The sequence below is a fragment of the Pongo pygmaeus genome, chromosome X, assembly GCF_028885625.2.
Source record: "Pongo pygmaeus isolate AG05252 chromosome X, NHGRI_mPonPyg2-v2.0_pri, whole genome shotgun sequence".
Lineage (NCBI taxonomy): Eukaryota > Metazoa > Chordata > Mammalia > Primates > Hominidae > Pongo > Pongo pygmaeus.
Window position 1 is genome coordinate 28622495 of NC_072396.2, and position 72089 is coordinate 28694583.

The following is a 72089-nucleotide window of genomic DNA, read 5'->3' on the forward strand; positions in this document are numbered from 1 at the left end:
AAAGTGTTCTCGCTGGGCGCTGTGGCTCATGCCTGTAATCCCAGCACTTTGGCAGGCCAAAGCCAGCAGATCATGAGGTCAGGAGCTCGAGACCAACCTGGCCAATATGGTGAAACCCCATCTCTACTAATAATACAAAAATTAGCCCAGCATGGTGGCGCGCACCTGTAGTCCCAGCTACTCGGGGGGCTGAGGCAGAAGAATCTCTTGAACCCAGGAGGCGGAGGTTGTAGTGAGCTGAGATTGCACCACTGCACTCCAGCCTGGGTGACAGAGTGAGACTCCATCTCAAAAAAAAAAAAAAAAGAAAGAAAAAAGAAAAAGGGTTCTCTCCTATTTTTTGGAAGCTTTTTTTTTAAGAGTGATGCAGCAACTTTATTTTAACATAGCAATATTTACAATATGCCAAAATTTTGTCCTATTTGACTCTATTTAAACTTATGATGAAAAATGTAAAATGTCCATTTAAAATTGTCCAAAACAGTATACACATACTCAAAATTACTTTAGGCAGAACAAATACATTTGAAGACTAGATTAGCTTTAATCTAATTCAAACTTTCAGAAACTGTAAGAACAGAAATCCAAAGTTCATACATTCACTCAAATGTTTACTGAGCACCTGATATGTGCCAGGCACTATTCAATATGCTAATGTTACAGCAGGAGACAAAATAAAGATTCTACCATATGAATTTATATTCTGATGAGGAAAGACAAATAATAAGCAAGTATTCATGTAAATGTATAATATGTCATGTAATGAGTGCTACAGAGAAAAATAAAGCAAAAAAATGTGATGAAGGGTAATGGGGAGGATTGCAATTATATGTAGAGTGAAGAAGGAAATTTCAACTGCTAGGGTGACTTTTGAGCAGAGACATGAATGATGTCTGCAAGGGAGCCATGTGATTATCCTCTATCCAGGTTGGGGGAGGAGAAGGGCATTTTACTCTGACTAAAAACAAAAGCCACTAAAGGAAGGAGGCAGAAGAGTGTTCTTTTAACAAGATCCCTAGAGACTAAGGGATAAGGGTACAAAAATGAGTTTAGTTAAATAATTTTTGTTTGAACTAGCAACTTTAAAGGGCAAAAGCTTTTCAATTTAGGTTTATATAAAATGAAAATGTACTTATTGTCCATTAAATATAAGGCAGTGAGTTACTTCTAATCCAATTTATTATACAGCTAAATATTTACAAGTTTTAGATTTTTATTTTCAAGGATGAAAACTTTGGTTAGCTCCTATTATTAATATTTCTGCCTTCAATTGCTTAGCCCTGAGTGTAGCCAATCAAATGTAAGCAATGCACACATCAGGAGTACCAGGCTATAGCAGTTACTATTATATAATTCCAGGAACAATGCCTAGGATGCTTCAAAAATCAAATTTAAATCTTAAAAGAAAGCAGAATAAACCAGTAAAGTGGTTTTAAACTTGTTTTTTAATAGCAGAATCCTTCAAGTAAATCTAAAATGGAACTCCACAGCTACAAGAGGTATTTTACTAATATACATTTATTGCATAGAATCAGATTCATAATTTTTACTAATATAAAGTAGATAAATGAGAATAATCTGTTCTGATGAAACATAAAAACTTTCAATTAGTTGTCAGCATTATGTCAACCTCAGCATCAAATGTATTCCTGTATTTTGTCTTACATATCCAGTATTGAGAAAATTCAAATTCAAGGAGATCAGAAACTATCTTATTATATCTTATTAAGCTACCTTATTATATACATTTTAAGTAAAGGCTACTCATTGCTTAAATTATTCCAGTTGCTTGAAAGAAAAGTTAAAAAAATGGCTTTTTAAAAGTTTATTGTTACAGTATTTAACTGCATACATTATTTAAGGGGTGATTATTCAATCTAAGAAAATAGATTTTGGAAGCTTTTGAGAAAGATTGGTGTTACTTCTTCTTTAAATCTTTGGCTGAATTCACCAGTGAAGCCATCTGGTACTGGATTTTCCTTTGTTGGTAGATTTTCAATTACTGATTAAATCTCTTTACTTGGTATAGATCGGTCAAGATGTCTGTTTCTTCTTCAGTCAATTTAGGTAACCTGTGGATTTCTAAGAGTTTGTCCATTTCATCTAGGTTATCTAATTTATTGGGATGCAATTGTTCATAATAGTACTCTCTTATAATCCCTTGTTTCTCAATGGTCATTAGTAATGCTCCCACTTTCCTTTCTGATTTTAGTTATTTCCATCTTCTCTCTTTTTTGTTTGTCAGTCTGGTTAAAGGATTGTTAATTTTGCAGATCTTTTCAAAGAATCGACTATTATTTTCATTTATTCTTTACATTGTTTTTCTATCATGTTTCATTTGTTTCCGCTCTAATCTTTATTATTTCCTTCATTGTCCTAGCTTTGGTTTTAGTTTTCTTTTTCTAGTTTCTCAAGGTGTAAAGTCAGGTTATTGATTTGATATTTTTCTTCTTTTTTATTAGTAGACAATTTCTAGACCACACGTAGGTTTATAGATAAATGGAGAAGAAATTACAGAGTTCCTACTGCTTCCCCATCCCATACACACAGTTTTCTCTATTATCAATATCTTGTATTATTGTTGCACATTTGTTTCCATTTATGAGTCAATATTGATACATTATTATTAACTATAGTCCACTGTCTGCATTAGGGCTCCCTCTTGGTGTTATGCATTCTATGGGATTTTACATATGTATAATGACATGTATCCACCATTACAGTTTTTTAAATGTCATATATATATATATATATATAAAGGGTGTCACTATGTTTTTCAGACTGGTCTTGAACTTTTGGCCTCAAGTGATCCTCCCACCTCAGCCTCCCAAAGCACTGGTATTACAGGTATGAACCACCACACACAGCCACCAATACAGAATAGTTTCACTGTCCTAAAGATCCCTTATTCTCCACCTCTTCATCCTTACTTCCCTTTCTCTGAGCCCTTGGCAACCACTAGTTTTTTCATTGTCTGCATAGTTTTGCCTTTTCCCAAATGTAAAATCTCTGTTATTATACAGTATGTATCCTTATTTCACTTACCAATATGCATTTAAGGCTTCTCTGTGCCTTTTCAGGACTTGATAGCTCATATTATTTGTATTGCTGAATAATATTCCATTGTATGGATGTACCATGGTTTGTTTATTTATACACCTATTGAAGGGCATTTTGGTTGCTTCCAAGTTTTGTCAATTGTGAATTAAGCGGCTAGAAACATTTGTGTGCAGGTTATTGTGTGGATATAAGTTTTCAGTTCATTTGGGTAGATACCAATAAGGAAAATTCCTGGATTGTATTGTAAAAGTATGTTTAGTTTTCTAAGAAACTGTCAAACTGTCATCCAAAGTGGCTGTACCATTTTGCATACCCACCAGCAATGAATTAAAGTTATTGCTTCATATCCTTTCCAGCATCTGATGTCAGCACTTTGGATTTTAGCCATTCTAATAAGTGTGCAGTGGTAACTTGTTTAAATTTGCAGTTCCGTAATGACATATGATGATGAGCATCTTTTAATATATTAATTATTTAACACTTCCTTGGCGAGGTGTCTGTTCATATCATTTGCCTATTTTTTAAACAGGGATGTTTGCTCTCTTAATGTTGCGTTTTAAGAGTTCTTTGTGTAATTTGGATACTGGTCCTTTATCAAAAATTTTTTTTGCAAAAATTTTCTCCTAGTCTGTGGCTTGTCTTTTCATTCTCTTAACAGTGTCTTTTACAGAGCACTTTTAAATTTTAAGGAAGTCTAACTTATCCATTTTTTCTTCCATGACTCATGCTTTTGCTGTTGTATCATAAAAGTCATTGCCAAAACCAAGGTTACCTAGATTCTGTACTATGCTATCTTCTAGGAGTTTTTATATGTTTTGTGTTTTGCATTTATCTCTTTGATCTATGATCAAATGTGCTCTAGTCGACACAGCAGGCAATAGGCTGATAGCAAAACAACAACAACAACAACAACAACAAAACAAAAACACCTTGGATTAGCAGCATGCCAGCAGGCTATAGCAGGAAGAAGGCCAGAATCCTCCTAATGGGAAGTCTGGTGCCTGAAATGTTCCCTGGAGCACTAATTTGTTGAACAGTGGCCAAATGTCTCTTGCTTTATTCACTTGTAAGGCAGACTGAGGTCCAAAAGACCCTATGGTACCCCTAGGAGAGGCCAGTACTGTGACCTAAAATGCTGTCATTTCTACTACCCATGGACAGTCTGGTGGCCAAAGAACCCTAGGTTCTCCAGGCAGAGGATGGGCTGGGGACAGGCAGAAATATCCCAACCCTACATTTTGAGGAAAAACTGGTGGCCTGAAGTTTTCTCGACACACAAGCACTCTGGAGGTAGAGTGGCTGAAAGGGTTTCCAAGGCACCACTGTGCTGGGATTTCCAATAGGTCCCTAATTCCATAGTAATGGATCTAGTGTCCATAAGGTCTCACTGGAATCTAATGTGTGGGCAGTCTGGTCTCTGAAAAGGTCCATGAGGGCATAAGTACAAGGGGAGAATGTGTCTGGAAGTTCTGCAGGGTACCAGCGCACTGTCCAACACATGTCTAGAAGAACCCCGGAGTCCTAGAGTTAGGGATGTACTCAATGCCCAACAGATTCTAGGCTTCACAACCTACAGAGAAGGCTGCGGTCCAAAAGCTATCGCAGTTGCCCAGCATGCAGACAGGCTGGGGACCGTGAAGACCCAGAGGCCCTTAAAGATCAAGCCATCTGGTGTTCAGAAAGTTCCCAGGGACAGAATTTATGGGAAAGTCAGTGACCAAAGAGTTCCAGTTTCCATTACAGATGGGCTAGCTGAGGGCTAAGAGGGTCATTGGTTCCCTGGAGCCATGCCTGTGGGGAAGAGAAGGATTTTCTTTTCCACATCATATGTGCAGGCTAATTGCTGAAGAACCTTTGGTTTCCAGGCACACAGGATGATTCTGGGCCAGAAGGAACTCCAGAACCCTAGCAAGCGGGCGTGCTGATGGTCAGGTATTTTCACAGGTCCTCTCAATAGGAGAAGGGTGGACACTTGGTGGAAAAAAGGGCCCAGAGTACTCCTGCAGTGACCTGTACTGTGACCCAACATGACCCAGTTTCAACAACAGGCTTGCAAAATGATGACTGGTGAAACCTCAGGCCCTTGGCATGCTTGTGTATTGTGTGCCAGAAGGAAATCCAGAAATGTCTAGAGCTGAAAGGGCATTCATGACACTACTGTGTTAGGAGTACAGGGCCAAAATGGGCACCAGTATGCTGGAAGTATGGTTCTCAAAAAGGCTGTACATTCCACCACACAGGGTCTGACTACTGTTAACCACCCACAGCACTCCAGTGCATGGGCAGTCTTGTCGCCAAAAGGGCTTACTGGGCAGCAGTGCCAGGGCAGATGGTGTCCAAAAGTGTGATCTTAGGCATCAGTGAGGTGACAGGCTCATGTCGAGAAGAGTCCTGGACCTTGAAAGGGTACATTAGACCCAGGCGGAAAGACCTGGTCCTGCTGCCAGTCTAGTAGGAGGAACACAGGTTCCATCACATAAAAGAGCTAGAGATGAATGGAGAAAGAAAATGTAATGTGGTACTTATAGACAATGGAGTACTATTCAGCCATAAAAAAGAATGAGTTTCTTTTGCAAGTCATTTGCAACAACATAAATGGAACTGGAGATCATTATGTTAAGTGAAATAAGCCAGGCACAGAAAGACAAACATCAGATGTTCTCAGTTATTTGCAGAATCTAAAAATCAAAGTAATTGAACTCACGGACATAGAGAGCAGATTGATGGTTACCAGAGGCTGGGGATGGTAGTTGTGGGCTGGGGTGAGGTGGGGTTGGCTAACGGTTACAGAAAAAAAGAGAAAGAATAAATAAGACCTTCTATTTGATAGCACAGTAGAGTGACTATAGTCAATAATAATTTAATTGTACATCTTAAAATAACTTAAAGAGTGTAATTGGATTGTTTGTAACTCAAAGGATAAATGTGTGAGGGGATGAATATCCCATTCCCCATGTTGTGCATGTTTGTATCAAAACATCTCATGTACTACACAAATATATACCCCTACTGTGTACTGACAAAAATTAAAAAATAAATAAATGATTTTGTTTGAACAAAAGAAGGATCCCTGGACACCCCTGTGAGGGACAGATGGTGGCCAAGAGGCCTCAAAACTCCCAGGCTTGTGGACTTCCTGAATGCATGAAGGGCTAAGGGTTCCTGTGGCAGATGTCAGTGCCCTGACCATAATCACTCTCCTTCCATTGCAGGCAGGCCGGCAGGTAGCTAAAGAACCCTAGGTTCCCCAACACACAGTCAGATGTGCTAGAAGGAATTCCAGAACTCAGGGAGTTGGGGAGCCTTGTGACCAGAAACTTCCCCAAGTCACCACCGTGATGAAGTTATATCAGTCAAAGATGCCCTAAATCACCAGCTTTCTGGATGGATTGTTGACAATAAGGCTCTAAATTCCACAGTGCAGAAGACAGCTGGTGTATAAGGGTCCCTTGTAACCTAGTGTGAGGCTTTCTGGTAACTAAAAGGTCATCCAAGGCACAATGCAAGGGGACACTGTGTGTCGAAGGGCCTTAGGGGCACCAATTTGTTTCCAGGCACATGTCTGTAAAAGCCATGGGGCCACAGAAGCTAAGATGGGCCAAGGCTGAAAGTGCTTTCAGTTCTACATCTCGCAGGATGTTTGATACTCCACAAACTCTTGTTTCCCTAGCACAAAGTCAGGCTGGAAGCAAAAGGACCCTGGGGACCCTCATGAGAAGGACTTCTGCTGGCCAATACTTTCCACAGGACACCAGTTTGGTGTCCAGACAGTGAAGAAAATGGCTCTTGATTCCTCTGCTTGCGTGCTGTCTAAGGGCTGATAGGATTCATGGTTTCCCTATGGTTGGTCTATGCTATGACCAAAAGTGCTCTCATTTCCACAGCAGGCAGCAGCTGATTACAGAAACTCCTTGATTCCCCAGTACATGAACAAGGTTTGGCTGATAGAAAACCTGAAACCCTAGGTGGCTGAAAATTCGGTGGTTGTTAAGGTTCCCCAGAACACCAGTGAAAGAGAGTGGAGATATGGTGACAGAAATGGCTCCCTCATACCAGCACTCTGGACTGATTGTTGCCAATAGGGCCTTATATTCCAATTTTTGTGCCTCCATGGCACGGGAGGAGGCTGATGTTCATAAGTGCTCCTAGAAACCTATTGTGAGGGCTATCTGGTCACCAAAAGGGCCCCAAAAGGACCTTGCAGCAGTGCATGGGCAGAAGGTTCCGGAAGAGCCCTGGGGAGGCAGAGGGTGGGATGATACAAAACTGGAAGAGTTCCATATCAGACAGGATGGCTAATAGCCAATGATCCCTGTTTCCAAACACACAGGATTTAGTAGAGGGCAGAAGGCCCCTTTGGACACTAACACATGAGAAGTACCTTGGCCAAAAGGGTACTAAGGTCCACCGCACACAGGCTGGTTTATGGCCAACAAGGTCTTGTTATGGCACGCTAGCGTGCCCATAAGTGCCCCCAGGAACCCAGTGTGTGGGATGCCTCGTTGCTAAACAGGTGAGTAGGACATCGGTGTAAGGGCAGGAGTCTCTAAAAGTGCCCCTGAGGCACAAGTGTGCTGGTAGGCTTGTGTCCAGGGGAATCCCAGGGACAAAGAAGGTGGAATTACCAATGTCCAAAGGGCCCTGGGTTCCACAGCCTATAGAAACAGTGATGGTCAAAACAGTACGTAGTTCCCTAGCACACAGGCAGGCTATAAGGACCTGTGGAACCCCAGTGGGAGGGCTGGCTGGTGGTTGGTATGTTGCTAGAGATACCAGTGCATGGGAAGGACAGTGGAAAAGGGTTCTAGATTCCACAACACAGAGATTGATTGAAGGCCAGAAGGGCCCTTGGTTCCCCAGTGAGAGACCTGTGCTGTGACTGAAAAGGTTCTAGTTTCTGCCTCACATGGGCAGGCTAGTTGCTGAAGAACCCTCAGTTCCCTGAAAAGAGTACAGATTGGGGGCCAGAAGGAAACCACAAACCCTAAATAGTGGAAGGTCACCAGAGCAATGGAGGTACAGTGTCCAAAAAGGCCTCAGAGCACCAGCATTCTGGATGGGCTTACTAATAGAGCCAACGTTTTATGGCAGGGGAGTTGGCTAGTGACTATACAAACCTCCAGGATACCAGGGAGGAGCAGTCAGGTCACTGACAGAGTATCTAGGGCACCAGCTCGTGGGGCAAACCATGATTGGAAGTACCCTCAGGGTACCAGCACCAAGTCAGGCATGTGTCCCTAAGTGTCCCTGTGCATAATAGGGATCAAAGTTAAAAGGGATCTAGGTTCCATGACAGTTCAGACTGCTGGTAGCCCTGAATCTTTATACCCTCAATACAAAGGCAGGCTGTGGAGGTTGGTGAGGTGAAAGGACTCTGGAAACCCTAAGGGGCAGGCTGACTGGTGGTCAGAAGGTTCCCCAGTTCTGTGGACAGACAGCAGGTGAAAAGTTTTGCTTCCTCAGCTTGTGGGCTAGCAGAGGATCTGCAGGGCCCACAGTTCTGTAAGAGGCCAATACTATGACTGAAAGTGTTCTCTTTTCCACAGCAGGCACCAGGCTGATTCCCAAAGAAACCTCAATCCCCCGGCAAACAGACAAGCTGGGTGACAGAAGGAAGCTAGGCACCCTTGGTGACAGGATGGCTGGTGGCTGGAAGGTTCCCCAGGGCACAAGTATGCTGGAGGTTTAGTAACAGAACAGGGCCCCATGGGCTGGGCATGGTGACTCAAGCCTGTAATTCCAGCACTTTGGGAGCCTGAGGCCAGTGGATCTCCTGAGGTCAGGAGTTTGAGACCAGCCTGGCCAACATGGCGAAACCCTGTCTCTACTTAAAGTACAAAAATTAGCCGGGCATGTTGGTGCATGCCTTGTAATCCCAGCTACTCCAGAGGCTGAGGCAGGAGAATCACTTGAACCTGGGAGGCGGAGGTTGCAGTGAGCTGAGATCGCAGAACTGCACTCCAGCCTGGGTGACAGAGCAAGACTGTTTCAAAAAAAGAAGAAGAAGAAGAGGGTCTTGTGTTAGTTTGCTAGGGTTGCCATAATAAAATACCACAGACATTGTGGCTTAAACAACAAAAATTTATTTTCTCACAGCTCTGGAGGCTGGAAGCCTAAGATCGGAGTGTTGGCAGGTTTGGTTTCTTCTGTGGGCTCTCTCCCTGGCTTGCAGATTTCTGGGCTTGCAGATTCCTTGACTTGCAGCCTTCTCAATGCATGCCCTCACTTGATCTTTCCTCTGTGTGTACAGGTTTGTGTTCAAATTTTCTCTTCTTATAAGAATATTATCATCTTATATGACATTAAATCATATGGGATTAGGGCCCAGCCATATGATCTCATTTTATTTTAGTTACTTTAAAGACCCTGTCTCCAAATACAATCATATTCTGAGATACTGGGGGTTTGAACCTAAACATGAATTTTGGAGGGCACAACTCAGCTCATAACATACCCCCTTGTACAAACAATCTGGATAAATGGTTGTCAATGGGGTCCTACATTTTACAGCACAGGAACAGGCTAGTGCCCATAAGGGTCCCTACGACCTCTGTGAATGAGCAGTCTTGTCACCAAAAAGGCATCCAGGGCACCAATACGGGGACAAACTTAGACTGGAAGTGCCCTGCCAACACCCTGCAAGCCACGTGTCAAATCTGAAGAAGGTAGAATAGACTGAGGAAGAAAGGACTCTCAGTTCAACAGCAGGCAGGGTGCTAGTCACAAGAGTACTTGGTTTGTTACAATCCAAACTCCCAGCAGAAACTAAGTACAAACAGGCTTGTACCTAAAAGGACCCATAGATGCTATGGAGCAGGCTGGCTGGTATTTGATAGTTCCACAAGGATGTTAATGAAGGGTTGTCAGTGGCTAAAAGGGTACTAATTTTCATTGCACACTGGCTAGTTAAGGATGGAAAAGGCCATCGAAAGGAAAGGCACAAGGCCTATTCACTGACCAAAAGGATTCTGGTTTCATCCCACTGGAAGACTAATGGCTGAATAACCTTTGGTTCTGCAGCATACAGACTCAACCGGAGCTGAAATGACCCCTGGATATCATGCCAATGTGAAGTGGCTGCCTGAAAGTTTCCCCTGAGGTATGGTGGCCAAAAGGGGCATCGGTGTGCTCAACAGCTGGCTGCCAATTGGAAAAATATTTCACAGCACAGAAGCAGGCTAGTGCCTACAAAGGCCCCCATACTACCAGAATGTGGGTAGTCCTCTTGCTGAAGGGGCATCAGGACACCAGTAGATGGGCAAACTGTATTTAGATGTTCTGCCCCTTACTAAATCCTGTGTGTTTGGAAACAGGGATCACTGGCTATTAGCCATCCTGTCTGATATGGAACTCTTCCAGTTTTGCCTCATCCCACCCTCTACCTCCCCAGGGCTCTTCCGGAAACTTCTGCCCATGCACTGCTGCAAGGTCCTTTTGGGGCCCTTTTGGTGACCAGATAGCCCTCACAATAGGTTTCTAGGTGCACTTATGAACACCAGCCTCCTCCTGTGCTACGGAGGCACAAAAAATTTGGTCACCAGCATTGTGCCAAGTAAGTGTCCAGAATGGCACCAAGATAGCACAGGATGAGATGGAGCGATGCCCAAAAGGCTGTGGATTCCACAGCAGATTGAACAGCCTATGAACCCTCGTATCACCAACACAAAGGCAGCCAGGGAAAAATAATTGGAATCCTAGGGGGCAAGCTGACTGTTGGTCAGAAGTTTCTCTAGGGCACCAGCTCCATGGATGGATGGTGAACAAAATGGCTTTTGCATTCTCAGCTTGATAGCTAACTGAGAGCATGTAGAAGTCATAGTTTCCTATCTGGAGGCCAGTAATATAACTAAATGTGCTCTTGTTTCCACAGCATGCAGAGGAAAAATTGGCAAAGAGATTTCAGTACCCTAGCATGCAGGCAACCTGTGAGCTACAAGGAAAGCCAGAACTCTAAGGAGCAGGAAATATGGTGACTAGGAAGTTTCTGCAGGGCACATCCCAGATGGAGATGCACTGGTAAAAAGAGCCCTGTGCATCTGTGTTCTGAATGGATGTTTGTCAATAGGGTCCCGTATTCCACCACATGGGAGCAGGTTATTCGGGCTATCCTGGCACCCAATGTGGAGGCAGTCTGATCACAGGGCCCAGAGGGCAGCAGCGCCAGGGCAGAATGTTTCTGGAAGTGTTTCTAGGGTGCCAGCACCCTAGCTGGTACAGATACAAAGAAATACCCAGGGTCCTAGAGTTCAGGATGACTGGATGCCAAATGGCACAGATGCACAGCATCTGAGGGAAAGTGATGGTCAGAAGGGTACACAAGAGAGGTGGGGATGGTCCAATGGGGTCTGTGTTCCTAGACCTATAGAAAGGGTGATTGATGATCAGAGGGTATGTGGTTCCCCAATTCTTCAGGCAGGCTAGAAACCATAAGGACATGTGGAATTCCAGGGGCCAGGACAGCTGGTGTTCTAAAGTTCCCCAGGCACACTAACGTGGGGAGGGAAGCGACTGAAAGAGTTCTAGGATTCATTGCACATGGAGTAGTTGAAAGCAGGAAGAATCAATGGCTTGCCAGTGCGAGGCCTGCCAGAGGCCAGAAAGATTTTGGATTCTGACTTGTGCAGGCAGGCTGGTGGCTAAAGAACCTTCCCAAGCACTCTCAATGACTTGTGACGGGAAGGAGTCCTGAAATCCTAATGAGGGAAGATTCACCAGGTTATTCACACCAAAAGATTAACTGTGTGGGGGCCTGAACAATCACCAGAACTTTAGCAGGAGGTCAGACTGTTGATAGGAGGATTCCCCAGGGCACACTCGTGAGGGACAGATGGTGGTCAAGAGGGATCATGATTCCTGAACTATTGGTCTGCCTGAAGGCGCAAAGAGTTCATGGTTCCCTTGCGAGATGGTAGGGCTGTGACCAAATAGTCTCTTTTCCACCTAGGATGGGCAGGCTGGTCCCTAAAGAACCCTTGGTTACCTAGGGCATACACAGCTAAGGGCTGACAGGAAACCTGGGACCATAGTTGGCAAGAAATATGATGGAGGTTCCCCAGGGCACTCCAAAGATGGAGATGTGATAGCAAAAAGAGGCCCCTGTGTCCCAGGGTTCAGGATGGATGGTTGCAAACAAGGCCCTGTGTTCCACTGTACAAGTGAAGGCTAGTGCCCATAAGGGCTCTCCTGAACCTAGTGTGCAGGCAATCTGGTCCCAGAAAGGACCTGGAGTGTCAGTTCCCTAAACAGCACATGTACAGAAGAAGAGCCCATGGGTTCATATAGGTCGGAATGGGGATGGATATGATGCGTAAGGGGACTGAGTTTCCCAGTTCGCAGTGTTGGGGTGAGCATAGGGGACATAAGGACACACAGAACCATAGTGGCAGGCCCAGATGGCTATAAAAAGGTCCCCAGGGACACTAATGAGTGGGAAAGAACTATACCAAAAGAAACCCTGGTTCCATTGCAAGCAGTGTAAGGTAGGACAGGAAAGACCATTAGGATCTTGATGCTAGGCCTGCCCAGTAGGTGGAAAGAATTCTGGATTCTACATTATGCAGACAGGCTGGTGGCTGAAGAAACTTTGACTCTAAGGAAACTCTGATGACTCTGGGTTAGAAAGTGCTACAGAACCCCAGCAAGCGGCCACATAGGGGATCAGACATTTCACCAGGGCACCCACACGGTTAGCTTAGTAGGGGAAAAGGACAGTGGCCGAAATGACTTATCCGTGAAAGCAGAGTACCAAGGCTTCCCCACTATGAGGTGTATAGGGTGACTAAACTTGCTCCAGTTCCAACAGCAGGCAGGCAAACTCATGACCAAAAACCTCTCAGAACTCAAGCATGGCCAGGCAGGGAAGAGCCCAGAATCGTTATAGCCAGAAAGGCCCTGAAGTCACTAACACCACGAAGTAAAGGTGCCAAAAGGGGTCCCCGAGCTCTAGAGTCTTGTTACCATGATTTTCAATTAGGGCCACATATTCCATAGTATGTGATCTTGCTGTGGCCCATAGGACCCCAGTTCACAGTCAGTCTGGACGCAAAAAGATTTCCCAAAGTAGCAGTGCTGGGGGAGATGGTGTTCAGAAGTCCTCTGTCCCTACCCCTGGCACCACGAGAGGAGCTGGCATGTGTCCAAAAGGATCCTGCGGTGTAAGAGGTAGAGATGGACCCAGGCTGAAAGGCCTAGTCCTGCTGACGGCCCTAGGAGAAGAAGTCCCCGTTTCCACCCTAAAAGGATTGTATGAGGACATGAAGGATCCCTGGAACGCTGGCGAGAGCAGAGATTGGTGGCTGGAAGCTTCCCTGGGGACACCCATAAGAAGGACAGACAGTAGCTGAAAAAATCATGATTCCTGAGATTGTGAATTCACTCAGTGCCTAAAGGACTCATGGTTCTCCCGCAGAATGCCAGTGGCCCGATGGTAAATGCTCTTCTTCCACCAAAGGAAGGCAGACTTGTCACAAAAAAAACTTAGTTTTCCCAAGGACATTAACATGTGGGTAGTCCAGTGACTGAAATGATTTCAGGCTCAATTCCATACATGGACTAGCTGAGGAGCAGAAGAAACATAAGTTCCCCTGGCCTGTCCAGTAATCAAAAGGATTCTGGAGTCTGAATCATTCAGGTGGGTTGATGACCAAAGAACCTCTGTTTCTGAGGTACATGAGATAATGGGGCCAAAAAGAGCACTGGAACCCTAAATGAAGGGGCACATCCGTGGTCAGATTCACCAGGATACACGCACCGGGGGAAGGATGGTGGTAGGAACTAAAGGATCACCAGAACCCTAGTGAGCAGTCAGACTATGGATAGGAAGATTCTTAGGGGTATTTGCAAGGGACAGACAGTGGCCGAGAGTGGTCATAATTTCTGAACTTGAAGCTTGGCTAAAGGCAAGAAGGGCTTATGGTTCACTTGCCCGATGAAAGTGCTGTGACCAAAAATGCGCTTCTTTCCAGCTCATGCAGGTAGGTTGTTCACCCCTAGGGGCTGGAGGCCCACAAGAAACCTGGAACCCTAGCTGGCAGAAGTATGATAACCAGAAGGTTCCCCAGGGTACCACAAAGAGGGAGGTATGGTAGGGAAGTGGTTCTGAAAGGATGGTCACTAACAAGACCCTGTGTTCCACACAAGGGTGCAGGTAAGTGCCCATAAGTGCTCTCCTGGAACCCAGTGTGAAGGCAGCCTGGCTTCATAAAGATTCTACAGGGCAGCAGTGTCCTGGATGGCACGTGTTCAAAAGAATCCTAAATATCCTGAATGTCAGAATGGAGATGGACACAATGCCCAGGTGTCTAGATTCCACAGCCTAAAAAAAGTATGATGGTCGCAAGTATACATTGTTCCCCAGCTGATGGGCAACCAGTCTACAGACTGTAAAGACACAGGGAACCATAGGCACTAGCCCAGAGGGTGATGGGAAGGTCCACAGGGATTCTTGGTAACACTGCAAATGGGGTCACAGGACTGGAAGGGCCATAGGTTTCCTTCCCCAAACCTCTCCCCAAAGGCCTGTCCTTTCCCTGAGGCAGCCACAAGAGGGGCAGATGGCTGCTAGTGCTCATAATTCCTGAAATTGCAGCTAGCTCAAGGCCTGAAGAACTCACTTTTTCCCTGTCCTAAGTCAGTACCCCAAATATAAATAATACAAATGCTCTCCTTTCACCACAGGAAGGCAGGTGGATCATATGATAACTCTCATTTCCCCAGAGACACAGGATACGCGACAGCAGGAATCTAAAAACCCTAGCTGGTGAGAAGTCTAGTGGCCAGAGGGTTTTGAGGCAATGCCCTGGTAGAGGGGCAGTGGAGAAAAGGGGTCCCAGTACTAGAGTGCTGGATGGATGTCTTCTTGTATTAGGCCATCCTGGCACTGCTATAAAGAAATACCTGAGACTGGGTAGTTTATAAGAAAAGAGGCCTAATTAAGTCACAGTTCTGCAGGCTGTACAGGAAGCATAGTGGCAGCTGCTTCTGAGGCGGTCTCAAGAAGCTTCCAATTATGGCAGAAGGCAAAGGGGGAGCAGGCACATCACATGGTGAAAGCAAGAGTAAAAGAGAGAGTGGGGGGGGAGGTGCCACACACTTTTAAAGGACCAGATCTGTGAAATCAGGGCCACAGCTCACTTAACATCAAGGGGATGGCCCATTTATGAAGGATATGCCTGTTTGATCCAAATACCTCCCACCAGGCCCACCTCCAAATTGGGGAATACATTTCAACATGAGATTTGGGTGGGGACAAATATCCAAACTATACCACTGCCTTTAGGGAATTGTGATCCACGGCATGCATGTAGGCTAGTGCCCATAAGGGCTATCTTGGAACCCACTGGGCAGACAGCCTGGTCTCAGCAAGGGCCTACATGGCATCAGCACCAGTGCAGAATGTATCTGGAAGTGCTCCTGGGGTGCCATTGTCCAGGCAGGGTAAGTCCAGAATAATGGATAGAGACCTAGAGGTGGGGATGGACACAACATCCAGTGGGCTCTGGGTTCTGAAGCCTGTAGGGAGGTGAGGGGTGCAAGGGTACAATATGCCCCAGCTCCCAGTCACACTGGCACCATAAGGATGCACGGAACCTAGGGACTGGGCCAGTTGCTGTTCAGAAGGTCTCCAGGAACACCAGCACGTGGGCAGGTATGTGATCAAAAGAGTTAGATTCAATTGCATACAGGCAATGAAGACTGGACATGGCATAGATTTTTTTTCTAGCATCAAGCCTGCCTGGTAACTGGTAGGGTTCTGGATTCTGCGTCATAGAGGCAGGCCAGTGGCCTACGAACTTCTGTTTTCCAGGCAACCCAGATGCTTCCGGGCCAAAAGGGGCCCTGGAAACCTAGCAAGGCACCATGTCAGTGGTCAGAAGTTTCCTCTGAGCGCCCACACTGGGGGCAGGGGTTGGGGGTGGGGGTGTACGGGAAGAGGAAGGAATGTACGGGTACAGAGTGTGGCCAAAATTGCTCCAATTTCTGAACGCAAAGTCCCCGCAATACCCCAGTGTGAGGTCTCTACTTTCACAGAACTTGCACAGGTTTCTACATTAGAAGAACTTATGAGCAGAAAAACACCAGGTACCAAGCATGTCTGCGGACTGTAGGCAGGAACGATCTCAAAAACTTTTAGGGCCGGAAGGGGCCTCTTGACATCAGTGTCATGGAGTACGGCTGCCAAAAGGCGCCCCGTGGCAGCAACATGCTAGGAGTTTGGTTGCCAATGGTGCCATATATTCCGCTGCACAAAAGCTGGTTAGGGTCCCTTGTTATCTCATGCCGTGGGCATTCTGGTCACAGAAAAAAGGTTCCCAGGGCAGCAGTTCCTGGGTAGATATTGTCCAACAGTGCCCTCCTCGCTGCCCCAATACGGTAGGAGGTATATTATCTGGAAGAGTCCCAGGGTCTAAGAAAGCGAAACAGACTCAAACTGAAAGGACTCGTGCTATTTAAAGCCTAAAAGAAGGAGCCCAGGGTTCCACCACATGAGGACTGCCGGGGCCCGGAGGTGGGGGAGTGCGTAGGGATTCCCGGAACCCTGGGGAGATGGCTAACTGGTCACCGGAAGATTCCAGGGCACCTGTGTGAAAGAGAGACGGTGGCCTAGTGGGCTCAGTATTCCCTAGATTGCTGGATGACCCCGAAGGTTCTGAAAGGATCATATTTCCCCTGCAAGAAGCCGCTATCGGTACTGGAAATGTTCTTTCTTTACATCGCTGGCGGGCCGGCGGGTTGCAGAACTTCTCAGTTCCCCAGTGCTCGCGCCGTCTTGTGGTAGGAGGCAACCCGGAACCCTAGCTGGTGGGAAGTTTGGAGGACAGAAGATTCCCCAGGGTACTAGCCGGATGGAATTAAGACCAAATGCGTTCCCTAAGCCCCCGCCTCCCCCCCGCGCCCCTAACTCTGGAAGGATGATAGTAGATCCCTGTTACCCACAGAAAGGAGCAGGTAATAACCTGTAAGGCACCCCTGGAAACCAGTGCGCGTGCAGTCTGGTTTCAGAAAGGGCTCTTAGGCCCCCAGCGCCAGGACAGAAAGTGTCGGGAAGTGCTCTCGGATGCGACTGAGGTGGCAGGTACAAATCTGAAAGAGTCCTGGATTCTGAGTGAGATGGACCCAGGCCAAACGGGCTAGTTCTGCCGATAGCTCTGGGTTCACAGAAAGGGTCCCCCAAGGCCCTTCGTACGGGTGAGATGATTGCTGCCAGGGCCCTGGGTTCTTTTAGGCTGTCTTAGGTAAACAGTCTGATGCTTCCAAGGCCTTCGCTACACCAGTTCTTGGTCATGCTGGTGCCCCTAAGGATCTGGGTCGGCATCTGGAGGGCTGTAAATTAGCCTGAAGGACCACTGGCCACCTGTGCCTCATCAGGCTTGTGCTGCAAGGACCATGTTTCCCCATAGGGAATTTTTGATTGGCTTCTACTCTTCTGGGATCATTGCATGAGAGCTAGATAATGACTGGATAGTGCCCCTGAGCCCCAGCACGAACAGTGGCTGCTCCTCATGTACTCTTTGCTCCTGGAACTCCTATCTAGTACTTTTCCAGGGAGAAATATATCCCACTGCAATCCTAAATTTAACTAAACTGCCTTTTACAAACAAGATGACAAATTCTCAAAAACAAGAGACTTGGAAATTTACCATCCTTGCACTAGTCCAGAAAACTCTTCTTGTATAAACAAGAAAAGCAGGGAAGTATATGCAAAAGAAGTTGCAATGCAAATCTTATCCATGTAAATAAAGGGATGTTTAAGTAATTTTGATTAATGCTATTACAGAAGATAATATGCAGATTATAATTCCTGAAACAAAAGCTACATTATGTATGCATAATTATAATTTGATTCTAGTGGACTAGAACCAAAATCCCAGTAAATAAATTCACATAGTAAAAGAAAAAGGAAACACAGATTGGCCTTATCCCTTCTCCTCTGGGCATGGGGTTCAGGTATAAATTGTTGTTAGTGCAAACGATTTTGTTATGTTTAAAATTTGTTAATTTTAAAATTATATAATTGCCCTTATGATGGAGAAATATAAGACCAAATTGAGTTGAATCGTTATATGTAATAAAGTACAAGCAGATGGAAAATTTATTTTGCCAGATTATGATATATGTATATATATGATTCATATACATAAATTATATATGTAGATGTAATATATATGTACACACACACACACACACACACACATATATATGCCAGAAGTTTCACCTGGCAGGGACTAGGGCCAAAGGAAAAATTTTTATGATTAGATGAATTAATGGCCTTTGTGAACAGTAATGTTAAGATATTTTCAGCTCTATGCTGGCTTATATTCCCCTATATTATTTCAAACTATTATGGAATCTTAGTTATACACATTAAACTTGTTTTTATAAGACAAGGAAAGTCTAACCTTGCAGGCACCAGATCTCTGGTGAGTTTGGCTTTCCAAACCCAAAGCAGACCTGAGGACGGTAGAAATAGGAGATAAGAGAACATCTATTTGCAGAAAGGTATGACCCAGAAATTAGATGACAAATTTCTTTTTTAAAAAAATTGTGGGTACATAGTAGGAGTATATATTTATGGGGTACGTGAGATGTTTTGATACAGGCATGCAATGCATAGTAATCACATCATGGAAAATGGGGTATCCATCCCCTGAAGCATTTATTCTTTGTGTTACAATCCAATTACACCCTTTTAGTTATTTTTTAATGCACAGTTAAATTACTATTGAATATAGCCCCTTTGTTGTGTTATAAAATACTAGGCCTTATTCTTTCTAACTACTTTTTGTACTGATTAACCATCCTCACCTCCCCCCATACCCCCAGTACCCTTCCCAGTCTCTGGTAACTATCTCTCTATTCTCTATCTTCATGAGTTCAGTTGTTTTGATTTTTAGATCCCATAAATAAGTGAGAACATGCTTATCCTTTTGTGCCTGGCTTATTTCACTTAGCATAATAACCTCCAGTCCCATCCATGTTGTTGCAAATGAGAGGATATCATTCTTTTTTGTGGTGGAATAGTACTCCATTGTATATATGTACCACATTTTCCTTATCCATTCATCTGTTGATGGGCACTTCGGTTGCTTCCAGATTTTGGTTATTGTGAACAGTGCTGCAGCAAATATGGGAGTGCAGATACCTCTTCAATATACTCATTTCCTTTCTTTTAGTTATATACCCGGAAGTGCAATTGCTGCATCATATGGTAACTACATTCTTATTTTTTTGAGCAACCTCCAAATTGTTCTCCATAGTGATTGTACTGATCACATCCCCACCAACAGCATGCAAGGGTTCCCTTCCCTCCACATCCTCGCCAGCATTTGTTATTGCCTGTCTTTTGGATATAAGCCATTTTAATGGGGGTGAGATGATATCTCATTGTAGTTTTGATATGCATTTCTCTGATGATCAATGATATTGAGTATCTTTTCCTATACCTGTTGGCCATCTTTTCATATACTTGTTTGTATTCTTTTGAGAAATGTCTATTCAGATCCTTTGTCCATTTTAGAAATTAGATTATTAGGTTTTTTTTTTCCTATAGGGTTGTTTGAGCTCCTTATATATTATAGTTATTAATATATATTAATATTATTAATATTTCTACTAATTTCTTGTCAGATCGGTAGTTTGCAAATATTTTTCCCATTCTGTGGGTTGTCTCTTCACTTTGTTGATGGTTTCCTTTACTGTGCAGAAGTTTTTAACTTGATATCATCCCATTGGTCCATTTTTGTTTTGATTGCCTGTGCTTGTGGAGTTTTACTCAAGAAATTTTTGCCCAGACCAATGTTCTGGAGAGGTTCCCTGATGTTTTCTTGTAGTAGTTTCATAGTTTGAGGTCTTAGATTTAAATCTTTAATCCACTGCCAAATTTCTTTTACCCCAAATATCAGAGAAAGTTAATTGAAGAGGGATCAGCAAAAACCAGAGTTATGCTATCACAAATTGGGAGGAAGAACTTAATAGTCAGGGTTTCATTTTAGAAATTAACTGAGGAAAATAAGTTTGAATAAGATATTTTCATTTATAAAGGTAGCAACGTCCAATGTCAAAGACAGTTTACTTTAGAAATCATTGGAAAGGAGAATAGGGTACACAGAGAAATATATGTTTGACAGCTTTTTTGATATGTGAACTTGACTAGGCTACTGTCCGCAGTTATTCAAACACTCATCTAGGTATTGCTGTGAAGGGATTTTGTAATGTAATTAAACTCTAATTGACTTTCAATCAGGTTGAGCCTGACCTAATCAGTTAGAAGGTCTAAAAGCAGGGCTGAGGCTTTCCTGTGACAGAGAAGATATTCTTCCTGTGTACAGTAGTATCCACCTGTGCCATGGACAACTTTTGTCTTTCTCATAATTGTCTCTTCCTGACTGCCTGTGGGCACAGTTTTGACCCATGTCCATGGGTTCCAACATGTTTTGTTTTTTTTTTTTAGACAGTATTTCGCTTTGTCGCCCAGGCTGGAGTGCAATGGTGTGATCTTGGTTCACTGCAACCTCTGCCTCCTGGGTTCAAGCGATTCTCTGCCTCAGCCTCCTGAGTAGCTGGGATTACAGGCACCTGCCACCACGCCCGGCTAAGGCTAATGTTTTTGTATTTTTAGTAGAGACGGGATTTCACCCTGTTAGCCAGGTTCGTCTTGATCTCCTGACCTTGTGATCCACCTGCCTTGGCCTCCCAAAGTGCTGGGATTACAGGCGAGAGCCACCGCACCCGGCCCCAACGTGTTTATGATAATTCCTTCCTGACTTCCTGCGTTATAGATATTGGACTTCCTTAGCTAGCCAACACAATCATTTTCTTTGTATAAGATCAATCTCTCTCTCTAATATATCTATGTCTATATCTCTTATGTATACTTATCTTACATATGCCTATCTTATACATACCTACCCTACTGGTTCTGCTTCTCTGGTTGATACATTATGACAAAAATAAAGAAGTCTAGAAATATCTTAAATGAAATAAGCTGAAACTGATTTTTTTTTTTTTAGGAAGTAAGAAATGAAAAGAGAAGAGCAATTGACATAAATCTAAGAGGTAGTCTTTTGATAAACAGTTATGCAAAATTAGATATGAGAAAGTGGAAAATAACTAATTCACGCAAAAATGAAAGGATTATAGGAGATTATTTTCTGTAACTCTGCACTAATAGCTTTTCCAGTGTTATATAAAATCCTGAATTTGACTCAAGTACAGTTAAAAAGCCACAATAAACCACTTAACTCTGGAAGAATTAGAGATTGTGGTCAAAGGAACTACTCTGTCAAAACCTATACTGCTGTTTTTCATATCATTTCATTCAAATTATTAGGAATAGATTTTATGGCATTAACTCTTCAAATCATAAAGAATGCAGAAAAAGGCCAGGTGTGGTGGCTCACGCCTGTAATCCCAGCACTTTGGGAGGCCGAGGCGGGCGGATCATGAAGTCAGGAGATTGAGACCACCCTGGCTAACACGGTGAAACCCCGTCCCTACTAAAAATACAAAAAATTAGCTGGGCATGGTGGTGTGCGCCTGTAGTCCCAGCTGCTCGGGAGGCTGAAGCAGGAGAATGGTGTGAACCCGGGAGGCGGAGCTTGCAGTGAACCGAGATCGTGCCACTGCACTCCGGCCTGGGTGACAGAGGGAGACTTGGTCTCAAAAAAAAAAAAAAAAAAAAGAGTGCAGAAAAACATAAAAGATGTTTATATGAAGCTACAATACAGTTATATTATTCAAACCAAAACAACTGAATATTGCTTCTTTATGGTTACTTATAAATTCCATATAAAATATTAGCTAATATAATCTAGAATTACATTAAAAGAATAAAGGTTTAAGACAAACTGGTATTTATACTACAATTACAAGAATGGTTAATATGAGAATTTCATTGTGTCAAAATAATTAAAAGGTAATTTTGATAGAAGTTGATAACGCATTTGATAAACTTTAAATATTCATTCCTGATAATAAAATTTTTTACTAAAAGAGGAACATAAAGATATCTCCTTAATCCTCAACACATGTAAGTTTTCTTCAACTTAACATACACATGTGTACACACACATGTACGTACACACACTAAATGATAAAAGACCAGAAGCATTTCTATTAAATTTGGAGAAAGAGCTATCTAAAATATTATTATTTATGTACATTTTGGAAATGCTAGCAAAAACAAACAAGGAAAAATAAGAGTAATAAATACTGAAAAGTTTACAAATGCATCTTCATTTGTACATGATATGGCTCTATACATGAAAAATTCCACAAAACAGACAAAAACCAAACATTTAAAGAATTATGGGAGTATTCAGAAAGTTGGGTAATTAAAATTTGAATGTTAAATTTATAGCTTATTTTGCTACCAAAATCTTTTGAACGCTACAGCAGAACATTAAAAATAAACCTAGAGTGACTTATTTTATTACTGGATAGACCCACTATTAAAAAGATTCCAAATTTTAAACTATTTTATAAATATAGTGCGATGCTGATTAAAAATCTACACTTGCTTATGTAGTTTGTATATATTCTTTAATTTGTTTGGCAGAGAGCAGCAAGAATGTTATGTGATGACTTTAGACATCTGGGTGAAATTTAGGTTGGAAGTGGGTACAGGTAGGACAAAACAGAAATAGGTAATTTACTTCATTTTCATGCACTTTCAGTTACCACTGTTATCTTGAATCAATAGTACTGTCCACTTAGAGACAGTCTGAGTTTTAAAGTAAGTAGAGTATCTGAAAACTAATAGCAACAATGCTAACATGTAGTGGTTACTCAGTAAATGCCATCTCCCTTTCTTTTATCCTTCTTAGTTGAGCTGGTTGTCCAGATGAAACAATTAGAGTTGTCTATGATTTGGGCCAATGTATTTTGATACAAAATCAGAGTTCTTAATGTATTACTACATAGAATAGTTCAGAACTATCATATTTACCAATACATGCATCCTTATGTGACTGAAGGACTAACACAATCTTTGGGGTCATGTTTAATCTTTATGTAACTCTAGGGTTCAAACTTTAGGTATTGGGCCAGTTAGGGAAAGTTCCCAAAGCCTTAACTTGGTAGATCTCTAAATCAGTTTCTTTTGCCATTTAATCTTCTCTTCGGTTGGCTGGCAAAACCTGATGGATCAAGAGCTTAAATGAAGATCACTAAATCCTCCCTTTTCTGTTCAGAATCCAATGAGATTTCATTACATCCCACACACACAGGATTTCATCTCCAGGTTTCAAGGAAAGGAAATGATCCCTATCATGTAGACAAGTTAGAGAATCCTTTCTTAGTTCATATACTCTCAGCTTAGCTTTTGATAAATATCAGGTTAACGTGTCATCAGAAGGCTGGGGATTATTTCAGATATAAATAAAATGTTTTCTCCATTCTGCGGCTGTTTCCTGATAACCAAGATTTGGCTGGAGATTCAGTTTCTTGATCATAAAACACAGTTTCCACTGCCAAGGTGCTGTGATCAGATCATTACCATGGTAGTCAACCCTTTTACTTTGTTACACTTAGCTGCCTAGTATCTTCACATAACCATCCCTGTTTTTCTTATGTATTTGTTTGCTGGTGGACTTTTTGTTGGCAGATATTTGGCGTTTCATGGTTGTCTGTGAACTTTTATTTTCATTAGTTTAATAAATGTCTCCCCCATGTCAGATCTAGCAGAATATCTTATAGGACGTAACTAATGAGTATGAAGTACCCTTGGAAAAGAGAAAACAATAGATCACAATTCAATTATGGCAGTTTAAATGGAAGGAATCCATAACTTACATCCTAACAGCCTCTAAAAGGAAAAAAAGTGACCATGTTTTTATAATATATATATAAAATAATGTTAAAACAGTTATTAATAGGATATATCACACCTTAAATATATATGTGATGAAACATACTATCTTATATTTGTCCTGAGGCAGGAAGTGATTATAGTTTGTTTTCTACTTTTTGAAAGTGTTTTGAGGGAGGTTACAGTAAATACACATACAAAAAAACATTCAAATAACTGAAAAAAAACACACGCATACAATAAGACAGACCGACAAATAAAAGAACTTTCAGATCAATGGGAATATTATATGAGAAAATGCAAGCTATAGCAACCAAGTTCTAAATTTCATATGAAGCATTTTAGGATTTTTATTACCTAAAGGAAATGCACTAAGGCAAGAGGAGGGATTTTTTTTCCTTGTTATAAGCACCAAGAGGAATTTGTCGTAGAATTATTTATATTTAAATGAAAAATGCTTTATTATTTAGAAGTGGGGAAATGGACATTGAAAACATTGGATTATTTACATTCAATATTTATCTCCATTATGCTAAAAAAAACCTCATTGTGCTACAGAATTTAGTTCTGGAATCTTGAAAATATAAATAGTTTTAAAACAGGATTATTTATCTGAAATAATCCACGGCTCATGGTATGAAATTTTATATAATAATGTTTATTTTAATACAATATATGGCCAAAGTCCCTGAAAACATCTTTTTGATTATAAGTATAACATAAGGTTGATCTGATCAATGTAGCAAAATGATTGAAGAACACATTAAGGTGTACATCACCCTAAAATTTCCAAAGTAAGCAGAAAATTCCTAACCTTTTGAATGTTTCAGAGTTGCTTTATTGACAGTGGGGGAAGAGAATGTATTTAGAGGGGAGTTGGAGTGCCAATGAGAAAGAAACCTAAAGGGGATCCTTTGAGACTGGTTTCTTAAATGTTTCTTTATAAACTCAAAAGTGAGACAAAGCAATGTAGATGTGTAAAAAATGATGAAATCCCATCTACCGAAAGGGATCACTGGGGGACACTATTTTGGTTAATCTGTTGTTGTCTAGGCTCAGGTCTGCAGGTCTGGTAGCTCAGATAATTGATTTCAAGAGCACAACACGAACAGGTTTGTCACTCAAAATCAGATTTGTATTCATTAAGCTAAGAGATAACTGTGTGCAAAGTTATAATCAAAATTTGTAAAATTAAAATAAAAATTATCAATCTGTTTTAATCTATAGACTAGAGTTCATATGCTGTAGTGTGTGTAAGTTGATATGACCAATATATTTTCTTTCCTTAGGTAGATCTATAGTGAGAAACTGAACCATAACTGAAACACTGCTAAGGAAGCATGGGATGATGAGAGAAGACACATTCATCTTAGGATGTATTCGTTCACCATAAGGTAGCTTAAACACTCATCCTCATAAAAGCACCACAATAATATTTATGATGAAGACTCACTGTTCCCTAGACAGTGCTTGGGTGAGTTCCACACACATTTCCTACTTCAACTCTTCTTCTTTATTTTCATTGGCAATGAACCCCAACCTAAACCACTTTTAATATAACTTAATACCTTCAGTTAAGCCCCATAAATATATGTATTAATTTTTTTTTGAGACTGATTCTCGCTCTGTTGCCAGACTGGAGTGCAGTGGCACAATCTTGGCTCACTGCAACCTCCACCTCCCGGGTTCAAGTGATTCTCCTGCCTTAGCCTCCTGAGTAGCTGGGACTACAGGCACGCGCCACCAAGCCCAGCTAATTTTTTTTTGTATTTTTAGTAAAGATGGGGTTTCACCATGTTGGCCAGGATGGTCTCGATCTCTTGACTTCATGATCTGCCCGCCTCAGCCTCCCAAAGAGCTGGGATTACAGGCGTGAGCCACCACGCCCAGCCATATATATGAAATATAAATATATATATGGAAAAATATATATGTATGAAAGCCCATCTACCCAAAGGGATCATATTCCAAAGATGGCAGCTGAAGTTCTTGAAAACATCTTTTTGATTATAAGTATAGCATAAGGATGGTCTGATTTATTTATTAAATCTGATTATCTTATTTATTTATTAATAATAAATAAATATAGGAGCTTGACCTAAGGTATTAAGTTATATCAATATATTATATGTATATAAAATATGTTTAATCAAAACCAAGAGTTATACTAATATTTAAAGTAGTTTGATATATCCCTGCTGTGATTCTTTCTGGGCTGAATTTAGGGTAACACTTATCTCCCTTATTTCTGAGGTTTTTCCTATAATATGCAGCTTAGCATCGCAATTAAAGTGTATCTTGAATATGATTGCATGTAAGGCTTCATGACATGACTCATGTAGATTTGCTAACATACCTGGAGGTGAAGGGTTCTCTTCTCCCAATCTGCCGTTTTAAGAAAGTAGAATTGGGGCCTCTATGTAAAGTAGGATTAGAATCGATATCCTTTTTAAAAAACTTCTATGTTAGATACAGGGGTACATGTGTAGGTTTGTTACATGAGCATACTGTGTGATGCTGAAATTTGAGGTATGATTGAAGCCATCACGGAGGTAGTGAGCATAGTACCCAAAAGGTAGTTTTTCAACCCTTGTTCCTCTCCCTCCCTCCCTCATATTGTAGTCCCCAGTGTCTGTTGTTCCCATCTTTGTGTCCGGGTGTACCCAGGGTGTACCCAGTGTTTAGCTCCCACTTGAAAGTGAGAACATGCGATATTTGGTTTTCTGTGCCTGCATTAGTTTGCTTAGGATAATAGTCTCCAGTTGCATCCATGTTGCTGCAAAGGGCATAATTTTGTTCTTTTTATGGGTGCATAGTGTTCCATGATGTATACCATTTTTTAAATCCAGTCCAACTTTGATGGGCACTTAGGTTGATTCCATGTTTTGTTGTTGTGAATAGTGCTGCATTGAACATACAGGTGCATGTGTCTTTTTGGTGGAATGATTTCTTTTCCTTTGGGTATATACCCAGTAATGGAATTGCTGTGTTGACTAGTAGTTCAATTTTTAGTTCTTTGAGAAATCTCCAAACTGCTTTCCACAGTGGCTGAACTAATTTACATTCCCACCAACAGTATATAAGTGTTCCCTTTTCTCTGCAGCCCTGCCAACGTCTGTTATTTTTTTTTCCTTTTTAATAATAGCCAAGGAATCAATGTCTTTAAGGTTCTAGCAACCCTGATTTAAAATGAGAATGCAAATGGAGGGATTTTTATTTTTATTAAAACCATGAATATACCCTCCATTTTAAACCTGAATATATCTTTGAGTGTTAAAATTATGATTTTTTTTCTCCATAAATAAATGATAGAGGAAGAAAAATATAAGGGGTTATTGAGTTCATATCTTAAAAAAAAATTGCAATAAAGTTCTGATAATATTACAGAGGTTATACTTTTTTGCATGTAAAGGCAATCATATTTTAGTTGGTACTCATGGACATGAATTGAAAGAATGAATTGAAATGGATATAATACTTTCATCTATTATTCAGCAAGCTATCAAATGAGGTGTTATGACTTACAGTGAGCAACTTCAACCTATCATTTTTGCCAATCTAAAAATCTGATTAAATGTCAAGCAAGTGCAATGTGAATGTGCTTTCCAGAAATGCTCTAAAAAGTAGAAGTGGCTGTTTCTGTAGCTTTTCTGATATAAGCTGTGCTCTTTTTTTTTTTTTTTTTTTTTTTGAGACATCAAGTTACTAGAACTGAGATGAACACTGGGTACCTCAAAGTGAAAAATGACTGAATTTCAACTCAGCAGCTTACCTCATGATCTAGTTCCTCTTTCTACTCACCCTCTTTTCATTATGCTCTAGTTATATTGACCATCTTTAGATTTCTTCCACATTCCTTAAATGCTAAGACATGTTGCCTTTTTCAGCCTTCACATTCGTGTTTCCCAGACTGGATAGCTGCACTCACATCTTTGTGTGACTGCAGTCTCTGAAAGATTAATAGGGCTAGAAGATCTGCTTCTAATGTGGCTCGCTCATATGACTGCCAATTTGGTGCTGACTGTTAGCAGGGGAACTTATTTTCTCTCCACAGAGCTGCTTGAATGTTCTCACAATATGGAAGCTGGCTTCTCCAAGAATGAGCTATCCAAGAGAAAGACAGCCAGACATATTTATACTTTATATAACCTAGCATTGGAAGTCACATAGTAACACTTCCACTACATGCTGTATTTTAGAAGTGATCACTGAAGAACTCTCCACATTAAGGAGGAGCGGAATTAGATTCCACCTTTAGAAGGGAAGAGTGTCAAAGAATTTATATTTTAAAACCACCACATTAAGACTCCTGATTTTCTTGAATCTAAACAGTTACGCCTCACTAAACAGATATTGTATTGCTCATAAAATTAGTACAATGACAATAGTAGTATCTAATATTTATTTGAATATTATCTTCTTTCCTTTCAACGTGTGACTTTTTTATACTCCCTTGAAATTTCAAATTTAATTTTATTGTGTCTACTGCTTCAAGTCTTATCAAAGATGTTTTTCTCCAATTTTATAATGCAAATATATAGAAAACCATAATTCACTCACAAATTGATCTACAGCAAAAAATGTGGGACACATAGATCTGTTATATCCTATATAATAGTATCTATAAAATGTATGTGAATTTCAGATCCTTTTAAAAATTGATTAGCAAATGATGGTAGACTGTATTATGTACAAAGATTTGTGTGACTACATTTTATTTTATGCAATTAATTAAAGTAGAAATTATTTTATTCTAGGACCTACTTTAATTTCCAAAGAATTGTATAAAACTGTAAAAAGAGAGAGAGATGCCATAGCATATAAGAAGTATGTATGTTCTTTCTGTATTTAAATAATGTAATATAATAAGGGTGATTCAAACTAAGGTTTTAAATGAATTGGTTGAATGTTACTGCACTTATTATAAATTCTTAATCTTTGAAATAACTGATAAGCTTTTTTTAACAAAAATAGAAGGTAAAACTTACTCATAACTGGCATTTTATGCATCTTATGTTGAAGTCATAAACAGAAGAGAGTTTACCAGTGTCCCTAAATACACTATAGTTAATCAAGTCTTAAATCAAAATAGCAGAGTGCATTTTTCAAGCACACAAATGTACAAAACTCTAGAAATTAAAGGCCTTATCATCATCCCATCATCCACTATACTTAAAATATGCATACTATGGACTGATATATTTCCTGGAGATATATTCAGTTATAGGCAAGAAAGGAATGTTTAAAATTACTAAAACTATTTCTGTGCTTCAGCTAGAAAAATTCAGTTATATCACCAGCTGGAATCTAAACACAATGCATAGCATAGCATTGAGTGGAATTAGTGTGTTAAAAATTGTCTTTTGATAATAGTTGTTAATTATAACCATCTTATTAACCAAATCTTGTAGTGTTTTAATTTTTTCTTCTTGCTGTGATTTTCTTTCATAATTGTGCAAGGTGATTATTTTCAAATTGGATTATTTTTAATACACCAAGTAAATCTGCTTTGTCTCTCTCTGGGCAGCAGCATGTTATTTTTGAAAAGACAGGTTTTAGAGTCAATTAGAACTATATTTGAATTCTAGGTCTGCCTTTCATTTGCTTGTGACCTTGGAAGTTACTGATCTTTTCTTGGTTTCAGTGTTCTCATATTTAAAACATGGGGTTAACACCCAGTATGCAGTGCCAATTTAATGATTTAATTAGACAACATGTATGTTTGGCACATAACAGATGTTAAATAAATGTAAGTTATTCACCCTTACCCAAAATGCTCTGTTATCTTGGTGCCATTTTTGTTAAATGAAAATAAAAATATTTTGCAAATCTTTTTAAGAAAAAAATTATATGTGGCTATAACCTGTGGTCTGATTCTGAGAAAATGGTGAAAAAGAAATGAACCTCTGTTTTCTTCTGAATCTACTTTAGAAAATCCTCTTCCTTTTTTGCCATCACCTGGTAGAATCTAGCACTCACTAGCTGTGGACTTTAATAAATTACTAAACCTTCTTATGCCTCAGTTTACTTATCTGTAAATTGGATATAATAATAATGCCTGCATCATTAGATTGTTATGAAAATCAGTTGCATTAGTTCAAATAAATGCTGTAAAATAATAAACAGTTAATTTATATTAGCTATCAATATTATTTGTAAAGTTTGTATAGTTCTTTTACCTAATGCTCAAGAACCACCTCCAACCCCCTACAACCTGACTTGAATCTAAATTTCAAATTTTCATATATTCCCATCACTACCAACATCCTATATAATTCTACTAAATTCCAGGCAGATGGTACACTATAATTTCAGGAGGTTCCCACAGCTCTTGAAGTCCATTCTTAGATCCCTTAACTTATTTACAAAAATTTCTAACTTGAGTGTTATGCAAAGGAATATATAATATTTTAAGTGCAGAAGTATAACACAGCTCCAAATACATAGCCTAACATTTGATGTTTCTATAAAATGATTTATATTTATTTAGACATCTTTAATATGTGCTTATTTCTACATCTCCCAAGCCTAGTCTCTTAAACTTCCATGGATTCCTTTTTCTGGCTTTTTCTTCCAAGTTCGTAGCATATATTTTACTACAAAGGCATTCTAATGTATGTGTCCTCATTTTGCTGTTTATAGCTCAGATGAAAATTTTCATTATGTCGAACATGGCCATTATTCCACTAGCTTTTTAAAAAAGCACTCATTTTCCTCCCTTCAAAGACATGCAAAACAGAAATCTTTCATAATTCTATTTACATAATGGGGTCCTATTGTGTGAGTCAGCATTAACAAGACACATTTTTCAGTGAACCATTATTTCCTTCTTTAACTAAAGGTAGCAAGTCCTTTTTTTATTGATAGATCCAAATTTCATCTTCCTGGTTATTGATTAAGAATGAATCATGGGAAACTTGTCACAATTCGAACAGACAAAGAATGTAAATAATGGGTCTGCAAAATAAACTCTGACGAGAAAGGAAGGAGAATGGAAATAGCATCAGAGCAATAGACCTTTTAATTTTAAAATATCAGTTTACTTCAGAACTGTACATACTGTCTGGGATGATGAGTAAGCAAGAACATCAATAAATGGGAAAGTCAAGCCCTAATAATTTGTTTTATAAAATTTTTAAAATATATATAATGTTAGTCTTCAATTTTATAAATTATGGTCTGGGAAATGCTTAAAACAGCATTTTTCTTCTAGCAGTAGTAGATTCCCAAAAATGTACCAGTTATATACATTTTGCCCTTTCTTCATTGCTATAGAAATGGAAAGGGAACTAGAACTTGATCTTTCCTGGAAAATTAAGTGGATAAGTTCTGGTGAGGTGGAAAAATTATTCAAGTGCTTGTTTTCAGTTTTAGTTTTCTATGATTAAAAGATACGCAAATGGCTAATAGGTATGTGAAAAGGTGCTCAACATCATTAAATATCAGAAAAATGCAATGAAAACTGCAATGAGATATCACTTTACACCCATTAAGATGGTTATTATCAAAATGACAAGAGAAAACAAATGTTGGCGCGGGTGTGGAGAAAAAGGAACTGCTGTTGGGAATGTAAATTGGTACAGCCATTATGGAAAACAGTATAGAAGTTTCTCAGAAAATTAAAAATAGAAATATCTTTTATTCATAACCTTGACAACACTTACTATCCCTTGTGTTTTTGGTAATTGTCACCTAACAAGTGTGAGGTGATATCTTATTGTAGTTTTGATTTGTGTTACCTTGATAATCAGTGATGTCGTGCACATTTTCCCATACTTATTGGCCATTTCTATGTCTTCCTCTTTTATTATTTGAGTATTTTTAAGAATTAATAAAATGATTGGTATCATATTTCATTCTTAATGCCAGCTCTGACTTCAGTAGTGGTAGAAAACATATCTTATTTAATTAATGAAAGAGCAATAAATGAAATCTGTTGAATATTATGCTAAACTAGAAACTTTGTTAATATTATATTTTATTTGAATTTATATTTCTATATACATATGGGTAGGTATGCATGAATGAATTTGAATTTATATTTTTATATGAATATGTTTGTAAATATATACATTTAGATATAAATATATATGAACATATATGCATCTATATATTTATTTATATAACTGCTGAGATAGAGAGTAGTTGATATATCATTTATCTTATTCTATTATTAGCTCATAGAAGATAGAGCTTCTGTCTTTTACTTCCTGTGAAGAACTCTACATTTTCTAAAGTAATACTTTACATGGGTGGTAGCCCAATTTATGTAGACTGAACAAATTATAATGATCATAAGATTTTTAACTCAAAAATTTTTAATATCTGCTTTGCAATTAGCAACAAAATAAAGATGGAAGTGGTAATTTTCCTACAGTTTTATATGTGTATACTTTATTGATTTAAAAGACTCACTACATGCTTCCCATTCCTAAAATTGTGTAACATATCTTTTTTATTTTGCCTTAAATTATACTAATTTAAATGTGTTTGCACATTGAGACTTTTGGCTTCCCTCTTTACCTTGTGTCTTTCTTTTTGGCTAATTTTTTATTATTTTAGTAAATGTAAAATCGCTTTAACCCTCTTGCAGAACTTGTAATATGTTCAGGAAGAAAGTACAATCACCATTTTTTACACAGGGTAACAGACAATTGGTAATGAAGTTCAGTATTTGGTGATAAAGCAAAACAAATGCAATCAATACACACAAACTTTCTATACTCTTTCCCCTCAGTTTCACAGTCAATTGTTACTATTCTGATTGGGAAAAACTTTTGGCTTTAATGAAATATAAATATATGTTCAATATGTCATTTATATATGTGCAATTTTTCAGTGTTTTGGGTGGTTAAAATCAAATAATACATAAGTGTTTTGACTACAGTTTTAAGCTTAGGAACAGAGGTGATTGCTTTAAGGCCTAAGATGGCGGCTAGCCTGTGCCAGGAAGGAGGATGATGTGCATGGCTGGCATTCTGCAGGACAACAGATTTCATGCAACAGCATATATAAGTTTCTCTGTTACTATAATCAGGGCTGCTGTCAGTTGTCATGGCAGACTGCCAACTGTGGAGTCAATGGTTGTATTTTATCATCCTAAGGAAAACTCATTCAGCAAGCTATGGAATGTAACTACTGGCCTATGACTTGTTTATTTTTTTAAATAAACACGTAGTCCAGGGAGGGAATCACCATTCTATGCCTATTTACTTTTGAGTCAAAGAGAAATAATCTTTAAGTTGCTGAGTATTTGAAAAGATAATATAGGGGAGGCATAAAAGCAGTTGTATCTAGCTTACCTAATATTTATGGCTTTGCTTCTTTAGAAAGCGACCAAGTTCTGTATTTTTGCGAGTTTCAAATTTTGAACATAAAAAAGTGGAGAAATTTTGGTACTGAATTTTAAGGAGATATTGTGGTTAAATGAAGCAAAATACATAAAGGACCTTTAAGCATTCTAATTCCTGCTCTTCAGTGTCATCAGTTAGCTGTAGAGTTATGTTTCCTGAGTATACATAATGTATTGGATAGTTAAAACTATTTGACATCTCTGGAAAATGTTAAAGCCATAAAATTATTGTGTTGGCTTTGATTCAAATGATGCCTAATACATATGCTGTACTTTGAAGGATGTTAAATATACTTTATTCTAACTCTTAACCAGATTAAACTTGAGCATATAAACTGAAGATTTGCCAAATTAAAAGTGAATATATAAAAGAAGCACAGCATGTGAATTGATTCCTCTCTGGAAGAAAAAAAGTGATTTGAGTAGGATTCCCTTCTTAAATCGCAACCTTGAGAACAGAGGTTTAGTCTTTTTGGCTTGGTGGCCAAATTTTAAGAGGTAATAAGCTGTCCTCAGAATCACCATAAATCTTTGTGGCAGTTTCATGATACTACACTGCAGTAGCTGAATCTGGTCCATTATTCAAATGAAGAATTCCAAATGAATTTAATGTTCTTTCTTTTACTTATGCTTCTTTCATTGATTCTGGCTTACAATTAGGGACAGAAGATTTAAGTTAGCAAATGTGCCAGAATACTGCATCATGTTGGCATGCAAGAAAGGACATAAGGAAAACAGAAATAGCCTGTGACATTTAGCCAGTAGATGTTGAAGGCACGAAACAAACAGACTCAGGGAACAATAACCCAACAGTTCTCAATGGGTTAAATCAAAGTTTCTATGAAATACCAAACTGACACTTCTAACCTTTCACCAAAATGACATCCATTAATATGTTCTTTAGACATTTATTGAATGCCAAATATGTGCCAGGTGTAACTAGTTCATCATCTCATACAACATGTACTTCGAAAAAATTTCCAAGAGAGATAACAGATTTACCTTACTCAGCTGTGCTCTCTTGCGGGCCTGTCTTATAACCGAAGCCATGTATTTTGAAATAGGTAATCAGGGTAGAGGCCATGGAATGCAGTAAAAGTTGACAGCAAATTATTTACAGAATCTAATTTAGATTCACCAGTACTGCTTTAATGCTGTGACCTCCCATTTTCTCAGCAACCTTATGTTTAACTATTATCTTCTTTATATAGTCTTACAATTTCTTCTGGATCCTTCCTATTAGCTAGTAAAATGGTTTTGTTTTACTTTTGTATGCCTGCTGACATGATTTCCTTATCTATCATTCATATTTCAACAATTGTCTTGTCCCAACAATTTCAATGAAATTACTCTGATTAATGTCAATTAAAATCCCCATTTGGATCAGTACAATTGTAACATTTCAGTTCTCATCTTAAATTTCACACCTCTATTTTTTTCACTGTTTCCTGTTCCCCTCTCCACTGTAGTATCCTCTCAGGGTCCCATCATTACATATTTATGGGGTACATGTGAGTGTTCATTACATGCATAGAATGTGTAATAATCACATCAGGGTATTTGGGGTATGCATCACCTTGAGTATTTATTATTTCTATGAGTTGGTATTATTTCAAGTCCTCTCTTCTCATTACTTTGAGATACACAAAATATTGTTACTAAGTATAGCCACTGTAGTCTGCTACAAAACATTAGAACTTATTTCTAACTAACTGTATGTTGGTATACATTATCCAACCTCTCTTCATCCCCCTTCCCACCCTCACACCCTTCCCAGCCTCTGATGTCTATCATTTTATTCTCTATGTCCATGAGATTAAGATTTTTTAGTTCCTACGTGTGAGTGAGAACATGTGGTATTTGTCTGGCTTATTTTACTTAACATATTGACCTCCTGTTTCATCCATGTTTCTACAAATTACATGATTTTATTCTCTTTTATGGCCCAGTAGTGTTCTGTTGTGTATATATACCACAGTTGTTAAGTTCATTCCTCTGTTGATGGCCATATAGGTTGATTCCCTATCTTTGCTATTGTGAATAGTGCTGTGATAAACATGCATGTGCTGGTATCTCTTTGATATACTGATTTCTTTTACTTGGGATATATACCCAGTAGTGGGATTGCTGGGTCATTTGGTAGTTCTATTATTAGTTTTTTTGAGAAATCTCCATACTGTCTTCCATAATGGTTGTACTAATTTACATTCCCACCAACAATGTGTAAGAGTTCCCTTTTCTCTGCGTCTTCACCAACATCTGTTATTTTTTGTCTTTTTAATAATAGCCATTTCAGTTGGAGTGAGATGATAGCTCACTGTGATTTTAATTTGCATTTTCTGATGACTAGTGATGTTCAGCATTTTCCGTATACCTGTTGGCCATTTGTATGCCTTTTTTTGAGAAAGGTCTATTCAGGTCTTTTGACCATTTTTTACTTGGGTCATCTGTTTTCTTTCTATTGAGTTATTTTTTATATTTTTTGGATATTAAACCCTTATCATATATACGGTTTGAAAATATTTTCTCCCATTCTGTAGGTTGTCCCTTTACTCTGTTGATAGTTTCCTTTGCTGTGCAGAAACTTTTTAATTTGATATAATTCCATTTGTCTATTTCCATTTTTTTGCCCATGCCTCTGGGGTTACATTAAAAAAAAAAAAATCATTGCCCAGAACAATGTCATGGAGTTTGTATTCTTGTTTTCTTCTATTGGTTTCATAGATTTTGGTCTTAAATTTAAATCTTTAATAACTTTTGACTTGATTTTTGTATATGGAGAGAGATAAGGGTCTAATTTCATTCTTCTCCATGTGGATATCCAGTGTCCCAGCATCATTTATTACAGAGATTATCCTTTCCTATTGTGTTTTCTTGGCACCTTTTTTGAAAATCCACGTGTAAATGCATGGAATTATTTCTTGGCTCTCTATTCTGTGCCACTGGTATGTGTGTCTGTTTTTATGCCACTGCCATACTGTTTTGTTTACTATAGCTTTATAGTATAATTTGAAATCATGTAGTATGATGTCTCCAGCTTTGTTCTTTTTCCCCAGGATTCCTTTGGCTATCCAAGGTTTTTTGTGGTTCCATACTAATTTTAAGATTTTTTTTTCTATGACTGTTTTTTTTTTTTTTTTTTTTTTTTGAGACAGCATCTCACTCTGTCACCCAGGCTGGAGTGCAGTGGCATGATCTCTCAGCTCACAGAAACCTCTGCTTCCCGGGTTCAAGGGACTCTGCTGCCTCAGCCTCCCGAGTAGCTGGGATTACAGGTGTGTGCCACCACATCTGGCTAAATTTTATATTTTTGGTAGAGATGGGATTTCACCATGTTGGACCAAGCTGGTCTCAAACTCCTGACCTCAACTGATCCACCCACCTCAGCCTCACAAAGTGCTGGGATTACAGGCATGAACCACCATACCCAGCTTTTTTTTTTTCTATTTCTGTGAAAAATGTCGTTGGTATTTTGGTAGAGATTGCATTGAATCTGTATGTTCCTTTGGATAGTATGGACATTTCACGTCTGTGTTGGCAAGGGTTTAACATCTATGTTATGTGATACAATCATTGTAAAGTCTTCTGAACTTTCTCCATCAAAATGAAAGATCCCATTTCTCTCTTTAGAATGTACTTTCATAATTAAAAAGGATGTTTCTAGTATCAAGAGAAAATGGATTTATTTTCTTATATTTTATCAATTGTTTCAACTAATGGAATATTATAGTTTGTTTTATAATTGAGGTATTAATTTTATAGAAAATTTCCCCCGGAGTTCCCATTGGTTTATATTTGTATCATCTGCCTTTCAAGTTTTTATTAAATATTAAGCATATATCAAATAATATTTATAAAAATTAAATATTTAATGTAAATTAAACTTCATATTTCATTAAATGTGTATTTTCTTGTGCCTTTAATATAAAATATGAGATACTTTGGAAATGTTAATATGTATATGTTATAATTAAAACTATATATTGATAGTTACTAATTTATAATATTAAAACTAATGTTAAATATAAATATTAGTTTATAAACATTTAATATCTGTAAATTTGTTAACATATACTTTTGTTATATATTAAGTAGTTCAATATATATTAAACACAATTTATAAGTTTTCAAGATTAGTGATAATGTGAACATCCATTTATTCGTTCATATTTGAAAAAAATAAAACATTACAATTAAATTTGTAATCTCTGTAGGGTAGTCCCTCCTACCATTTCCTTCTGTTTAGCTTCATAGGCAAACACTAACATGAATTTAATATTCGTCATATCTCCCCTTTTCATAGAGGTTTAACATACATATTGAATTCCCAATACATATTGTTTAAGTTTGCATGTTTGGAGTCTCTATATAAATTGAATCACAATTCTCTATGAATCCATAACATTTATTTTTTCTTCCTGTCATTTCCTTCAGCAAAATCATTTATGTTTCCATAATCTTTACATTCACATAATTTGTCTCTGATAACCTTAAGCCAAAGGATTAAAAATAATATTTAAATATAATTGCATTCATAGTATACAAAATTTGATTAACTTGCTGTAAAATTAATTACATTTTTAAAATACAAAAAATTGTCTTCACATGCTTTTAAATAAGTATTTTATTATAGAAGTCAAAATTGTGTATCAAATTTAAAAAACATAATACAATTACTAATGGGTATCAAAGTATTAAAGTCAAAATTATTTAAAAAGTGATGAATTTTTAAATTTTTTTCAAAACTTAAATTATAACAAATACTTCATACAAATAAAACTATTCACAGTTACAGAGTTTAGTGGTTTAATGTTCATGTGTTTGCCAAAAGAAAGGATTGGGTGATGATTCATGCATGTTACATCTATACTAGTGGTTCTAAATTTGGGGGTGGGGGGCAGGGGTTGCTGCCCAGGGGATGTTTGGCAATGTCTGGAGATATTATTTTTTGTTTTTACAACTTGGGGGTGATGCTACTGGCACCTAATGAGTTCAAGCCAGGGATGCTGCTAAACATCCTACAATCCACAGGATAGCCCCTCTAAGCAAATAATTCTTTGACCTAAAATGTTAGTAGAGTCAAGGTTGAGAAATCCTGACCGAGACCTAGATATATTCCTGGCACATAGCTGTCATCCACGGATCTTTTTTCACCATCATCTTCAATAGTCCCGCTGCCTGTTTTGTGTTTTGGATCTCCAGTTTACTTTGTCCCCAAGTTTTCCATTTTTTTATTTGTTTGTTTTTTTCTTGATTACTCATTATTTTTAATGGAGCACATGCTCCACTGGGATGCTAAGAAAGAAGGAATGTTTTGTAAAAACTCTTCCAACTGAGTACCCAAGACACTGTTTCCTATCTGTTTTTTATGGCTATCACCTGCTCATCCTGTACATCTTAGCTTGAGTGCATACTTTGTCTCTGCGGATTTAGTAAGCTTACACTTGCTATGTCCTTTTATAGTGCTCAGTACCTTTCCTGGATAGCATTACATTATGTATTTATCTATTTAATTGTTTTTTCAATATTTTTCTTCCCTGATAGACCATAAACTTCATAATAGCAAGGCTCATCTCAGCTTTATTATCCGCAATGTCTATCACAGGGGCTGGCACATTGTATTCAGTAGTTATTGCTCCACTGAATTAATGAGTAAATAATTTGGTGTAATAGTAATGGTACTAGAAGGCTTCCAAATAAAAAGTTGCAAGTTTTTAATGTCCAGTATTCTAATAGTACTTGATATTTATTTCAATGTGTTATTATCCTCTTGTAAAACTATAAATATGTCTTCATCTGGCATTCCTTAGATACTTGCCATTATTAACACAGTTTATGAATATTTTATATAATAATACAATTCCTCAAATTGACATTAGGCTTATAAAGGACATTCATATAAATATAAATTGATCAATTTGTTTGTTACAAGCTTACACAGGATTCTCCTGAAACAGACAGAGTCAGAGTTTGAGGGGCAAGATGCTTATTAGAAATTAATACCTGTGAAAGGAAAGGGGAGAGCTGGGTGCAGTGGCTCACGCTTGTAATCCTAGCACTTTGAGGCTGAGTGGGTGGATTACTTGACGTCAGGAGTTCGAGACCAGCCTGGTCAACATGGTGAAACTTCGTCTCTACTAAAAATACAAAAATTAACCAGGCATGGTGGCGCATGCCTGTAATCCCAGCTACTTGGGTGGCTGAGGCCAGAGAATCGCTTGAACCCAGGAGATGGAGGCTGCAGTGAGCCAAGATCGTGCCACTGCACTCCAGCGTGGGGAACAGAGTGAGACTGTCTCCAAAAAAAGAGAAAAAAAGAAAGAAAAGGGAAAAGGGAGAAGGCAGGGCTTGACAGAAAGACAAGCTATCTGCAAACGCTGGGCTGATAAAAGCGTTGGCCAAACCAGCCAGGGCTTCTGGAATGAGATGCCCATCAGAATGTCCCACTCTGTCTGAAATAGCAGGGCCTTTACACCCATGCCTGATTCAGTCACCAGATACAGGCTGCTCTGAGAAGAGAATGATCCTCTGACAAGGCAGCTCCCAGCAGCTAAGGCTGACCCTGAAGGAGCCGCCAGATGGAGGCAGCCTGCTGACCACACTCCCCACAGCTGGAGAGCAAGACCTTCCTATGCTTACCATGTAAGTTCAGCATTCTGAGTACTTGTGAGTTTTGACTCATTTTGTCCACAAAGCAACAGTATTCAACTATTCCACAAGAACCATTAGTAAGTGGCAGAGTTGAGATTCACACCGAGTAAGTTTGGCCTCAGAGTTCACACTCTTCACCACTCCGCTATTCTGTCTCCCTCCACTGTTTAGTAGAGAACTTCATGCACAATATGAACAAATTGACTACCTCTCTCTCTCTCTCTCTCTCTCTATCTCTCTCTCTCACTAATACATATATACATGAGAGAATGTGCAGTTTGAGCTTGTATGGTAAACTAAAATTATGTTCATCCTCAAAAGTATCATTTTTGTCTTTGCCTAGATCCATTTTCTTTGATTGACCATGCAATCAACTTGTTCTCTTACTCAAGTGGTTTCCTCTATTCCAAGCCAGTCTATTCTAACCTGGTTACTTCCTGGCTTTTGAGCCAATCTGTTAAAGCAGAAATTTCCTCTGCTTATAAATCCTCAATGCCCCAGAGTTTCTTGGAGTCTCAAGGAAATGTCTCACATCTTCTCATAAAAATCTTTGTTGTTCTACTATATAGTGCCCACGATGTATTTCTGTTCTCTTTTGTCCTTCTGTCCTCTACCATGTATCAGTGTATCCATGACGAATGGCCATGTCTGTCACGTATCTTAGCCTCCAAAAATGCACTACTGTTGTGTTTTCAGCTTCAAATGAAGAGATGGGAGAGTGGATAATACTTAGAATTGCCCCTCTCCCCTGACAACTATGAAGTTGTTACTGGATCAAGTGACTTGTCTGGTTCTCACCTCCCTCAGGCTGAGTTCTCTTTTAGAGTCCAGTCCCAGATCCTAATCCACATAGCTATTTGTTGTTCCATGCATACCAGTATCCTAACATTGGTGGCTATAGTAATGTTCAAACTATATGTTTTAGGCTACATTTCCTGGAAATTAATTCTGAGATGGAGTTTTGCTGGCAGGATATTAACTGGTGACTGCCCTCAGGGTCAAAATCTGTGATAGAGTGAGCATAGCCTCAAGGAGCAGAGGGATAAGTTAAACTGCAGTAAAGAGAAGCCTCGTTACCCTTGGAGGGCTGGGGAGCTGGAATGGCTCTTCAGTGTTTAGTGTATTCAGCTAAAAGATGCAAGTGGGCTGGGTCTTTTACCCCTGGATGCATCAGTCATTGGATGCTCTGTCTATAACCTTAGGTGAGGCATTTCCCCTTTGTCTGAGGATGATTCCTTGGGGGAGTCTCTGCTATAAGCTGTCATCAGGTAATAGTCCCAACAGCAGGGGGAATGATTGCCTTAGTCCTGACTCAGTCTTGCAGGGAGCATCTGAGTGGCACCTCACAACATGGCCTTAGAATACTCCCTATTGTATTTCTTTGGTTCTGGATATTTTTTCTCTTTGCTCCTACACACACACACACACACACACACACACACACACACACACACACACACACACACACACACACACACACACACACACACACACACACACACACACACACACACACACACACACACACACACACACACACACACACACACACGCTAATGCCCTTGACCCTTTTACTCTGCCTGTCCTGAGTATGGTGTTTTTCATTTACAAAGTTTACAAAACATTCTGGCTTCAGGCAAATAAAAATATTATCTTCTGAGATGAGTGTTATCTGGAAGACATGTGTAACTCACATGTGCTCTTCCTGCATGATGGATTCCTTTCTTTCAATAGAGCTGGGACAGGATGCTTAATAGCCAAAGGCTGCCTCACCGAAGCCACTGAATGTGAGAAACACAACTCCCAACAGAAAGAGTTCTAAATAAGCTTTTTTTGGTGAGTATTTCTGAGAATAATCATCTACTCCCCATTGTCCTATTTCTGCCCCTTGTCTCTCATTCTGTTCCTCAGTGCTGTAGATCTCTGACAAGTGTTAGGGCAATGAAGAAATCAAACACATAGACTTTAAGAAGGTAACAGCTTATGCACCTCTTCTAAATATTTGCATATGAAAACATGAAACCCTTCAGTGAATTTTGGGGCTGTGAGGCAACAATGAATGAAGGCTTTCTATACATTAGATTGTAAGAAGGAGAATGCCATTCCCAATGCCCCTTAAAAGACACAATGTAGGTAAATTCTGATTCCCATACACGATTGACCTGCTAACTTTGTAAATTTTTTTTATTTTTAACTTTTGTGGGTGCATATTACATCTATATACTTATGGGGTACATGAGATATTTTGGTATGGGCATGCAATGCATAATAATCACATCCTAGAAAATGCAATATCCATTCCCTCCAGCATTTGTCCTTTGAGTCACAAAAAGTCCAGTTATACTCTTTTAATTATTTTTAAATGTGCAATTACATTATTATTGGCTATAGTTCCCCTGTTGTGCTGTCAAATACTAGGTCTTACTCATTCTTTCTATTTTTTTTGTACCCAGTAACCATCCCACCTTCCCCGCCCTGTACCCCCACTGCCATTCCCAGCCTATTGTAACCATCCTTCTACTTTCTATTTCCCTGAGTTTAGTTGTTTTGATTTTTAGATCCCATAAACAAGTGAGAATGTGCGATGTTTGTCTTTCTGTGCCAGTCTTATTTTACTTAACATCAGCACCTCCAATTCCATCCATGTTGCTGCAAATGAAAAGATCTCATTATTTGTTATGGCTGAATAGTACTCCATTCTTTATAAATACCACATTTTATTTATCCATTTATCTGTGGGTGGACACTTAGGTTAATTCCAAATCTTGGCTATTGTGAACAGTGCTGCAACAAACATAGAGTGCAGACCTCATTTTGATATACTGATTTCCTTTTTTTGGGTATATACCCAGCAGTGAGATGGCTTGGTCATATACTAGCTCTATTTTTGTTTTTCTGAGGATCCTCCTAACTGTTCTCCATAGTGGTCGTATTGATTTACTTTCCCACAGTGTACAAGTGTTCTCTTTTCTCCACATCCGCACCAGCATTCTTTATTTCCTGTCTTTTGGATAAAAGCCATTTTAACTGGGGTGAGATGATTCCTCATTATAGCTTTGATTGGCATTTCTCTGATGATCAGTGATGCTGAGCACCTTTTCATATGCCTGTTTGCCATTTGTATGTCTTCTTTTGAGGAATGTCTATTCAAATTGTTTGCCTATTTTTGATTGGATTAATAGAATTTTTTCTATAAAGTTGTTTGAGCTCTGTATATACTCTCATTATTAACCCTTTGTCAGATGGATAGTTTGCAAATATTTTCTTACATTCTGTGGGTTATCTCTTCACTTTGTTGATTGTTTCCTTGGCTGTGTGAAGCTTTTTAACTTGATGTGATCTCACTTGTCCATTTTGCTTTGGTTGCCTGTGCTCTTGTGATATTACTCAAGAAATTTTTGCACAGACCAAAGTCCTGGAGAGCTTCCCTGATGTTTTCTTGTAGTAGTTTCATAATTTCAGGTTATATATTTAAGTATTTAATCTATTTTTATTTGAATTTTGTATATGGTGAGAGATAGGGGTCTAGTTTCATTCTTCTGCATCTGGATATCTAGTTTTCCCAGCAACATTTATTGAAGAGACTATCTTTTCCTCAGTGTATGTTCTTGGTACCTTTGTCAAAAATGAGTTCACTGTAGGCGTGTGGATTTGTTTGTACATTCTCTATTCTTTTCCACTGGTCTGTGTCTGTTTTTAAGCATGTACCATGCTGTTTTGCTGTAGTATAAGTTGAACTCAGGTAATGTGATTCCTCCAGTTTTTTTTTTTTTTTTTTTTCCTCAGGATAGCTTTGGCTATTCTGGGCCTTTTGTAACTCCATAGAAATCTTAGGATTGTTTTTTCTATTTCTGTGAAGAATGTCATTGGTATTTTGATAGAGATTGCATTGAATCTGTAGATTGCTTTGGATAGTATGGACATTTTAGCAATATTGATCTTCTAATTTATGAATGTTGAATATATTTCCTTGTTTTGGTTCCTCTTCAACTGCTTTCATCAGTATTTTCTAGTTTTCATTGCAGGGATGTTTCACTTCTTTGGTTACATTAATTCCTAGGTATTTAAATTTATTTGTGGTTATTGTAAATGGGATAGCTTTTTAATTTTTTTTGCATTGTTCACTGTTAGCATATATCAACCCTACTAATTTTTGTATGTTGATTTTGCATCCTGCAACTTTACTGAGTTTATTAATTCTAATAGTTTTCTTGTGGAATATTTAGGTTTTTCCAAATATAAGAGCATATCATCTGCAAACAAGGATAATTTTACTTCTTCCTTTCTAATTTGGATGCCCTTTATATCTTTCTCTTGTCAGATTGCTCTAGCTAAGACTTCTCATACCAGGTTAAATAACAGTGGTGAAAGTGGGCATCCTTCTCATGCTCCAGATCTTAGAGTAAAGGATTTAAGTTTTCCCCCACTCAGTATGATACTAGCTTTTAATCTGTCATATATGCCTTTTATTATGTTGAGATATGTTCCTTATATACCCAGGTTTTTGAGGGTTTTTATCATGAAGGGATGTTGAATTTTATTAAATGCTTTTGCAGCATCAATTGAAATGATCATATGGTTTTTGTCCTTCATTCTGTTGATACAATGTATCACATTGATTGATTTGTATATTTTGAACATTCTTGCATCCCAGAGATAAATCCCACTTGGACATGATCAATTGTCTTTTAATGGATTGTTGAATTCGATTTGCTACTATTTTGTTGAGGATTTTTGCATCAATATTTATTAGAAATATTAGCCTGTAGTTTTCTCTTTTTTTGATGTGTCTTTGTCTGGTTTTAATATCCAGGTAATGCTAGGCTCATAGAATGAATTTGGAAGTATTCCCTTCTCCTCTGTTATTAAGAACAATTTGAGTAGGATTGGTATTAGTTCTTAAATTCAGCAGTGAAGATATCAGATCCCGGGCTTTTCTTTACTGGGAGACTTTTATTACAGCTTCAGTCTCTTTACTTGTTATTGGTGCGTTAATGTCTTGGATTTCTTCATGGTTCAGTCTTGGTAGGTTATATGTATCTAGGAATTTATCCATTTCTTCTAGATATTCCAATTTGTTGGCGTATAGTTGCTCATAATTTCCACTAATGATCCTTTGAATTTCTGCAATATCAGTTGTAATATCTTACTTTTCATCTCTGATGAAAGAAATTGAAGTCAATGCAAAAAAGGAAAGATATTCTATGTTCATGGATTGAAAGAATCAATATTGTAAAAATGTCTATACTATTCAAAACAACCAACAGAATCAATGCAATTCCTATCAATATACCAATGATATTCTTCACAGAAATAGAAAAAATATATAAAATTTACTTGGAACCACAAAAGACCCAGAATAGACAAAGCTATCCTGAGCAAAAAGAAAAAAATTGGAAGCATTGCATTACCTGACTTTAAATTATACTACAAAGCTCTAGTAAACAAAACAGCATGCTACTGACATAAAAACAGACATATGGACCAGTGGAACAGAATAGAGAACCCAGAAGTAACCCATGCATTTAGTCAACTCATCTTTGACAAATGCACCCAGAACATACACTGGAGAAAGGACAGTCTCTTCAATAAATGGTATTGGGAAAACTGGATATCCATATACAGAGGAATAAAATTAGACCTCTATCTCTCACCATATACAAAAATCAAATAATAACGGATTAAAAACTTAAATCTAAAACCTGAAACTATGAAACTACTAGAAGAAAACTTTGGGAAAACACTCCAGGACATTGGTGTGGTAATGATTTCTTGAGTAAGATCTCAAAAGCACAGGCAACAAAAGCAAAAATGGACAAATGGGGTCACATCAGCCTACAAAGTTTCTGCACACCAAGGGAAGCAATTAGTAGAGTGAAGAGACAATCTACAAAATAGAAGAAAAAGTTGCAAAGTATCAAACTGACAAGAGATTAATAACCAGAATATATAAGGAACTGAAACCACTTAGTAGCAAAAAACCAAATAATCCAATTAAAAATGGGCAGAAACTCTGAATACACATTACTCAAAAGAAGACATACAAATGGGCATTAAGTGTATGAAAAAAGGCTCAACATCACTAATAATCAGGGAAATGCAAGTCAAAACTACAATGAGATATCATCTTACTCCAGTTAGAAAGGCTTTTTTCTGAAAGACAGGCAATAACAGGTGCTGGCGATGATGTGGAGAGATGGGAACCCTTGTACACTGTTGGTGGGAAGTAAATTAGTATAGCCACTATGGAAAACAGTAAGGAGATTCCTCTAAAAACTAAAAATATAACTACCATATGATCCAAGAATCCCATTGGGTATATACCCAAAGGAAGATAAAGTCAGTGTATCTAAGAGATATCTGCACTCCCATGTTCGTTGCAGCATTATTCACAATAGCCAAGATATGGAATCAACCTAAATGTCCTTCAATGAATGATTGGATGAAGAAGATATGGTAAAGAAGACATATACACAATGGAATAATATTCAGTTATATGAAAGAAGGAAATACTGTCATTTGCAACAATACAGATAGAACCGGAGGACAAAATGTTAAGTGAAATAAGCCAAGCACAGAAAGATAATGTTGCATGTTCTCACTCATATGTGGAAGCTAAAACAACTGAACTCCTGAAGATGGAAAGTAGAATAATGGCTACTAGAGGCTAGAAAGAGGGGAGAGTGGTGTGTGGGAATAAAGAGTGAATGGTATATTGGTACAAAAATATACCTAGATAGAAGGAATAAGATCTAGTGTTTGGTAGCACAATGGAGTGACGATATTTAACAATAATTTGTTGTGTATTTTAAAATAACTGCAGAAGTAGATACGAAATGTTCCCCAAACAAAGTAATGATAAATTTTTGAGGTGATGGATATCCTAACAAACCAGATTTGGTCATCACACACTATATTCTTATATTAAAATATCACACATATCCCATAAATATGTGTAACTATTATGTATCCATAAAAATTAAAAGAAAAAAATAAAAATTTAAAAAAGAACCTACTCTCATCTAGTTGTTTATTTTAGTTCTAGGAAAATCATGAGGAAGAGGACCAAATAAATGTCTTTTTGACAATACAACAATAGGAAGAGGTAAATTAACCCTGTTTGGTTTATTAGTTATGGAACTGCTCATCACCGTACAAGTGATTTTTCATGTAAGTTTAAAATTATTTAGTAAGCAGATGATTTTCTTTAGCTTCAATATGTATGTTAAAAGTGTTTGCAGACAACCTGAGATTCCTCTTTATTTATAACTATTTGCAAATTGCAGCCAACTGCAAGTTAAGGATTAACTTCTTTGTTTATCTAGGAACTATAGGTTATGGCATGCAACTTAACCCGGTGATGTTCAAGTTTTTTAAAAAAATAATTTTTAATTATTATGGGTATGAAATAGGTGTATATATTTACTGGATATATGTGGTATTTTGATATAGGTGTAGAATGTGCAATAACCAAATCAGAGTAATTGGGATATCCATCACCTTAAGCATTTGACATTTATCTGTTTTAGGAACATTCTAATTCCACTGTTTTGGTTATTTTAAAATACACAAGTTGTTGTTGACTATAGTCACCCCACTGTGCTATGAAATACTAGATCTTATTCATTCTTTCTAACTATATTTTTGTACCAATTAACCATCCCACTTCCTCCCCACCCTTCCCAGTCTCTGGTAACCATCATTCTACTCTCTGTCTCCATGAATTCAGTTGTTTTAATTTTTAGCTCCCACAAATGAGTGAAAAAATGTGAAATGTGTCTAGCTTATTTCACTCAACATAATGTCCTCCAGTTCCATTCATGTTGTTGCAAATGACAAGATTCCCTTCTTTTATGGCTGAATAACATTCCATTTTGTATATGTACCATATTTTCTTATCCAGTCCAATGTTGGTGGATACTTCGGTTGACTTCCAATCTTGGCTGTTATGAGTAGTGCTGCAATAAACATGGGAGTGCAGATATCTCTTTGATACTGATTTTCTTCCTTTGGATATATACCTAGCAGAGGTATTGCGGGATCATTTGGTAGTTCTATTTTTAGTTTTTTGAGAAACCTCCACACTGCTTTCCATAGTGGCTCTACGAATTTATATTCCTACCAACAGTGTATCAGGGTTACCCTTCCTCCACATCCCTGCCAGCATCTGTTATTGCCTGTCTTTTGAATGAAAGTCATTTTAACTGGGGTAATATGATATCTCATTGTAGTTTTGATTTTCATTTTTTGATGATTAATAATATTGAACATTTTTTCATATACATACTTCTTGGCCATTTGTATGTCTTCTTTTCAGAAATGTCTGTTCAGATCTTTTTGCCTATTTTTAAATTAGATTATTTGTTTTCTTCCTATTGAGTTGTTTGAGCTCCTTATATATTCTGGTTGTTGATCTTGTCAGATGGCGAGTTTGCAAATCTTTTCTTTCGTTCTACATGTTGTCTGATCACTTTTTTTTATGGCTTCCCTTGCTGTGCAAAAGCTTTTTAACTTAATGTGGTCCTGTTTGTCCATTTTTGCTTTTGTTGCCTGTACTTTTGAGGTCTTACTCAAGAAATATTTGCCCAGACAGCGCTTCCTCAATGTTTTCTTTTACAATTTCATAGTTTCAAGTTTTAGATATACGTCTTTAGCCTATCTTGGTTTAATTTTTGTATATGGTGAGAGAGAGGGGTCTAGTTTCATTCTTCTGTATATGGATGTCCAGTTTTCCCAGCACCATTTATCGAAGAGATTGTCCTTTCCCCAATGTATGTTCTTGGCACCTTTGTGAGTTCACTGTAGATGTGTGGATTTATTAGTATTTTGTACAGAATAATTCTTCCCATGATTAAACCAGTGAGGAGCACTAAAGTCATCACAATAATTGACAGTGACTCAATGCAGGGAAGGCTTTCATTGTGAATCTAGGTCAAAGTGAAATAGTGGCACTTACTTTCAAAATTATCTGGCATGATTGCTGTAACATTTTTAGAACTTTTTTTCATAAGCGTTTTAGCTCTTCGACTGGAAATTATGCAGGTAAAATGACTATTTTATATACATATGCATACATATATATGTATGTACATAGACCCTTCATAAATATATATATAAATACATATATATACATAAATATATATGTATATGTACATATAGTTATGAGGGGTCTTCTAAAAATTTATGGAAAATGCATGTTATGAAAAAATATGTGTGGATTTCAAATATTTTTTCACCAAAATAAATGTACTAAATTTTTATAACATGTCTGAACAAGATCTAGTTTAAGGCACTAAGAAGGATACATTCTATCAGAACAACATGAATTCTGCTAGAATTGAAGCAAAAATAAACATCAAATTCATGGTGAATCTTGGGTATAAGAATAGTGAAATCATTCACCATGAAAAGTTTATAGTGAAAGTGTCCCCAAAGAAATCAGCAGTTTACAAATGAATAACTTGTTTTAAGAAGGGACAAGACAATGTTGAATTTGAAGCCTGTAGCAGCACACCATCAGCTTGGCAGACGTCAATTTATGAGGAAAAATTAATCCTGTTTGTACCTTAACTGAAGAGTACCAACGATTAACAGCAGAAACAATCACTGACACCATAGACATCTCAGTTGGTTCAGATTACACCATTCTGACTGAAAAATTAAAGTTGAGTAAACTTTTCATGCGCTGGTTGCCAAAATTGTTGCACCCAGATCAGCTGCAGTCAAGGGCAGAGCTTTCAATGGAAATTTTAAACAAATTGAATCAAGATCCTGAAGTATTTCTTCATAGAATTGTAGCAGGAGATGAAACATGGCTTTATCACTATGATCCTAAAGACAAAGCACAATCACAGCAATGGCTACTGGTGGAACAACAGCTAACACCAATGGCTAACAGGTGGAAGTGGTCCAGTGAAAGCAAAAGCAGACAGGTCAAGAACAAAGGTCATAGCTACAGTTTTGGGGGGATGCTTAAGCCATTTTGATTGTTAACTTTCTGAAAGGCCACAGAATGATAATGTCTACTTATTATGAGAATTTTGAGAAAATTAGCCAAAGTACTAGCAGAAAAACTCCCCAGGAAAGCTTCACCAGAGAATCTTTCTCCACCATTACAATGCTCCTGCTTATTCCTCTCAAAAAACAAGGGCAATTTTGCAAGAATTTCAATGGGAAATCATTAGGCATCCAACTTATAGTTCTGATTTTGCTCCTTCTGATTTCGTTTTGCTTCCTAATTTTAAAAAATCTTTAAAGGGTACCCACTTTTCTTCAGTTCATAATGTAAAAAAGACTGTATTAATATGGTTAAATTTCCAGGACTCTCAGTTCTTTAGGGTTGGACTAAATCCTGTTGTTTGTAAAGGTATCTGGAACTTGATGGAGCTTGTGTTGAAAAATAAAGTTTTTTTTGATTTTTATCTTTTCATTCCAATTTTTCATGAAATGTTTGAAGTCCCTTCATATACGATACACAATATTGACTTAATATTATGACACGTCAAAGGTTAAGACGGTGGCTCTGAAAGTCTGAACTTTGGGAAATAAGTTTTATATATATATATATATAATCTTTCATTTTGTGTGTGTATATATTTATATTTAACATGTGTATACATATGTCCATATGTTTATGTACATACCTTTGTTTTATTTAGGTTATATCTATATAACCTAAATAATATAGGTTATATATAATAAAACCTAAAAATAGTATATTTATTTAGTTTTTTAGGTTATTTTATTTGATTATATCTTAATGTAAGAAGTATATTAATTGCATTTAATGTTGAGATATATTTCTTATGGCACATCTTTTAGTGCTTTGATAAATGATATTATACACTTTCAACCACTTTTAATTATCCCTAACAACCCCAAAAGGTTTAAAAGTATTTTCAACCCTATTCAAAGTGGCTTGCTGGCTATTAAAGGCTGACTGTCTCTGGCTGAGAGGCATCTTGGCTGCTAATATGGGTAATTATAGACATTCCTAAGGCTATTAAATTCGTAAGGCTATTAAAACATCTAATATTTCTTAGCTTTGATTATAAGACATCTGAAATTGCCTGGCTGGATTAGGAGAGTCTTGTATTAAGCATTTAGGTCATGAGATCACTAGACCAAGTCTTATCTATGTTATATGATGTAAAGCTATATTTCAGCTATTCCATAAACATTAGCTAATATCTACTTTTTGAAGACTTAACATGTTTTTCCATTTTATTGTTGAGCTCCTTATTTACGCAGCATTTCTATAAACAATGAAAAATAAATCTCATACTTGGATTATACTACTTGTGGAATACTGTACTGTGGGTGAAATTGTACATACACACACACACACACACACACGGCATTTCTATATGTATATTAGTCTGATATATGAAAATATAAATATATAAAGCAATAGGTCATTTTTATACTGTAAGGGACCTTACAGATAATCTAGACCAATCCTCTAGTTTTTAGTTGATAAAGCTGAGGCAGAGAGAGTTTATATGATTTACACTGTCACACAGCAGGTTATTGGCATATTGAAGCTATATGGAACTGCATTTGGCAATTCCTAATAGAGAAAAATAGCCCATTATGGCAATATAATACATTCTTTGTACAATAACAAGCTCTCCCATTTATATTTTCTCCTAAGTAAATTTATTCAGTTTCTTGTGTGAATAAACCTGATGGTTGTTTTTCAGATGGCGTCAAATAAAAATAATAATAATTAGTTTGTGACAGTTCCATCCTGTCAAATTGCCTGAATCTATTTTAGAATACATGTACTTTTGAAAGCATTTGCATCATCTCTCTCTAAAATAATCTATACATGGAGTTTTTTGGGAAGAAAATAATTTGGTATAAAATATGGATGTATTGTCCATTACCTTCATTCAGTAAAGGCCTGAAAATAACTGGGTCCCTAACCTAAATTTCAATGACAGATGTAATTGACAGGAAATCAATCAAATGTTATGTACTTGAAAATTCTAAAATCAGACAGCTTTTTATAAACCCTGGCTCTGTCCGTTTTATCATTTTGGAATAGCTATTATCTCACTAAACCTTAGTTTCTTCACATGTCAAATGGGGATAATGCTGCATTAAGGTTATCTATTTTATGACGATTAAATGAAATAATGATTGTAAAATATGTGTCATACAGGAAATGGGTGTTTTGCTATTTATTTATACTAGGTCTCCATAAGTAGTTCTCAGATCTTGTAAGAAATGATTCTGACTTAGAAATTCAGAGTAAAATGGACTCTAAACACCACAGGAGACCAGGGAATAGGCAGATCAGGCAAATGTTTCTGAAAAAAAAGTAATTTAATTAAAATTAGCTTCACATTTTTGGCCGTTTAGGAGATACAATACAGTGAAACGATATATTATAACAAGCACATGATCCAATTACTGAATCAGTAATTTAGAAGACATTGAATAAGGAAAATTTAAAACCAGACTGCTCTCCATATGAGAGAGATTGAGTAGCTGGGCTTTACTCTAGAGAGGATATGATTCAAACCAATGTCTCCAATTGCTCAAGTCCTCATCTTGTGTAACTGCATAATATTTGATTATTTCATACAAACTCTAGTTTAGAAGGAAGTGGCTACATTTCCTACTTGATATTTGTTACCTCTTGCTCAAAAAATTTTTCCGTCAACTTTGATTTTGACATTAATGACTTTTCGTGCTTCTCTAGGGCTTCCTAGCTTGCTTTTTCCCTTAATCATGGCTCATCCTTTCTTGCATTTTTCATGACATTTGCAACATGTTGACCCTCAATTTTCGTTGTTAACAAAGCTATATTGAAGATTGATGTAGGGGAATAAGGAAGGTCATGAAGACCATAATTTTGAAAAAAAACTTAAAAATTAAATATCAGAACTTCCTCTTCCAGGTATAATGGGGCAAGATGGACAAAACACACACACACACACACACACACACACACACACACACACAATAATATAAGACATCAGAGAACAATAATGGTGGCCAATAATTGAAGGACAGTTATCTTGACGAGGAAGAAAATACGTTTAGGGGAGTCCTACATTCCCCATTCCTTTCCCTTTGGGGAAGATAAGTACTCTTACTGTAGACAATGAGACTAAAAAGCAGCAGCAACTTAGAGTTTGTGGTAGTCTTACTACCCTGGGAAGAAAATAATTAGAACTCAGGACTACCAAAAAGTCAAACATTAGTGTACAAGATGCAGGAAAGGAGGAAACTGCTGAAAAGTGAACTCTATTCTGTGTTCACTTTCCTCTTTTGAAGCATTTGCTAAACTCCAAGCTGCGCAAATGCCCAGGTAAGACACAGAGAATAGGATATTACATACAATGTTAATGGATTATTTATGACATGCTATTGCTAATATATTGCAGTTCTCTCCCAAATTGACCTATAAATTCAATGCAGTCCCAATTGCAGCTAGATTATGTTTGTGGAAATTGACAAGCTGGTTTTTAAATGTACATTAAAATATATGGAGCCAAAAAGAGTCAAGGCAAGGTTGAAAAAGAACAAGGTTGAGGATTTTACACTACTAGATATTTTAAAAAAATCAGTAATGAAAAGTATAATGTTAGCTCAGGGATAACAAACAGATCAATTGAACAGAATAAAGGATTCAGGAACAGGCCCACACTTACATGATTACCTTATTTAAGATGAAGGTGACACTGCGGTGCAGTGGAGAAAAGATGTTCTTTTCAATAGTATTGGATTAATTCTGTGTGAGATGGGGGAAAAATGAAATCTCACTTCTAACTCTCTTCATACACAAAATAAATTACAGATGTATCGTAATCCTAAAAGTCAAAGTTAAAACAATAGTGCTCTTAGAAGATATTATAAAAGAATATTATCATAGTTTTGAGTAGGCAATGGTTTCATTAAAAAACATTATAAAAGCTAATCAAAAAGAAAAGAATGATTGATGAATTCTTTCATTAAAGTTAAGAATTTCTATTTATAAAAAGACACTTTTAGAAAGTGAAAAGGCAAACCACAAAATGGGAGAAGATATTTGCAGCATGTCAATCCAATATAGGACTCATATCCAGACATATAAAGAATTTCTACACATCAACAAGGAAAGGATTGACAACCAGAATTGAAAATTAGATTAAATATGTCTGCAGGGACTTCACAAAAGAGAATGTTTGTGTCTTCCCCAAATTCATATGTGAAGGCCCTCAACCCCAACGTGATTATATTCGGAGATAGAGTCTCTAAGGAGGTAATTAAGGTTAAATGAGGTCAAAAGGGTGACTCTGATCCACAAGAAGATACATTAGAGAGCACCCCTCTCCACTCTCCCTGCCATGTGAGGATACAGCAAGAGGGTGGCCATTTATAAACCAGTAGGAAAATGCTCACCAGAACCTGATCTACTTACACCCCTGATCTCATACTAGTAGCCTTCAGAATTGTGGAAAAACAAATTTACGTTGTTTATGACCACCCAGTTAGTGGCATTTTGTTATGACAGCCCAGGCAGACTAATACAGAGAATATCCAAATGGCCAATAAGCATATAGCAAGGTGCTAGATATCATTAGTCGTGAGTGAAATGCAAATTTAAAATATAATAAGGCAGGGTATAGTAGCTCATATCTGTCATCTCAGTACTTTGGGAGGCTGAGGCGGGTGGATCATATGAGGTCAGTAGTTCAAGACCAGCCTGGCCAACATGGTAAAACTCTGTTTCTACTAAAAATACAAAAATTAGCCAGGCACGGTGGCACGCACCTGTAGTCCCAGCTACTTGGGAGGCTGAGGCATGAGAATCGCTTGAACCTGGGAGGTGGAGGTTACAGTGAGCCAAGATTGCACCACTGTACTCCAGCCCAGGCAACACAGTGAGACTCTGGCTTAAAAAATATATATATATACACATATATATACACACATATATATATATACATATATATACATATATACATATATACACATATATACATATATACATATATACGTATATATATACACATATATATGTATATATATAATGAGATACCATTGCACAGTGATCATAATGTGAGGAAAATGACAATACAAAATGATGGTAAGAAGACTCCACCAAAAATCTATTAGAACGGATCCTCAAATTCAGTATAGTTGTGGGATCCAAAAATCAACATGCAAAAATCAGTCACATGTTTATATGCCAGCAGCAAACATCTGAGACATAAACCAAGAAATCAAATGGAATTACCCTCATTTACAATAGCTACAAATAAAAATAAAACACCTAGAAATAAACTTAACCAAAAACCTGAAAGATCTCTACAATATAAAACAATGTTGAAAGAAAGAAATTGGAGAGGACACAAAAAATGAAGACGTTCCATGTTCATGACTTGGAAGAATCAAGAGTGTTAAAATATTCTTACTACTCAAAGCAATCTACAGATTCAATGCAATCTCTATCAAAATGGCAATGACATTCTTCACAGAAATAGAAAAAGTAATCCTAAAACTTATATGGAACTACAAAAGTCCCAGAATAGCCAAAACCATCCCAAGCAAAAAGAACAAAGGCAGAGGCACTTATTACCTGACTTCGCATTATACTAAAAATATACAGTAAACAAAACAGCATGGCACTGACTTAAAAACAGACATTGACCAATGGAACAGAACTAGAGAACCCAGAAATAAATCCATGCATTTACTGTCAACTAATCTTTGAAAAAGATGCCATGTACATATGTTGGGGAAAGGACAGTCTCTTCAATAAATTGTGCTGGGAAAACTGGATGACTATATACTAAAGAATGAAACTAGACCCTTATCTCTCATCATAGACAAAAATCAAATAAAAATGTACTAAAAACTTAAATTTAAGACCTCAAACTATGAAACTACTGGAAGAAAACATTGGGTAAACACTCCAGGACATTGGTGTGGGCAATGAAACTTTGAGTAAAACCTCAAAAGCAGGATGACTATAGTTAACAGTAATGTATTATATAGCTTCAAATAGCTAAAAGGAAGATATTGAATGTTCCCAACACAAAGAAATGATAAATATTTGAGATGATAGATATGTTAATTACCCTGATCTGATCACTACACATTATATATATTGAAACATCACTATGCACCCCATTAATATGTGCAGTTATTATTTGCCAATTAAAAACATTAAAAATAATAAATAAAAGACCTCAAAAACACAGGCAAACAAAGCAAAATGGATAAACAGGATCATATCAAGCTAAAAATTTCTGCACAGCAAAGGAAACAATCAATAAAATGAGCAGACTATATACAGAATGGGGGAAAATATTTGCAAACTGCTTTTCTGAGAAGGGATTAATAATCAGAATATATAAGGAACTCAAACAACTCAACAGAAAAAAACCAAATAATTCTATTAAAAATGGGCATAAGATCTGAATAGACATTTCTAAAAGAAGACATAAAATTGAGCAATATGTAAAAAAAAATGCTCAACATCACTTATTATCAGAGACATGCAAATAAAAACTACAATGAAATATCATCTTACCCCATGAAGTTAAAATGGCGTTCATAAAAAAAGAGAGGCAATAACGGATGCTGGCAAATATGTGGAAAAGGGGGACTCCGGTACACTGTTAGGAGTGTAAATTAACACAACCACTATGGAGAATAGTATGAAGATTCCTTCAAAAACTAAAAATAGAACTATCATATGATCCAGCAATCGTACCTCTGGGGATATATCCAAAAGAAAGGAAATCAGTATATCGAAGAGATATCTGCACTTTCTTGTTTATTGTAACACTATTTATAATAGCCAAGATATAGAATCAACCTAAATGTCTATCAACAAATGAATGAATAAAGAAAATGTGGTACATATACACAATGGAATAGTATACAGTCATAAAAAAGAAATGCTGTCATTTGCAAGAACGTGGATGGAACTGGAGAACATTATGTTAAGTGAAATAAGCCAGACACAGAAAGACAAATATCGAATGTTCTCATTTACGTTGGGAGCTAAAAGAATTGAACTCATGGAGATAGAGAATAGAATGATAGTTACTAGAGGCTAGTAATCATAGTGAGGGTGGGGGTATAAAGAGGGGAAGTAGGGATGGTTATTGGGTACAAAAATAAAGTTAGATAGAAGGAATAAGATCTAGTACTTGGTAGCACCATGGGGCAACTATAGTTAACAATAATGTATTATATATTTCTTTTTTTGTTGTTTTTTTTCTTTTATTATTATTATTATTATTATTATACTTTAGGTTTTATGGTACATGTGCGCAATGTGCAGGTAAGTTACATATGTATACATGTGCCATGCTGGTGCGCTGCACCCACCAACTCGTCATCTAGCATTAGGTATATCTCCCAATGCTATCCCTCCCCCCTCCCCCCACCCCACAACAGTCCCCAGAGTGTGATGTTCCCCTTCCTGTGTCCATGTGTTCTCATTGTTCAATTCCCACCTATGAGTGAGAATATGTGGTGTTTGGTTTTCTGTTCTTGCGATAGTTTACTGAGAATGATGATTTCCAATTTCATCCATGTCCCTACAAAGGACGTGAACTCTACAAACCACTGCTCAAGGAAATAAAAGAGGATACAAACAAATGGAAGAACATTCCATGCTCATGGGTAGGAAGAATCAATATCATGAAAATGGCCATCCTTCCCAAGGTAATTTACAGATTCAATGCCATCCCCATCAAGCTACCAATGACTTTCTTCACAGAATTGGAAAAAACTACTTTAAAGTTCATATGGAACCAAAAAAGAGCCCGCATCGCCAAGTCAATCCTAAGCCAAAAGAACAAAGCTGGAGGCATCACGCTACCTGACTTCAAACTATACTACAAGGCTACAGTCACCAAAACAGCATGGTACTGGTACCAAAACAGAGATATAGATCAATGGAACAGAACAGAGCCGTCAGAAATAATGCCACATATCTACAAGTGTCTGATCTTTGACAAACCTGACAAAAACAAGAAATGGGGAAAGGATTCCCTATTTAATAAATGGTGCTGGGAAAACTGGCTAGCCATATGTAGAAAGCTGAAACTGGATCCCTTCCTTACACCTTATACAAAAATTAATTCAAGATGGATTAAAGACTTAAATGTTAGACCTAAAACCATAAAAACCCTAGAAGAAAACCTAGGCATTACCATTCAGGACATAGGCATGGGCAAGGACTTCATGTCTAAAACACCAAAAGCAATGGCAACAAAAGCCAAAATTGACAAATGGGATCTAATTAAACTCAAGAGCTTCTGCACAGCAAAGGAAACTACCATCAGAGTGAACAGGCAACCTACAAAATGGGAGAAAATTTTCGCAACCTACTCATCTGACAAAGGGCTAATATCCAGAATCTACAATGAACTCCAACAAATTTACAAGAAAAAAACAAACAACCCCATCAAAAAGTGGGCGAAGGACATGAACAGACACTTCTCAAAAGAAGACATTTATGCAGCCAAAAAACACATGAAAAAATGCTCACCATCACTGGCCATCAGAGAAATGCAAATCAAAACCACAATGAGATACCATCTCACACCAGTTAGAATGGCAATCATTAAAAAGTCAGGAAACAACAGGTGCTGGAGAGGATGTGGAGAAATAGGAACACTTTTACACTGTTGGTGGGACTGTAAACTAGTTCAACCCTTGTGGAAGTCAGTGTGGCGATTCCTCAGGGATCTAGATCTAGAAATTCCATTTGACCCAGCCATCCCATTACTGGGTATATACCCAAAGGACTATAAATCATGCTGCTATAAAGACACATGCACACGTATGTTTATTGCAGCATTATTCACAATAGCAAAGACTTGGAACCAACCCAAATGTCCAACAATGATAGACTGGATTAAGAAAATGTGGCACATATACAGCATGGAATACTATGCAGCCATAAAAAATGATGTATTATATATTTCAAAATAACTACAAGAGTGGAAATGGAACTTTCCTAACACAAAGACATGATAAATGCTTGAGGTAATGGATATCTCTGTTACTATGATCATCGCATGTTATGATCACAATGTGATCATCACACATTGTATGCTTTTATAAAATTATCACTTTTACCCCCCATAAACATTTGCAGCTATTATGTATCCATAGTAACTAAATTTTTAAAAAACAACTTAAATGATGGCAAGGATGTAAAGCAACTGCAATATTTGACCACTGGTGATGAGATTATAAATTGATTCAACCCATTTTATGAAAGTGTTTTCTAGTGTCTATTAAAGCTGAAAAGTATGTCCTCAAATTAAATGAGTAAATATGTTCACCATAATATATGAAGCCTGAATGCAACATATTTGAAGAAAAAGGAAATGGTTTAATGTACTTTTATGAAGGTAGTATATCCTGTAAGAGATAATTATAATTCAGTTATTAGTTCCCTGTTTTTTCCTTAATTTAATGCCCTAGTATTATTATTACTGACATTCAACAATTATCAGATATCTAGATTTTCAAGCTATTGATCCTGACTTGTGCAACTTACAGAATCAACTCAAAATTGTATGGATTTTAGAAACATGTACACGAACACATGGGCCTGGAATAGTTAAATAATAAAAACCAGTAAAGTAAAAAGTAGATGAAGCTGCAGGTGAATTGTCACTGATACAAGATTTTCTAGGATTACAAGATGAGAAGACACGTAAGGTGACTCAGACAGGTTTATGTCATCTGGTGAAAGAATTCAAGCAATATTATAACAGACTTCATCTTCTTAGTAGCTCAATCATCATTCAGATGCCAGCTGTGGTTAAGAAATTTATGTTTTTTAGCACACTGAGAGAAGCTCCATCATCTTTGGGGACACATTCATACTTACAATGGTTATAAAACTGATATATAAAAATAGAATTATATTAACTTAAAATGAATTATTATCATAGAAACTAAAATGTTCAAACATGACAAGGGAAGCCAAATTATTATAAAAATAGAATTATAATATATTAGCTTAAAATGAATTATTATCATAGAAACTGAAATTTTCAAACATGACAAGGGAACTTAAATTATTATAAAATGGTAGATTGATTGAAACCAAATGAAAGAATTTCATATATCTAATGTTTACTTGCTCATGCTAAGACACTCAGATTCATACAGCTTAAAGTTGTAAAGATCTTGTCAATGGAATAGAATATTTATTTATTTCCCCTCTGTGGTGCTTAAATTTGTACTACCAATAAGTCCTTCAATAATATCTCTCTCTTTCTGTCTTTGTCTTTCATTTTATACTTTGAAATCAAACTAAATCCCCTTTGGATTGACTGTAACTACATTAATGCATTCAAGCATGTTAAAGTGAAGTTTTGCAAGCAGGATGTGAATGTGTCTTTGAGGTGACTGGTCTGACCAATTATATATTAAATTTGAAAATCCTATTTGCCTATTTCTTAAAAATTTAAATAAAGCCCCGTCATATACTAACTGCATAATGTAAAGACACAAAGACTTTCAAGGACCAGTAAAATTCAAAGTGTCTTTTTCCCCCCGAACAACAGAAAGGCTTGTAAAATTCTTTCTACAAAATGAGAGGAAAGTAAATGGTGTTTTGAAGTAGGCAGGCATTTATTGCAGAGTTAAAATTAATATATTAATTAATGCATTCAATACTTCATCAATAAATACTGTTATGAGAGTAATAAGCAGTAGGCAGTAGGAATGCAGAGTTGCAGAGTCTAGGGCAAATTCTCTCTGAGTGCTCGCAATCTTTAGGGGAAACAGAAAAGTAATCACATGGCTCAGTTCCAAATTTATTGACTGTGAAGAAAGATAATTCAATTTCATTTAAGAAGTATTATGATAGAAAAATTAAGAGATATATGAGGGTGTATAAGGAAGTTAGGTTCCTTAATCTAGCCCAAAGTGGAGGATGAGAATAGTGTTGAAAGCAATAAAGATGGAAAAGTCAAAGATACAGGAGAGAGAAAAAGGAATATTTGATACAGCAACTTCTCTAAGGAGATGAAGCTGAAAGTTTGTTTAGAAACTGATTGAGGTGGGTGTTGGGATATAGAAAATAGTGAGTGTCTACACAGAATTTGTAGGTTGGTTTAAAGAGGGAGGATTTTTCTGCCTAATAGCATCTATTGTTTTTAAATAGGGGAGATAACTCACTGAAAGCGAAAGGAAGCTGTAATTGGGGGATAGAGCAGAGCCTGGGTGAATCTAAGGACCAGAAATTTATGGGAGAGTCAATATAAAGAATTAAATGTACTTCTCCAGCAAACATCATAAGCCTATGTAGAGAGAGGTGAAAGATTAAATTATCCAGGGTTGGAAATATATGTCACAGATGATGGAATAACAAAGGGGAAAGAAGGTTATGGCAAAGATCGATCACACTATTGAGGATAGATGGGAAAGAAGAAAGAAATTAGAAGAGAACTAATAGATGAGGGGAATTAGAGGCGTGTGTGTGTGTGTAGGGGTAGTGAGATGAAGAGGCTGGAGGGCACCGAGCTGGAAGAACAGTGCCTGCATTTAAATACATCTCACCTGTTAGAAATAGAGATAAATCAGTAGAAACATACTAACAACATTCTGCAATTAATAGATAACTTTGTAAAATTGCAGACATAAAGACTGAAGACCTTAAGAGTAGATCAGTCCTGATACAATGAAGTCAGGGGTCTAACATGACCTAATAATAATCAGCACGGGAATCAAAGCAGGTCAGCGGATAATGCCTAATTGGGAAGATTTAAAGTAATCTCAAGAACTTCAACAATAGCTTTGAAAGGAGAGTTATGAATTATAGAGGGGTACTACAGATGAGTCCCCTCTGGGATTCAGAGTCAAGTTGTTTGTAAAACTAGGGTGCTAGTGACTTTTCTCAGGTTTCTGTCTCTTTTCTTTTTCTTTTCTTTCTTTCTTTTTTTTTTAAACAGGGTCTCACTCTGTTGCCCAGGCCAGAGTTCAGTGGCGTGATCACGGCTCACTTCAGGCTCAACCTCCTTAGACTCAGGTGATCTTCCTACCTCAGCCTCTCAAGTAGCTGGAACTACAGGCGTGCACCACCATGCCCAGCTAATTTTTGTATTTTTTGTGGAGACAAGGTTTTGTCATGCTGCGTAGGCTGGTCTTGAACTCCTGAGCTCAAGCGATCCGCCCACCTCGATCTCCCAAAGTTCTGGGATTACAGACGTGAGCCATAGTACTCAGCTCAGGTTTCTATTTGCAATAGTTGTTTCCATGAGGATTTTGTTTTCTGGAAAAAAGGGAAAAAAAGATGGGCAGTCTTCACACTTTGGGAAGACTATAAAATATCTAATTTTACTCTAGTGACCACATTTATGCCTTGACGATTTTGTAGTTATTAGAAAGGAGACAACCCAGAGAGAGAGATGGACTGAGTAGAACCCTAGCTAGAAACACAGGTAACGTTACCAGGTCTAGAGTGGAAATATCTGTATCAATTGCCCCTGATTTAATTTTAGGAGATGTGTGGCATCCTCTGGAGGGGAATAAAATTCTTGTAGGAGTGTGGACTTTTAAAAGGACTAATGTTTTGCTTATACAAATTTGAGGGCTCACTTTCTAGTATACTTCAGTAGTAGTATTTATTGACTTGGACCCACATAAAATAAAGCAGAGCTGTACTACATTTATATCTGTATGTAATCTGCATTTTACTATACATCTGAATTTATGGTTCAGCTAGTTGTGTAGGACATATAGATGTTTAATTTCTTAAATCTATTTATTTAATATCACTTTAAATCTCTTATTATTATAAAGTTCTGAATAAGGACTTATATTTTATATATTGTCTTTATATGAGAAGCCTCGGCTGACCTCATCACCTTTACAACCAAGACCCTCAGGCCTACTGTGAGAAGGCCAGTGGGCAGATTTGTCTTAATAGGCATACAGAATGCTGTCTAAAAAGTGTCTTCTTCTATTTTCGGGCATGTTAGTTTCTTCTTACTGCTGTAACAAAGTATCACAAATTTACTGGCTTAACATTATTATATTACTTCTAGAGGTGAGAAGTCCTAAAATTAAGATATTGGCATGGCTGAATTCCTTCTAGAGCCTCTAAGGAAGAATCCATTTCCTCCTCTTTTCCAGTTTCTATAAATGATGTGCATTCCTTCACTCATGGCCCCTTCTTTCATCTTCAAAGCGAGCAACATCCATCTGCACTTCTCCTCCTCTGATTCTTTTTTCTCTTTTATAGGATCCTTGTGGTTACCTTAGGGTCCTTTCTCTCTCTTATAGGACTCTTGTGGTTACATTAGGCCTACCTGGATAATATAAGATATTCTTCCCATCTCAAAATCCTTAATTTAATGACAACTGCAGAGTTCCTTTTGTCATGTAAAGTAACATATTTACAGGTTCAGGGGATTCGGATGTGAACATCTTTGGGAGGAGAGGCATTATTCTGCCTACCACAGGGAGCATATGCCAATACACTTATCACTTGTGGAAAGCTATTTTTCTTTTATTTATTTTTTCTTTTGCACATATTTCCTGAGTACTTACTGTGTGCATGGCCCATAGTGGAAGGCACTAAGTAAATAGTAAAGTCGCTGTCCCTGCAGTCAAGAAGCTAAACATCTATTGTTAAAAATAAACTTTAGACTTCTGAAAAATTTTTTATTGTTTGTTGTGCAGTGAGGTTGTTTATATTTCAGTTTCTATTTCTTGGTAATAATAATATTTGATATCACATTTGTTTGTATTCATTACATAAATAGCAATGTCCTCTAGCGGAAGACCACCAGGAACATAACTGTAGTGGAATGAATTGGGTTTATTAGTTGTTGCAGTGAGGGATATCACACAATATAAGGAATGTGCAGCATCTCAGTAAGAGTGTTGAAAAGGACTTATTGGATTTGGGTTTTGTGAGGAAATCTTGAAGAACATCTAAGGAAATGGAGACTCACTCTGGATCATTTGTTGTCAGTAAGCAAGGGGAATCCTATGATTGGGTATCTCAAAACATCTAAAGGAAGGGCAAACTGGAGTGGGGATGAAGCTGTAATAGGCAAAAAAGCAACAGTCACTCATATTAGCCAACAGAAAGGGATATTTGGTGTTTTGTGGGTGGCACAAAATCTTTTCATATCTTGTTGTAGCATGGTCTCAGAGTGGCCTTGTCTGAGTGAGACTGCTTGTGACCAACAAGAGAAAAATGTGGCCTAACATTGAGCATCAGGCCAGCTCACATGGAGACCTAGGTCACTCTAGTTCCTAGATGCTACGCTTGTGGCATTTCCCATCCCTGTCCCATCTGTGGCACTTGCTAAAAATGCAGAATTCCAAATCTACCCTACAATTACTGCATCAGAATCTCTGAGAACTGATTTAACCAGGTGATTCTTGTATATATTAAAAGTTAAAATTGCTCTATTTAAACAATTTAAAAATCGTTTATCAAGGTTAAATATTTGCTTGTTCATGATTACTGTCCTCAGTAATAATTTTCTGATGTTTTTATTTTTTCATTTATAATTCACAAACTATAGCCTTTTATTTATCCATGCCTTTTTGTTAGATATTTCTTGGAAATGGCTAAGCTGTGGGACTATCTTATGAAAAACCAAAGGAGAGATACATTTTCAAAGAATTTAAAACTAGGCCCTAATGATATTTGTATGGATTTAACATCTGCAGTTTAGTCTTCCATTTTCACAGTTTAATTAATATGTTGACTGAATGTCACCTGAAATGAATACGGCAAGCCACAGCAAGACTAAGCAACAATTCCTTTTCAGGTTCTGAATGCATGCTGCACCATTTTCTCTCTGCATCATCTTCCTGTTGACAAGCTTTCCCTTGTGCTTTAAACCTGAAACCACGTAAGCCTTACAGCCTCACTCTGATGAGCATGCCCTTTAAAACCTCAGCTAAATGTGTTTTCCTTGTCCCCACATGAAAATGTGAGGGAAAGCAAGCCTATAGGAGGAAGCCTGTGCCTTCAAAATAACATTGATGATACTCACACCTTAATTTCTTTTCTTTCTTCCTTTTTTTGGCACAAGATAAAAATGCACAATAGGAAGACAAAGTTAAAGGCAAGATGTATTCTCTTTAGTATGATCTGACATAATTATTAATATTAACACTCTAAAATATGGTTTCAAGTCCTCAAAATAAATTTTTCTGAAATGATAATAATTTCAATATTCTACTTTAAGTAAGTAAATAGGTAACTTTAGAAAAATAAACGTTCATGAAGAACATGCTGAAGCTGAATGTCAATTAAGAAAGAGAAGATAGTATTTAGCCATAGTTTGTGCAACTTGTATTTCCATAAGAAAATCAGAATTTAATAAGAGTTCTGGAAGAGTGAGAGTGAAAGATTTTCACATTCTAGATGGCAACAAAGTGTCCTATGCAGGCGCTTTTCATATTATCCCCAGCAATAGATCAGTATCTTTTATCTCTTTGTTCATTCCCTTTCTAAATATCATTACTCAGATTCGTCACAGATGGATAATTTTTAATAGAATAACATTCAATTTATTTAAAAAAATAGAAAAGAGATGTACAAACTACAGTTCCGTCCTTAAATCACTGTTAGATTTGACAAGCATAAAATTACTCTGTCAAATTGCTATAAAAATTTATAAAGGTTTAGTCTCAATTTCTGTACTTCATTGTGGTCCAGTAAAAAAACTTCCACAGATCTCCACATGTTGAGTGGTAGTGTCTGATACTATGTTTAAGAACTGGGGTTTTAATGTTTATAACATCATAATTTGTTAGAGCTATAAGGGACATAAGAAATTTAACCACAGATTTAAAAGAAATAAGACCACTGAAATAGGTGAAAATGAAGGCAAAACATTCTTGCTCAGAAACTTGTCAGATCACAAAGCAAGCATAGCCATTTAATGAATGGAGTAGGAGAGGCTAATGGACAAGAACGAATGAATACTATTTGATTTACAATGTATTTTTAGAAAAAAAATAAAGATAGGAGAGTGGTGCTATTTATATTTTTTCTTTTTATTTCTTTTTATTTTTTATTATACTTAAGTTGTGGGATACATGTGCAGAACGTGCAGGTTTGTTACATAGGTATACATGTGCCATGGTGGTTTGCTGCACCCATCAACCTGTCATCTACATGAGGTATTTCTCCTAATGCTCTCCCTCCCCTTGCCCCCAACCCCCCGACATGCCCCAGTGTGTGATGTTCCCCTCCTTGTGCCCATATGTTCTCATTGTTCAACTCCCACTTATGAGTGAGAACACGCGGTGTTTGGTTTTCTATTCCTGTGTTAGTTTGCTGAAAACGATGGTTTCCAGCTTCATCCATGCCCCTGCAAAGGACATTAAAAAGGATAGTAAGAATGATTGAATTGTAGAAATTGAGCTTTTTTATATATACCACATATAGAGGTTAGCAGCAAAGCTAAATAGAACTGCGATCCATTTTTACTTCATGCCAGAAAACTATTCTTGCTACTGTGAGTGAGCTCATCTTTCATTTGCCTTTTTGCCTCCCCTCCCACTTTCAATGTGTCATCAAGTCCCACTGAGATGGCTGCCTAATGATGCCTCAAATCTGTAATAGTCTCTGCTTTATCACTGGGACCTCCAATAGTGCCTGGCACATAGTAAGTGTTGAGTAAATATTTGTCGAATGATCAAATGAATATATGTTCTCCAACGCATGGCATAATGCCATGTTTTTCCTTGTCTTTATGGTTTTGAACATGAGTTTCTCTTTTTATATAATGTTGCTGCTTCTTAACATTTTTGAAGACAGGCTCAATCTCCATGGCACAACTTTTCTGAACTCTCCCCCAAAACCCCCAGAAAAAGCCTCCTTAACTCTGCTCTGAGTCTATATGTATTATCTAATTACAATTATTTGCTTATATATGTCTTCCACAATAGACTAAATGGTCTTGAGGACAGAAATTATGTCATTATTCTAATGATCTTCCCAGTGCCTAGCACGGTGCCTGAAAATCCTAGGAAATCAATATAATTTATTCTATGGATGAATAAGTGAATTAATCAATGAGATCAAGAAAAATTATAAATGATTTTAGCTCCATCTATCACACATAGAATTTTTGTGTTTTGCTTCTCTACATCTTGTAAAGCTCCTTGCCCATAAATTCTAATAGTCATAATTTTTAATTTGATTGATAACAAATATATTAGCATCCTCTACTTCAATTTTTGTTGCATTGTCATTTATTTGATTTCTTACTTATTGTTCAGAAACAGGGAAGAACTTAACAAAATACAAGACAGCTCTGATTAAGATTCTAAAATATATAATCCTCTCTCCTGGAAATAATTATGGAAGCTACACTATCTCCTTTGATGTTTCCGTGTTCTGGTATGCTCTTCTAAATACCAAAGATTTCTTGCCTTAGTGGTGACCCCAATTTTATCAGAAGAAGTTTATAATTGGGGGCACATTCAACTGATTCCTAATCTATGTCAAGGTTATTCCCCTTAGCTTAATTGCCCAGTACTTAACTCTTGCGTGTGACCCTAATACAGGAGCATATTCAAAAGGGTTTCGACTTTACTGAAAGTAACAGATTGCATCATTTCATAATTCTCTACTAGATAGTAAAGTAGTTTGCAACAAAATCTAATCTCTTCCCAATTTTATCTTATTGTTTGCAACATCACCAGATAAAGCTTCTGTGAATATCACTTATAAAACATCACACATTTTCTGGCATTTTCACTAATTTGTAGTCCTAACTCCTATGCTCCCATTTATCTTCTGCTGAATAAATAGTAGATTAACTGATTCACAGGCTTCTGATTTACTCCACATATTTGACTATAAAACTTAAGGAGAAAATTCCCTTTATTTTATAATACAATTCAAGTCACACCTTTGGAGTTGTCAGTTTAATTTTTTCTTAGAGCACCTTCCCAAATTAATGCTGAAATAACTCAATCTATTTTGATATATGGTCAACCTACTAGAAAATGCAAAAATATCAGTTAACAATAGTTCTTACACTCATTTATTACACTAATACTATTTGGAAAATACTTTTTGAGAACTTGCTATTAAACAGGCTCTGGTTTTAGTTTGGGGATTCAGTGTGGAAAAAGATAAACAAGTTACCTTCAACCTTATATTCTGGTAGATAAAGATAAATCATAAAAACTAAAAAGCTGCATAAACAAGATAATTTCTTACCATTATGTATGTGCAGTATATACAGGCAGATGTGATAGTGACTGGACATTTTTATATATAGGGTTCTAGGGAATGCATCTCTGATGAGGTAGCCTTTAATCTGAGGACTGAGGGATGAAAGAAGCCAGCTACAAAAAAGGAAAATATTTCCAAGTAATGGCAACCAACCAATCCAAAAGCTCTGAAGAGGGGATGCCCTTAACCTATTGAAGAAACATCAAAAAGGCCAGTGTGCCTGCGGTGTAGTAAGCAGGGGGTGCAGTGAAAGGAGTGTGTGAATTGGTGTCTAGAGTTTGACAAGAACCAGATGACATAGGGACGTAGAGTGTGAAGGGAAGCCATGGGATGGTTTTAAGCAAGGGGATGACACAATTATATTTATGTTTTGAAAAATTTCTCATGGTGCTATAAGAGGAATGGAGTTTAAGGAGTGGAAGCAGAAATCCCAGAGATAGGAGATTATGGCAAGAGTCCAGGAGTAAGATGATGGTCACCTAGACTAGGAGAGAATTGGACTGATTTAAGATAAATGCTGGAAGTAGAATAGACAGCATTTGCAAATGGATTAATTTACTGGGTGAATAAAACATAAGCATGAAAAAGACTGCTACATTTTTTACTTGAGTAATTAGTTAAAGATTCATGCCTCTTACTGACACATGTAGTTTGGGGGAGTGTAGAAGATATCTGTTTTTTTGTGTGTGTTCAGCTTCCATTTCCATCTAAATATAGCACACTGATTTTTCATTGGGGATTCACCTTCCTCCTACTCCATCAGATTGGTTTTTCTTTTTCTGAGACTACTTCCAATTTCCAGTTCCAGATATGTGTATGAGAGGCATGCCTGGGTAATCAGCATTTTCAAATTTTTCACCAAAGTAATTGACTTAGTGACAATACTTGGCCCAGTCAGATGCAACCCTGAGACTTTGGGTTAAACTGTAGGGGGTTAAAGTTGTTAAGTTTGTGATTGATAAGTTAGTAAGATTTCAGTTTGGAGTATCTAGAGGTTACCATGTTGAGAGAGCATGACAGAGAATGAGGCCAATGCAGAGGCAAACCAGGCAGAGTGGTAGAGTGAGAAACCAAGTCTTAATGATGTTTTTAAGTCCCTGAATTGCCATGCCTGAAGCCACATTTACTCCAGTGCCTTTCAGTTATCTGTCCCCCAAATTAGCTTCCACATGCTTGAGCACATTTGAGTTGAATTTCTCTCCCATGTAACCAAGAGTTCTTTTTTTCAAATTTATTTATTTTAAAAAATGGAAATATAAAACTATATGCATTTGACCTGTACACCATAATGTTTTGAAGTATGTATACACTGTGGAATGGTTAAATACGTGTACATTGTGGAATGGTTAAATCTAGCTAATTAACATATACATTACCAAACATGGTTATCATATTTGTGTGGTGAGAACACTTAACATCCACTTTCTTAGCATTTTTCAAGAATACAATATATTGTCATCAACTGCAGTCATCATGCTGCACAGTAGATCTCTTCCTACAGTTGAGAAATGTATTTTACGTGTATTAAGTGGAAATGCCTATTTAGATTTTCCAGGTTAAAATACAGGATGCCCAGTTAAATTTGAATTTCTGATAATTGATGAAATTTTTTTTAGTATGTGTCCCCAATACTGCTAAATCTGGTGAGCCTATGCCTATTAGATATCCAAGTGGAGATGTCAAGTGGGAAGTTGTATGTACAGACATGGCTCTCTAGAGAGAGGTCAGAGATTTTTATATATATCTGCAAGTTGTCGCAATAGCAACAGCATTCGAAGCTGTGGGACTAAAGATTACAGTTTGGGAAAAAAGGAGATAGAGTAGAGCGAGTGTCCAGAGCTAAACCTGAGGGCAACCTGCTTTATGAAGTCGAAGTCTAGCAGACCAGGGAGAATATGTGAAGTATTGAGAAGGAAGAGCCTTCTCAATATAGTTTCAGGGAAAGCACGAGAAAAAGATAAGTTTTAAGACAGGATTCATGAGCATCTCCAACAAAGATCAGCATACCTCCTTCTCAAAATAATGGATACACGCTTTCCTCCTAATCACTTACCTACTGAATCTTTTCAACATCCCATCACTTCCTGAATCTATTCAGATGCCTAACCCCTTTGACCATTGTTGGAGACATCTAGAAACTCATCCCTTGTCTATGGGCATTGAGATGTTCCCTCTCTGCTGCATTTGATATTGGGGACTTAAAAATCCCCTTTCTGTTTCTATCAAACAGCTTAAGACTTTAAAGGTTTAAAGAGTTAGAACAGATATATGCAATGGCTAATAATTCAAAGTTATCTGTTCAGGGGTGAGAACATGGAAACAAACAGTTCTAGTTAACAGCTGCTCATGACTAGAGCATTACCAACACTGCAGAACCTACTGACCTCTTCATTTTTCCTCTCACCTTACTGTCTGACTTCTCTTCCATTTTCACTTTCTTTCTCCAAGGAGCCCACCAGTCACCCTCTTTATCTCTCCCTAGCACCTTCATTTCGTCCTTTCACTCCTCCCTTAATTAATGGTGGAATCAAAGCATATCGTGGAAGGAGTTTTTCTTTGTTTGTTTTGTGATTTTCTTTTTATTGTTAACCAAAATATTTATTAGTATAATGTAATAAAAACTTACAGACAAAAAGAAAAGAATTAAGGCAATTGAGAAAGGACAAAAAAGTGGGAATTAAAAGCCCCCTTTCTTCTTTCCTGCCCCCAGTCCCATGTCCTTTGGGATAGTGTTAATATTATACATATATATCTATATATATTTTATGTCAAATGGGAAGCTTTATGTACAGACACGTACCCACACACATATATAATATTAACATGTATTGAGTGGCTACTATGTTCCAGAAACTATTATAAATGCTCCAAATACACGAATTTATTTAATCCTCACAAAAGGCCTTTGGCAGATAAGGAAACTGAATCACAGAGCATAAAAGTAACTTCCCCCAAATCACAAAGCTAGTAAATGTATAATATACATGACCATTAAAGGCATGGTATAAAATATGCTTTGACTAAAGTAAAATGAGCAGATATTTTCGGTGAAATCGAAATCTATCTAGAAAACATGGTGTTGTTTGAGGCATACTGTTTATTGATACAAATACTAATGCAATTTCCAGGTCTGCAGAATTTCTTTTGTGGCATTGGACTTCCAAATATGTTGTTGTTGTTGTCTGTGAGCTCAATTTCTGCTGAAGTTATCCTTCTACAGAAATTTTCACCCTTGTGTAATTTGAGTGAGAATCTTATCTTTGGGAGTAGTTTGAGACATGCAGAAATATTTTTATTAGCATTCAGGCCTAGGGTTAGCAAAAGAAATGGATAGCACTTGTTGGGTTATACCCACAGGCTTGGCACAAGCTCAGAATTCCCGTATTCCAAAGATAATTTTGTCCACCTATGGTATGGGGCAGGCAGTTTGTGATTGGCAAATCAGCCACTCAGCTAGCTAGCAGAGATTTATGGGTTTCTTCTCAGGAACAAAAAAACAGTGTGGGCTTCCAGCTTTCTACAGGGAGTTATGTTCTGGCTTCCAGCAGCAATGGAGCTTGTGGCCTCTATTTCTATCATGAAGCAGGCATTAACACCACAGCTTCCAATTTCTGTTATGTGTTATCTTGTTATTTCCAGCACTCTGAAAATTCTCATCCTTTCTTGTTCATCTACCTATGTATTTTTATTTAATATTGTCTGAATACTTTATACAGCATTTTTAATGTATTTGGAATGGGAGAGAGAAATTAATTGATGTGCTCAATTGTCTACTCAAAAGTTTTAGTTTCATTTTTATCTTGGAAATACATAAATCTTAAAAGTGTGTAATCCACTCAATTTTTATGAATTACTCTAATTTTTAGCATTTGATAGGTTTCAAAACTCATTTCACAAATCCCTTCCCCTTTTGCTCTTCTCCTACATTTATAACCTCCAAACTCAATGTTTTAACTGAGGCCAAATAGGGATAGACTTAACTAAAAGGGTTGATTTTTTATATTGTCTTGTTATAAGTT